This window comes from Lynx rufus, unplaced genomic scaffold (genome assembly GCF_022079265.1).
Source record: "Lynx rufus isolate CCGP_SWC_20201006 ecotype Redwood Valley unplaced genomic scaffold, mLynRuf1.p SCAF_4, whole genome shotgun sequence".
Classification (NCBI taxonomy): Eukaryota; Metazoa; Chordata; class Mammalia; order Carnivora; family Felidae; genus Lynx; species Lynx rufus.
In genome coordinates, this window is record NW_025814856.1 from 158,519,817 (window position 1) to 158,591,905 (window position 72,089).

The window sequence follows — 72,089 nt, forward strand, 5'->3', positions numbered from 1 at the left end:
GCTACTTCCTGGGGTTTCTTTTGAGGAGAATTCTTCTGTTTTGTCATTTTGGATAGTCCCTGGAGTGGCATGGAGCTGCAGGGCTTTTCCCTTGTGCTGTGTGGAGTAACTTGTGTTGGTGGTCAGGGCCGCAGTCAGACCCGATGTCTGCCCCAAGCCCACCACTGGGGCCACAGTCAGACTGCTGTGTACCTTCTCTTCCCCTCTCCCAGGGGCAGGAATCACTGTGGAGTGGTGTGGCCCCATCTGGGCTACTTGCACCCTGCCAGGCTTGTGGTGCTGCTTCTATGGGATCTGGCATATTAGCTGGGGTGGATCCGCAAAGTGCACAGGGTCAGGAGGGGCAGACTCAGCTCTCTTTGCCTTCAGTGGTCTGGCTTTCGGAGGGGCTCTGCGGCACCGGGAGGGAGGCAGACCTGTCGGAGGGATGGATCCACAGAAGCACAGCTTTGGGTGTTTGCGCGTTGCGAGCAAGTTCAGTGACAGGAACTGGTTCCCTTTGGGATTTTGGCTGGGGGATGGGCGAGGGAGCTGGTGCTTCCCAGCGCCTTTGTTCCCCACCGAGCTGAGCTCTGTCTTCCAGGGCTCAACATCTCTCCCTCCCGGTGTCCTCTCACCCTCCTGCTGTCCGAGCAGAGCTGTTGACTTATAACATTCCAGATGTTAAGTCCCACTGGATGTCAGAACACCCTCTGTCTGGCCCCTCCACTTTTGCAAGCCAGACTTGGGGGCTCTGCCTTGCCGGGTGGGCTGGCTCCCCCTCCACCGCCCTGGCTCCCTCCCGCCAGTCCGTGTAGCACGCACCGCCTCTCCGCCCTTCCTACCCTCTTCCGTGGGCCTCTTGTCTACACTTGGCTCCAGAGAGTCCATTCTGCTAGTCTTCTGGTGGTTTTCTGGGTTATTTAGGCAGATGTGGGTAGAATCTAAGTGATCAGCAGGTTGAGGTGAGCCCAGCGTCCTCCTACGCTGCCATCTTCCAAATGACCCTCACATTAAATATTTTTTAACTTGAATGACTGTAAAGGTAAAGACATTTCTGTGTAATGGGTGATATTGGCCTCAAATAATAACTCATTCCATGTTGCCATTCATCTAGGAAACAGGAGTACCTGTTGGGCCACAAACTGGAATTAAGAAAAACCAATAGATGGAAACAAAGAAATGTGTGTCTTTTGGTGTTAACGTTTATTTATTTTTGGGACAGAGAGAGACAGAGCATGAACGGGGGAGGGGCAGAGAGAGAGGGAGACACAGAATCGGAAACAGGCTCCAGGCTCCGAGCCATCAGAGCCCGACGCGGGGCTCGAACTCACGGACCGCGAGATCGTGACCTGGCTGAAGTCGGACGCCTAACCGACTGCGCCACCCAGGCGCCCCTGTGTCTTTTGGTGTTAAAATGTAAAAAGATGTCTAGGACGGAAATGCTGAATAGTTGGTGTTAGGATAACTACTTCCACATGGAATGATTTCGGCAGTAAGAGACAGGTGTCCGTTGTAATCAGCTCCCTGAAATTGGAGGATAGACAGCCCTCAGCTGTAATCAACTAAGAAAGACAGATTTAACCCAGTACACCAGAGGTTACATACATTGTCATCAGATTATACTTAACCTTCATAAAATGTCACTTTCCAGTAACTAGTCTTGCTCCGTCTTGGTATTTAATATGAAGGTGACCTAAGAACAAACCAGAGGAAGTACATTTTACACCAGGTTGGACTAAATTGTATAAAAACTTGAGAGTCAGCATAATAGAAGCTGAAAAGCTGAAGTGGGGGCCCTTTCATAGGAAAGGTGAGTTTGACATTAGTCATGATTATTCAGTTAGAGATTCTTTCCCCCCAAGTGATTTCTTCTGGTGATAATATGTCTGGATTTCTTTTCTCCTGCTTGTTTGCTTTTTAGACAGAAAGATGATGACAGAGATAGATTTGACTGAGAACTTTGGTGTCTATGAATCTATTATGGGAAAATAACAAAAGGTACAAAAAATTATGTATAAAATGGAGTCAGCATGGGCCATAATTTCTATTGCATGCAATATAGTTAGAAGGTAATATATTAAATCAGTTAAAAGATAAAATAGTATACAGCTGGCAATGTATGCTGCAGAAAAGTATTTTGTCATGGGGAACTTACATGAACTGATTCTAAAAGAAATAACACTGTTTAATTTTTAATTATATATGAAATTCTATGTACAGTAAGTAATGAAACACTATATGCAAATTATTAACAATGATCACTTTTGGCCATGTTTCCCAGTATTATCTCTTTAGTCTTTCATTAAATTTCATGTTTTCCTAAGACACTTTGAAAAACTTGAGGTCAAAATTTCATATGAGGTGTGTCTTCATTCACAGATTGTATCAGGCTGTTGAAACTAATCTGTGAATCTGAAATTCCCGAGAATCTATGATTGTCTAAATATAAAGAAAAACAAAAAATTTTAAATAAGACTGGAAGTATCCTTTTGCCCCAAATAAACCACTGTATCATATCAAGCTCATTTTCTTTAATCTTAATATTAATTTAGTAAAATAGATTTGGCTCTCCAAAGGAAGTCTGTAAAGATGTATTAGGATTAAACAAGTAAGTTTAAGAATTTATCATCCCCTTAACAGTTTGCATGTCAAATTATATGCTCTACTAATTAAATGAGGATATTAGAAATTTGGTAATAATCATGATAAAAATATTGTTAAAGATCCAATAAAATCAGATTTTTTTTGGAAAATAAGATTCTTCACTAAAAGGAACTAGATCTTTTTAGTGAAATAACTTATTTCAAGCTGAAGTGGGAAATAAACAACTTGAGGCTAGAACAATTTAGGACGCCAGAAGTGAGAAAGTGCTTTAAATTGTGGAGTAATAATTTTATGCTGGAGATAACTTGAAGACTCCACCTTAACCAAGATTCACGTTGTACCACCAGTATTGGGACAAATTAACATTACCTGTATATTAATGGAAGCCATTAAGAAGGACACTTTTTATATCCTATTAGAAATTTATATTTTGAACTAAAAAGGGGCAATAAATGGAAAACCCAAGTTGAGAGACATAAACAACTGGTGTTTATGCTTCAAAAATATCAATTTCAAGGGAAAGACTGAGTGATTATTTCATATTAGAGGAGATGCAATGTATGCAAGATTGCATCTTGGACCAGAGGGGCAGAAAATGCTGTATCTAGAATAGAGAATCATGCTAATGTTACATATCCTGATTTTGGTTACTTATCCTGAATATGAATATCCTTGTCTTAGAAAAAAATGAAGGGACAAATTGGCATTACGCCTACATTTTACTCTCACGTGGCCAAGGGGGAGAAATGTGTACATAGGAAAAAAAAAAAAAGAATTGATGAAGCAAACTTTAAAACAATTTGGTAAACTATATATAATCATATTGTTTTAATTTTTGGATACTTATCTGAATAAAAATTTTAAACTAAAACATTGGACAAGAAAAAGTCAAGTAGGGACAGGCATAAAAGCTTCCTCTGAGTTCATAACTTTCCTTTCCTCTGAGTAAATAACTTCAATTTTCATTCATATCCAGTGTTGACCTTTCTATCACACTTCAGTCCTTGATAAACTTTCATCAAGGAATGGGGGGGGGCAACCAATCGTGGACCAGAAATCATCCTGGTGGGATTCCAGCTCAGTAAAGACACTGAAGTGCTCCTCTCCTGTGTCTTCTCCCTGTTACATATCTGCAACCTGCTGGCAAATGGCGTGATCTTGGGACTCATTTGACTAGACCTCAGACTGCATTCCCCCATGTATTTCTTCTTTTCTCATCTGGCTATCATTGACATATGCTATGCTTCCAGCAGTTCGCCCAATATGCTGGAAAACCTAGTGAAGCACAAAAAAACTATCTCCTTTGTCTCGTGCGCTATGCAGATAGTTTTGTTTGTGACTTGTGCTGGTGAAGAGTGCCTGATTTTGGTAGTGATGGCCTATGACGGGTTCGTGGCAATCTGCCATCCGCCCCAGTACACTGTCATCATGAACTGGACAGTGTGCATGCTCCTGGTCATCGCTATCTGGGCATGTGGATTTTCCCTAGCCCTAGTACATGTAATTCTCTCTCTAAGGTTGACTTTCTCTGGGCCCCAGGAGGTAAACCACTTCTTCTGGGAAATCCTATCTGTCCGCAAAGTGGCCTGTGGTGATACTTGGATCAATGAAGTTTTTGTCTTTGCTGGTGGTGTGTTTATCTTAGTTGGGCCCCTCTCCCCAGTGTTGATCTGCTACGTGCACATCCTCTGGGCCATCCTGAAGATCCAGACAAAGGAGGGGCGCAGAAAAGCCTTTTCCACCTGCTCCTCCCACTTCTGTGTGGTTGGAGTCTACTTTGGCATAGCCATGATGGTTGACTTGGTCCCAGACAATAGTCAACGTGAGGAGCAGCAGAAAATCCTTACCCTGTTTCACCACTCTTCAACCCATTGCTGAACCCTCTCATCTACAGTCTAAGGAATGCTCAGATGAAGGCTGCTTTTAACAGAGCATTGCAGAAAAAGAGGGCAATATGAAGAATGGTAGAATTTTTCAGCAGGGAATTTGTCTTCTCAAGAGATATGATTGCTGGTGTATTAAAACTCAAGAAATTTCCCCAAGAAGATTCATGATTTGATGGTGAGAATTATCAAAAGAGTTAAATTAGCCAGGTAGCAGAATAGAAATCCCTGAGTTTCCTCCATTCCTCCTAGGAGACAATAATATATAGATCAAATAGCCATTATGAGAAACCAGTAGAGAGGCTGCAGCACCTGGAGAAGCACAAAGTCAAGAAGAGTTACAGAAAAGTGATCAGGCAAGGTTGTGATATTTTTCCTGTCCTAGTCACTCCCCATCCCTGGGCCCGTGTGGCATGATCAGAGGATTCCTTCCTAACTCCACTTTCTCTTTGGATGAAAGGAGAGGAGTGGACCATGGGTATTACATTCTGGCTTTCAGAGATGGCCGAGGAATGTTTTCCATCTGGTGTGATTTAGAGACCTGCTGGGAATGGCGGTCTGGGGGCCATCTTGCGGCCCCTGAGAAACAAACACTAACTTATAGAGCTGTAGGGGGATTGTAGCATCTCAGACAAACACCAGGGGGAGCAAGTGTTTACAGGCTCCAGAGAAGAAGCAGGCAAACCTCTTAACTGAGAAAATCCACGCACCAGTTCAGAGAAACTACGTCCCCATTAAAGCTTGAAAAGGTCCGCAGAATCTCTAACAGGGCAGATTGCCGAAGATCTTCCCCGCCATGAAGCCAGTAAAGGCTGGGAGAAGTAGCTGTTTTTCCAGAAGCCCACATTTCAACTCAAATTCACAAGATATGCCAAGAAACTGGGAAAACGTGAGCCAAAGGAACAAAGTTCATCTCCCGAAACTACCACTGAAGAAATGCAGATTTGTGAATTACCGGACAAAGAATTCAATATAATTATTTTAAAGATAGATGCTCAATAGTCTCAAAGAGAACACAAATAAACAACAAACCAAGGAAAATGATGCATGAGAAAAATGAAAATATCACCAAGAGATAAAAACTGTGGAAAAGAGCCAGACGGAAACTCTGGAGCTGAAGAATACGAGAACTGAAGTGAAAAATTCACCAAGGGGTTCAGGAGCAGAAGTTAGAAGCTAGCTGGGGAGAAATGAAAAAAAAAAAAATGAAACACACAACAGACCCCAAATGGAATGTTGCAAAAGCAGTGCTAAAAGGGTGGCTTACAGCATAAACTCCTACATTAAAATAGAATAAAGGTCGCAAATCAGCAACCCCCACTTTATGCCTCCAAGGACCAGAAAGAGAAGAAAAACCAAATCCCAAATCAGCAGAAGGAAGGAACTAATGAAGATTAGGGCACAGGCAAAGGAACTAGAGAACAGAAAACCCCTCAATAAAAGGAGGAAAAAATACCAATGAAACCCAGAATCGGTTTTCAGAAAAATTCAACAATATTGGCAAGCACTTGGCAAGCTGATAGCAAGAAGATATGTAGAAGAGTCAAAGTCATGGAAGCAGAAACACAACAGTGGTTATAAGGGATTAGGGGAGGGAGGAATGGGGAGTTATTATTTAATGGGGACAGAGTTTCCCTCTGGGATGAGAGAGTTCTGGAGATGGAAGGTGGTGATGGTGATGGCATACAGTGTGAATAAGGCCACTGAGCTGTACGTTTTAAAATCAATAAAATTTTATATTTTTCCACAATATATTAAATGCTTCAGTTGATAACTGTACAAAAAGCAGTCTTGATCGATTATACCACCATAATGAGAGTTGATCGGTCTACCTTCACAGGAACATAATTTTAATAAAGATAATGAGGATCGTGAAGTAAATGATGAAGAAACTGTAAATTCTGTTTGAAATCATATCCAAGTAAATGATGAAAAGTTGTGGAAATCTTTAACTTAACTAGAATTACATAAACAATTTTAAGACACATTTCAGGTTATGATAGGATAAAGTCAATGAAGTCCGTTAGAAAATGCTTCAATGGTCCTGGAAGCTAAGGTTTTGAGCACTGATTTAGTGTTACATTTACTTCTGGCTTATGATAATTGCCAGTATTTCAAGATTGGCTCACCTGTAGAGACTCTTGGATAAATTTTTCTACCTATATTTTTAGTGTTTGAATCAATCCATCTTAAAATGGTTTGGGGTGAAACCAAGAGATGGGACATAGGTTTGAAATCATCAACATCACTTAATCTTTCACGGTGGCAAAAGCCCTCTGGATTTGTGAAACCAGAGTGAGCAATACTCATTATGCTAATATTTGTAAGATCACTTTTACACAAAGTGTGTTTTTCTGTAGTTGTCAGCGAAAGCATTTCCTTTAGTTCTGAAAGTGTTCTCTTTTTTTTAAAAAAAAATTATATCTGTATGTTTTTATTTGGGATTAGATTTCTGGACTATATGGCAAGTGTATGTTTATAAAAAAATTGCCAAACTGTTTTCTACAGTGATGGCAGATTCTCACTAGCAATATGTAAGAGTTCTTCTCTTTTTTCTCAAATTTTTATTTAAATTCAAGTTAACATATACTATAATATTGGTTTCAGGAGTAGAATTTAGTGATTCATCACATACAACACCCAGTGCCATCACAAGTGCCCTCCTTAATGCCCATCGCCCATCTAGCCCATCTAGCACACCCACTTCCTTCCATCAACTCTCAGTTCTTTATTGAAAGTGTTCTCTTTATTAAGGACTGTCAACTGAATAACAGACTTAACTCGATATTAACTTGTTTATTAGATAAGTCATTAATGCCCTTTTTAAAAAAAATTATGGACTTTATTGTTAGTACCATTTTCAAGTTACACAAAAATTGAGTGCTAAGTTGAGAGTTCCATATACTCCCTCATCCCTTCTCATGCTGTTTCTCCTGTTTATAGTGTCTTGCATTACATGTGGTACATTTGTTACAATCAATAGGCCAATATTGATATATTATTATTAACTGAAGCCCATAGTTTACATCAGTGTTCACTCTGTCTCATACATTCCATGACTTTTGACAAATGTATAATGACATATATCCACCATTACAGATTCATACAGAATAGTGTTTTTAATTTAATATTCTTAAATATTTTTAAGTCACCTCTACACTCAACATGGGGCTCAAACTCCCAATCCCAAGACCAAGAGTCTCACGCTCTGACTGCGCCAGCCAGGCACTCCATCACAGATTACTTTCACTGCTCTACAAATCCGCTATGTTCTACCAACTCATCCTGCTCTTGCTCTCCCCAAGCCCTTGGAAACCACTGATGCTGAACCATTTTTTAAATATCTTTAGGTTTTTATTTGAATTTCAGTTAGCATACAGTTTAATATTAGTTTCAGGTGTATAGTAGAGTGAACACTTCCATACACCTGGTGCTCATCAGAAGTGCACTCCTTAGTCCCCATTACCTATTTAACACATGCCCGACTCACGTCCTCTCTGGTAACTATCAGTTCTCTATAGTTAAGAGTCTGTTTCTTAGTCTGCCTCTATTTCTCTTTTTTTTCCCCTTTGCTCATTTGTTTTGTGTCTTAAATTCCACATATGAGTGAAATCCTATGGTATTTGTCTTTCTCTGACTTATTTCGCTTAGCATAATACTCTCTAGCTGCATCCATGTTGTTGCAAATGGCAAGATTTAATTATTTTTTATGGCTGAGTAATATTCTATTGTATAAAAATATCACATCTTCTTTATCCATTCATCAGTCAATGGACACCTGAGCTGTTTCCATAATTTGTCTATTGTAGATAATGCTGCTATAAACACCAGGGTTTATATCCTTTTGAAGTAGTATTTTTGTATTCTTTGGGTAAATGCCTAGTAGTGCAATAGCTGGGTCATAGGGTAGTTCTATTTTTCACTTTTTGAGGAACCTCCATACTGTTTTCCAGAGTGGCTGCTCCAGTTCATGTTGTCACCAACAGTGCAAGAGGGTTCCCCTTTCTCCACATCTTCACCAACACCTGTTGTTCCTTATGTTGATTTTAGCCATTCTGATAGGTGTGAGGTGATAGGTCATGGTAATTTTTATCTGTATTTCCCTGGTGATCAGTGATGTTGAGCATCTTTTCATGTGCCCGTTGACCATCTGTGTGTCATCTTTGGAAAAATGTCTATGTATGTATCCTGCCTATTTGTGAATTGGATTATTTATTTTTGGGGTGTTGAGTTTTAGAGGTTCTTTTTATATTTTGGATACTAACCCTTTATCAGATATGTTATTTGCAAATATCTCCCATTCAGTATATCACCTTTTAGTCTTTTGATTATGTCCTTCACTGTGCAGAAGCTTATTTTGATGAAGTCCCAATAGTTTATTTTTTCTTTTGTTTCCTTTGCCTCAAGAAACATATCTAGAAGGAAGTTGCTATGGCCAATTTTTTGTGTATGGGGTAAGAAAGTGGCTCGGTTTCATTCTTTTGCATGTTACTGTCCAGTGTGCCCAACACCATTTGTTGAAGAGACTGTTTACCATTGGGTATTCTTTCCTACTTCGTCAAAGATTAATTGACCATATAGCTGTGGGTTCCTTTCTGGCTTTTTTATTCTGTTCCATTGGTCTATGTGTCTCTTATTGTGCCAAGATCTCCTCTTCTAATTACTACAGCTTTGTGATATAACTTGAAGTCCAGCATTGTGATGCCTCCACCTTTGCTTTTCTTTTTCAAGGTTGCTTTGGCTATTTGGGGTCTTTTGTGGTTCCATACAAATTTTAGGATTGTTTGTTCTAGCTCCATGACAAAATGCTGGTGGTATTTTGATAGGGATTGCATCAGATGTGTAGATTGCTTTGGGTATTATAGACATCTTAACAATATTTGTTCTTCCAATCCATGAGCATGGAATGTGTTTTGATTTCCTTGTGTCATTTCCAGTTTCTTTCATCAGTGTTTTAAGTTTTCAGAGTACGGGTATTTCACTACTTTGGTTAGGTCTACTAATAGGTATCTTACTATTTTTGGTGCAACTATAAATGGGATTGATGCCTCAATTTCTTTTTCTGCAACTACTGATCTTATTAATACCTCCATAATTTTGCCTTTTCCAGAATGTGATATAGTTGAAATCCTACAGTATGCAGCATTTTCAGATTGGCTTCTTTCACTAGCAATACACATTTGAGGTTTCTCCATGTTTTTTCATGGCCTCATAGGGTCATTTCTTTTTATTGCTGAATAATATTTTGTTTTATGGACGTATCACAGCTTGTTTATCCACCTACTGAAGGACATCTTTGGAACTTCTAAGTTTTGATAATTCTGAATAAAGTTGCTATAAACATGTATGTGCAGGGTTTTTGTGGACATAAGTTTTAACTTTAGGTTAATATCAAGGAGCTTGATTTGCTGGATCAATGGCAAGAGTATGCTTAGTTTTGCATTAAGTCACCAGACTATCTTCCAAAGGGGCTGTACCATTTTGCAATCCGACCAGCAAAGAATGAAAGTTCCTGTTGCTCCACATCCTTGCTAGCATTTGGTGTTGTCAGGGCTTTAGACCACTGTCATTCTAGTAGGTATGCAGTGGGTGGTATCTCCTTTTTGTTTTAATATGAAATTTTCCAATGACATATGCCACAGAGTATCTTTGCAGGTGCTTCCTTGCCGTGTCTCTTCATATCTCTTGCCCATTTTTATTTAATGAACTTTATTTTTAGAGCAATTTTATATTCACAGAAAACTTGAGTGGAAGGTATAGAGATACCCTCCATACTTTCTGCCTCCACACATAACATCCCCCACTTTGGTGGTACATGTGTTATCATTGATAAACCTATGTTGGCACATCATTGTCGCATAAAGTGCATCATTTACATTAGGGTTCAGTCATAGTGACCACAGAGTCTGTGTGTTTGGACAAGTGTATAATTATGTATATCCACCAGTATAATATCATACAGAGAAGTTTTACTGCCCTAAAAATCATCTGTGCTCCATTCTCTCTGTTAACCCTTTGCAACCACTGATCTTATAACAGCTTCCACGGTTTTGACTTTTGAGAGTGTCCTACAGATGAAAACATACAGTATGTAGATTTTTTCATATTGGCTTCTTTCACTAGTAATAGGCACTGAAGTTTCCTTTGTGTCTCGTCTTTGCTTGATAATTCGTTTCTTTTTAGTGCAGAAGACTATTCCAATGTCTGGATATTCCACATAGACATAAGTTTTCAAATCCTTTGAGTAAATACCAAGTAGTGCAGTTTGGTAGGTCACATGGTAAAAGAATGTCTAGTTCTGTAGTCTTGTTTTGTAATCAACTGCCTTCCAAAGTGGTTGTGTAGTCTTGCACTCTCTCCAGCAATAAATGAAAGTTCCTATTTCTCCACATCCTAATCTGTGTTTGGTATTCTCAATGTTCTGGATTTTAGTCATTCTAATCGGGATTTGCATTTCCCTGATGACATCATATAGACCGTTTTTCATGTGATTATTTGCTATCTGTTATCTTCTTTGAAGAGATGTCTGTTAGGGTTTTGGTCCATTTTTAAATTGGGTTGTTTATTTTCTTGTTGAGTTTTGAGTTCTTTGTGTATTTTGGAATCAAGTCATTTTTCCTCTATGTGCAAAGGTTTTCTCCAGTCTTTGGCTTGGTTTTTCATATTTTTGAAAAAATGTTTTATGTTTATTTATGAGAGAGAGAGGGAGACAGAGCATGAGCAGAAGAGGGTCAGAGAGAGAGGGAGACACAGAATCCACAGCAGGCTCCAGGCTCCGAGCCATCAGCCCAGAGCCCTCTGTGGGGCTCAAACTCACAAACTGTGAGATCATGACCTGAGCCAAAGTCAGATGCTTAACCAACTGAGCCACCCAGTTTTTCATATTTTTAACAGTGTCTTTCACAGAGCACAACCTTTTAATTTTAATGAAATGCAACTTATTTCTCTTTTGATAATGAAGATTTTTTTATTTTCAATGGGTTAAGATTTTTTTCTTGTGTGAATACAGGACTGTTGACTTCCAAGCTGTTTATATGATTAAATAAAGACCAGAAATCACTAACTTCTCTTTGAATTTGTATTGGGGTGGCCACAGAAGTTAGAAATGGATTTATTTTTTATAACATATTGAAAATAAAGCATGACCATTCCTATATTACCTTATTATTCATGCTGAAACATATTACCACAAACTTAGTGGCTTAAAACAACACAAATTTATCATCCTGTAATTCTAAAAGCCCTAACTCTAAAATGGGTCTGCAGGGTTGTTTTCTTTCTGGAGGCTTCAGGGGACAATTTATTTCCTTGTTCGTTAAATTTTCCAGTCTGCCCACATTCTTTGGTTCCATTTTCAGAATAGCATGTACTTTCCTCTCTGACCTCCTGCCTCCCTCTTACAAGGACTCTTGTGATTATAGTGGCCCCTGTGAATGATCCATGATAATCTCTGCATTTCAAGATCTTCAACTAAATTCCTGGAACTAGGATGTCGAAATCTTGGTGGGGCATGCATTATTCTGCCTACCAGATGCCCCAAAGATGCACCTACTAGGAATAAAGGTATTAAGTCTCAAAATTTTAACAGTGAATTGTAAAATATATATTATCTCCTTTGATTATCATTACCCAATAATTTCAAGAAGATAATGTGCTAGCGTGCCACAGTAATTCTCTGTCTCTGATTCACCTATCTCAACCAACAGGTCACCTATTTTTCCTGTTTTGCTTACTGCTTATAAAGCCAATTTGAAGGAAGTAATTTGCATTTGTTGCGTAATCATGTTTACACCTTATGTGGATGTAAATGTGCTGGGATAAATGAAAAAGAATGTTGACACCTTCTGATGTGACTTGCCCAATGGAACAGAACTGGAGCAAGAATCCTAGAATGATAAAATAATAAAAACATTTTGAAGATGTTTTTGAGATTAGATTCATATAGCCTATCATCTGAAGAATTGTACAGTAAGAGAAAGAGAAGTTACTCTCTTCTGAGGTTATGAGTCATACCAGGGAAATATGAGTGGGAATTCCGGAAGGATTACAAAAGCAGTAAGAGTTGGTAAAGACTGAGGAAAGCAGATGAAGCCTTTCAGAGCAATTACTCAGTTCAAAAATTTCTTACGAACTTTTGAAAATGAGTAGATCTTCAGTAATGAGAGCAAAGGATTTAGTTTCTGTACTACTCTTGGTGCTGGTAGTTGACAGAATGGACAATTATTTCTCTAACTTCACAATCCACATCTATAATATGGACATAACATGTTAAAATAGTATGTGTGATGTATATATCTGAGGTCCTGAAAGACAATAAGTGCTAAACTGATACCAATGTCATTATGATAATCTTACTTTACTTCCCAATCTTATTCTTCAGTGGATGAAAATAGTCATCTTCTTGAAAGGATTTACTCCCCTTAGAGATGACAGAACAGGCTCCTAGGCACCCATTTATTAGATATCAGGGAACACAGATCTTATAAACCACCTTTGAATTAGAGAACTATTATACATCCAAGTGTTATGTCCCATAAATTGCGGTCTTTTCCTCAGGTTATAGCCTTTGAGATGTTCGGAAATCGATTTGCCTTCTATAAGAATGTATCTGCTCTTTCTCTTCCCATATATATTTTCCTCCAGAGACCATCAAACACAAATGATCTTTAGCAGGGGTGCCTGGGTGGCTCAGTCAGTTGAGCGACTGACCTGATTTCAGCTCAGGTCATGATCCTAGGGTCATGGATGAAGCCCTGCTTCAGTCTCTGCACTGAGCATGGAGCCTGCTTAAGATACATTCTCTCTCTCTTCTCTCTCTAGCTCCCTCTCTTCCCTCCCCCTGCCCTTCTTCCCTGCTCACAAGCTCGCTCACTTGCTCTCACTCTCTCTCAAATAAAATGTAAAAAAATGATCTTCAGCAAATGTTTAGCAAAACTTTTCCCCTTAGAAAATATGCATGTATGTATAATGAGTACGGGCACCACCCCCAGGAAAATAAAAGTTCTCAAGAGAGTCATGAAAATTGTATTGAGCTGATGATCATAGATTACAAACTTTGCTCCTAGAAGTGCAGAGAACAGCTACATTACTCTCCAACATCATCAGAAAGTGGAGTAAATATTTTCAACCTTGGGATTTCTCACTTTGGAGACTGCTGGAAAGGGGAATAGGTCTCCCCTCTGTGGGACTGCTTCTAGGTTAAAGTAAAATCCTAATGTAATAGCCAGAGATAACACCACCACATTATTTGCATTGGTAGGTGGCTTAGGGTATGGATTATTGCAGTAGGACGAGGAAACAGAAATCACCCGGATGATGGTGAATCAAAAATCACATCCTGGATGTCTGTCTTGTTGAGTCAGAGTTTGTGTTCAAGGCAGCTGCACTGGCAAAGAAATTCTCCTGGGGAGCTCTTCCTGGAGCCCAGGTGAGTGTGGACATCCTGACGTCATTTGACATCACTCTCCACATTACCTCCAACAGTGTGACTAGGTGTGGAGGCCAGAACAGGTACTTACATGAAAATGAATAGGAGGCAAAGAAAATAGGAGACTCCTTGTCCAGTCTATGGCTCTCTGGACTCAGCCATAAGTTGAAAGAACTTCACACACATAGATGAAGGTATTGATGTGCAAAGATGGAAGGCTAAGGATAAAAAAATGTAGCTGTGGATACCTTCCACCAGCAGAATTTTCAACATAAAATTTGCTACTAATCTTGTTACCACTGAGTGACTGGCAATCAGCCTAAAAACAAAAGTCCTAGTGATAGTGTTTATAAGCAAAAATTTATTGCCTTCCAAAATGAAACAGTGAAATAGTAAAGGATGACTTCGAGTTAGGTTGAGTTCTGTTCTCCCAGTTTACTCGTAAGTGATAACATATATCCTACTATGATAGCATCTGTCTTTCAGGAAATATTTTTCTGGTCCCAGAGTAGAATAAGATGAATACCAATACTGCTGGATTCTCTCAAACAATTGTAGACACAAAGATATATAGGAAAACTTCTTAGCTCAAGAAACATTTTTCAGAGGTTCCTATGTTGTATGTTCAGTGGAAACATACAGCAGGGGAGGAAGTGCTTTTACTATTTTTTATTTTCATGAACCGATGAACTTTAATTGTGTCAATTAACAAATTGAGCTGTTGTTCAACCATCAAATGCTTTTATATTTTCTCTCTTCCATTGCTGTAACGATTTCATGCTCTGTGATATCTTGACTTTTGGTTTTGGTCAATTAAAAAAAATAGTATCAACATAATGTAACCAAAATGTGAAATAAATGATTTAATAATCCAAAGTGAAAAATAACCACAGTTGAAGGAAAGATAATCTGGGAAGTAAGATTGTGATATACAAGAGGCAAGTGTTGGTAATCAGTAGACATAGGTTTTTTTAAATTTAATTATTAACTTTCTAATTTAGAGATTAGACATATCTTAATCATGCTGATTGTTTCTAGTGTCTAAAAAGAATGATATACTACTGATGTTTCTTAGCCAATTCTGAACTTTAGACAATTATTTTTGCAGCTAAATTTAATATCACATATTCAATACACTGTTATGCAGAATGAAGTGTCATTTTCTATAAATATGATGTCAAATGAAATGACACTTCATTTTCTATAAATACTGTAAGGGCATCATGTAAGCTGTTGCCCATAAGGAGACCCTACTCTATCTTAACTGATGCTTCTCTCAGATTTGTAGTTTAAAAACTTCAAATGTCTGCCATACATTGAAACTAACTTCAAAGTTACTTTAAGCAGCTCTTTTTCTTTTATTTTTTATTTAAAAAATTTTTTTTACATTTGTTTATTTTTGATAAAGACAGAGCACAAGTGGGGGAGGGGCAGAGAGAGAAGGAGACACAGAATGCAAAGCAGGCTCCATGCTCTGAGTTATCAGCACAGAGCCCCCAACACGGGGCTCAAACCCACAAACTGTGAGATCATGACCTGAGCCGAAGTTGGATGTTCAACTGACAGGGCCACACAGGCACCCCAGTTTTGAGGGACATTTTTAAGTATGTATCAAAATTTTTTAATTTCTTTTTTAATGTTTTTATTTATTTTTGAGACAGAGCATGAACAGGGGAGGGGCAGAGAGAAAGGGAGACGCAGAATCTGAAGCAGGCTCCAGGCATCGATGAGAGGCTTGAACCCACAAGCCATGAGATCATGACCTGAGCCGAAGTTGGACACTCAACAGACTGAGCCACCCAAACGCCCAGCTCTTTTTCTTTTAATTAATACAACTTTTTCTTTAGATTTCTCCAAACTATAACCACAAAACGGATATAAACTACAAAATGCATTTGTTATAATTTTTCCATAGGTTTGTGATAGTTTAAGAAACCAATTCCAATTTACAGTCTGGAAACAATATGTTCATAACTAATTAGTTGAATTGTTACAGTTTTTCAAATAGTTATTGTCAAATCATTAACATCTAACAGAAAAAAAATGTTCTTTAAAGCAAAAGTCACAACTTTGCAAAAACAAAAGATCTCCTATTTCACCCTGGATGTATGTATTTTTCACTGACTCTGACACTCATTCATTTAACAAAAACGTTCAGTGTCTTTTACATAATAATGAACAGGGTGATCATTGGGAAGGACAAAATGATATATGTGATAATACATACCTTTTATATGTTAAACATAGCATGTGAATTGGCTTCTGTATCACAATCCTCACTGTTTCATCTTTGACTATGTCTTAAAAAATTAGAGATTTATAGTGACAATATAATTATTTTCACTGATATCTTTGACCACGATTGCACATTTACCATCAGCTCATAGAGACTCCGCATTCATAAGGTGGTGCCTAGAACAGCCTGAATCCACCGAAGCAGTGAGGACCATCTTTAACCAGACTGTTGGAACTAAGCCTAGAAAGGATGAGCTGGCTGCCTGTCTTGTTCTTTATGGTAATTATTTTTGTATAAGCAAAGAAAGCTCTTTAATCAAGCAAGAAGTCAAGGCTCAGAATATCACAGGACTTTCATGCATTTTAAGATAGCCCTTTGAACTGCAAATATATCAGTAGCCACTCAGTGGGTAAACAGTGAGTACCTATGCATGTGTCTAAGATGGATGTCACAGCACTCTCCATTCAATATATTTTCATCTTGGAGTGCCTGGTGACCCGGTTAGGCCACCAACTTCAGCTCAGGTCATGATCTCAGAGTTCGAGAGTTCGAGCCCCACGTCGGGTTCTGCACTGACAGCTCAGAGCCTGGGACCTGCTTTGGATTCTGTGTCTCCCTCTCTCTCTGCCCCCACTCATGCTCTGCCTCTCTTTCTCCCCCAAATAAATAAACATTTACAAATATATATATATTTCCATCTTAAATCTACAGAAGAATATACAATTATTGCCAATATGTTTTCATTACTCAGATCATGCTATTGCATGGGTCTTAAACAAAATCATAAACATGAAGAAAAATTATAATTTTAGTACAAGTGAATTTAGCTCACCATGTACTGAGAACTATTTGTGTAGAAAACTTGCTGCAACTGTGCAAAATAAAAGAGCATCTACCATGTGTATTTAAATGCTGTGATGCTATGCTACATAATACATGATAAATTGATTATCCTTCTGTATAGCAGATGAGGTCCAGTTGAGAGCCTTCCTTTTGAGGTCAATTACATAAGGAAAAAGAGTAATTCTTAGAGCAAACCCTAAAATTGGGAGAAAAATCACTACATTGCATAGAGCTTTTAAAATATTGTGGGGGCACTTGGGTGGTTCAGCTAGTTAAGAATCCAACTCTTGATTTCAGCTCAGGTCATGATCTCACGGTTAATGAGTTCGAGCCCCATGTCAGGCTCTATGCTGACAGCTTGGAGCCTGCTTGGGATTCTCTCTCACCCCCTCTCTCTGCCCCTACCCTGTTTACACACTGTCTCAAAATAAATAAACTTGAAAAATTCTTGTGTATGAAGAAATGGTAAGTGCTTAACAACGAGCTTTCTTAGGGGGAAAGAGGGCCTTATTTATAGTGTTTGCCAATGTTCTAGTGTAAATACTCCTGCCACTGTGCAACCATTGCATCGCCACTGAGCATGAAGTAGGAAAGGCATGAGTACAGCCAATGCTAGTAAGCCAGTAGAAACCAGTTCCATCACATGTTTGAAAGTTACAGAGATTATAACATATCCATGTAATTCCCTATATTTCCTAGTCTTCCTTGAAACTAGAATGAATACACATGATGGTTTCTGTCCTAAAAAAGTGAGAAGTGATGTGTGTCATTTCCAAGCTACAGTAGTTGCAAGCAGGTATGTGTCATCCACCCGTTTCCCTGCTGTGATCTACTAGGAGAACTTGTGTTCCTTAAGGCACAGCTACAAAATGAGCAAGGGCTGCCTTGCCTATGTCTGCCTTTGTGTAAGTATAAAATGTATATCATTATAAGGCATCGAGGACTTGGGGTATATCTGTTGTGCTGTGGCAAGTGAGTATCATGAAGGAAGACTAAGGGTAGTGTATATGATGGAGCTTCCATTTGGAAAACTCCAAAGACCTAGCAGGTAAGACCCTAAGACAAGGTGTGTCTGAAATGTGTCAAACCATTTGAGATTCAAGGGCAGTTAGATCAAAGCAGAGGGTAAGATGAGACAAGATCTCAAGGCTGGTAATTATGGGGACACCTGGGGGGCTCAGTTAGTAAAGCATGAGACTCTTGATCTCAGTGTTGTGAGTTCAAGCCCCATGCTGGGTGTAGAGATTACTTTTAAAGATAGATGGATAGATAGATAGAAAGATAGATAATCATGAAAGGATCAAGGGTCTACACATTTAGTCAGCTTATCCCAGAGTGGATCTACAGAAGTGGACTCTACAATGAAGTTTTGCAACAGGATATTTATTAGGGATCAACACTTGTAGAAGGGACATGGAGGCAAGAAACCTACCATGCCAGTGCAACAAAGACTCATTCAATCCCACAGGCAGCTCTGAAACACACATGGCCTACCAGTTGCACCATGATGGCTGGGCCTTTGTATCCCCACCACAGTTGTTGTTGGTTCTAAGTGGCACCAGAAACACATGCACTAGAATGAGACATCACTGCAGCAGAGTCACCTGGAAGGGGCTGGTAGCTGGAGGCTGTCTACTGGCAGCTAGAGTGAAAAGTCTTCCCTTAAATTTATAGCTCTCCATATCCATCCTGTGATTGAATTCAAGTTTGAGGAGACTATTTTTCTTTTTCTGTTTTCTCATTTTCCACTTCCTAAGTAATGGTAAGAATAACCCATAGGGAGGATATTATTCCCCATTTGAGTCAGAGGTTTAAGGAAGATGCTTCCCAAGAGCAAGTATGGAGGAAGAACCTATCAGGTAGGAAACTAAAGGGGAGGATGAATTCAGCTTTGCAAAGTCTAAACTGCAGAGTTGGCCCCCTTTCCCAATGAGGGATTCTTGACCAAGTTAAGCTTTGAAATATCTGTTTCTCTTGCTTTCATTTGTCTCTAAGCAAGAAAATAAATGTTCTTTGACTCATCCATTCCACTCCTAGGAATACATCTAAGATTTTAATTAAAAAAAAAAAAACTCGTGTGTGTGTGTGTGTGTGTGTGAGAGAGAGAGAGAGAAAGAGAGAGAGAGAGAGAGAGAGATCGCACATATATTTATTGCCCCATAACACATCATAGCAAATAAAATGGACATAATCCATAATCTAATTGTCAGAAAGAGATGCATTAAGTTACAGTATATTTATGGAATGAAACAAACCCACACAACTATTAAATAAATGTCATAAAATAAGAATCTATTAAAAAATCAAGTGAAAATTCTAAATCTTCCCTTAAAAAAGTATTTTATAGAAGACAGAATACAAGTGAAGCCAGAATTGGTGAAGTCAAATGCAGTTCAATATGTATTACCAAAAGTAAAGTAGAGGAAGAAAAAAGAATGGAAAGAACTCAAAATAGCAAAATAAAGTTGTGGGTAATACTCCAAAGTTCTAACAAACCTTCATTTCCTAGTTCCTGAAAGAAAAAGAAAAAATGGGACAGATTAATTATTTGAAGACATAATGACAAGAACTTATAAAGTCTGATAAGCAATATCAATACACAGATTCAAGAAGCTCAAAGTCCTCGCAGGATAAATATAAAGAAAACTTCACTGGAAATACAGTTCATGATATTGTAATACATTGTATGGTGACAGATGGTTCCTACACTTGTGGTGAGTATAGCATAATATATAAAGTAGTTGGATCACTATGTTATACACCTGAAACTAATGTAACATTATCAATAACACTCAATTAAAAATTTAAAAAAATAATTTCAACCAAAAAAGAAAAGTGAAAACCTTACTAGAAACATACTAGTCAAACTACTGAAAAATGAAAGAGGAAAGAAAGAAAACTTTACAACTTTGGGGGGAAGAAAAAAACATTACTTTAAAAGGAACAGTAAAATTTTAGTTGACTTCTTTACCAAACATCATGGAAGCCAAAATACAATGGAATATCATCTTAAAGTAATGAAATAGCTCTAAATAGAAATTAGAAAAGAAGGAAACTGGGAATATCAGGAAGAAAGAAATAGCATAATGAGCAAAATTAGGAGTAAATCCATAGGCTTTTCTTATCCTCTTAAATTTTCTAAATTATGGTTGATGGCTCAAGCAAAAGTTATGGCATTATCTGGTGTATTCTAAATTTATGTAGGGGAAATATTAAAGATCACTATACTATAAATTGGAGAGAGTAAAGACATGAAAGGAGATAAGGTTTCTATACTTCACTCAAACTGGTAAAAAATGACATCAATTGAATGTGATGATGTATATATAATATCTAGAACAACTAAGCTATGAAAAACACCCAAAAAACTATACAAAGAGATACACCAAAAACACTATTGACACATCAAAATGGAGCTCTAAAAAAATGGTCAAGTAACACACAGGAAGTCAAAATTCTTTGAAAAGAAACAAAAAAATAGAGAGTTGAGACAGAAAATAAAAAAAGTGAGACTTAACCCCCATCACACCAATAATTAGATTAAATATAAATGTCTAGATACAACAATTTAAAAACAGAGAATGTCAGGGCACCTGGGTGGCTTAGTTAAGCGTCAGGCTCTTGATTTTGGCTCAGGTCATGATCTTGAAGTTCCTGGGATTGAGCCCTGTGTTGGGCTCTGTGGTCACAGTGCAGAGCCTGCTTGGGATTCTCTCTTTCCCTCTCTCTTTCTCTCTGCCCCTTATTTGCTCACACACACTCTGTCTCTCAAAATAAATAAACTTTAAAATAAATAATAAAGATAGAGAATGTCAAAGTATATTAAAACACGACTCTTCTATTTCTTGCTTGCTGTCTGCAAGTAACTCACTTCAGAGACAACAATATGGGTAGACTGACATAAAAGGACACAAAAAGGTATATCCTATGCAAGCATTAATGAATGGAAAGCAAGAATGGCTGTATTAATACCAGAGAAAGCAAAGTGTTAGAAAGGGATATGATGACAGGAGGTTTAATCCACCAAGAAGACAAAGCAATCCTAAATGTGTATTCACCAAACAACAGAGCTTCAAAATATGTGATGCAGAAACTGGCAGAACTGAGAAGATGATCTAGAACAGTCCGCAAATGGTTAGAGACTTCTGTGCCCCTGATTCAACGACTGATAGAACAACTAGAAAATCAGCAAGAATATGGAAGAACTCAAGAACACCATCAACCTAAAGAGTCTAATCAGTATTTATAAAACCTTCCTTCCAACAACAGCAGAATACACAGTGTTTTCAAAGACTGAAAAAACATAAACCAAGATAGACTTAGTCTAAGCCATAAAAAATATCTCCATAAATTTAAAAGAAATAATCACACAGAGTGGGTCCTCCAACCACAATGGAATCAAACTAGAAATCAACATAAGAAAAATAGGGAACTCTCCCAACATTTAAAAATTTTTAAATTACTTTTGAATCTATAAGTCAAAGTCAGCTCAAGAGAAATGAATACATGGAACTGAATGAGAATGAAAATACAACACCTCAGCGCTGAGAAGGAAATGTTCAATCAATGTGTATATTACAATAAATACAATTAGAAAAGAGGAAGAGTCTCACAACTGCAATGACATATCACTGCACATCTGTCAGAGTGGCTAAAATCGGAAACACAAGAAACAAGTGCTGGTGAGATTATCGAGAAAAAGGAAGCAACCCTCTTGCACTGTTGGTGGGAGTGCAAGCTGGATTCCCACAGTGGGTGCCCCCACTGTGGAAACAATATGGAGGTTCCTCAAAATGTTAAAAATAGAACTACTCTACAATCCAGCAACTGCAAAAAATACAAAAATACTAAATCAAAAGGATACATGCACACTTATGTTCGTTGAAGCACTATAATAGCCAAATTATGGAAGCAACCCAAGCATCCATTAGATGATGAATGTGTATATGCATATGTACATACATATATACATATGTATATGTACATATGTATATATGTATATACATGTGTATATGCATATGTACCTACATATATGTATATACATACATATATACAATGGAATATTATTCAACCATAAAAAAGAATGGAATCTTGCCATTTGTAATGACGTGGTTGGAGCCAGACAGTATAAGACTAAGCAAAATAAGTCAGAGAAAGACAAATATCATATTTTAGTCATGTGTGGAATTTAAGAAACAAATTCACAAAGGAAAGAAGAGACAGACTCTTTTTAATGTTTATTTTTGACAGAGAGAGAGACAGAGCATGAGCAGGGGAGGGGCAGAGAGAGAGGGAGACACAGAATCCGAGGCAGGCTCCAGGTTCTGAGCTGTCATCACAGATCCCGATGAGGGGCTCAAACTCACGGACAGTGAGATCATGACCTGAGCTGAAGTTGGACGCTCAACCAACTAAGCCACCCAGGCGCCCCGACAGACTCTTAATCATAGAGAACAAAATGATGGTTATCAGAGGAGAGGTGGGTGAAGGGATAGGGGAAGTAGGTGATGGGGATTAAAGAGGGCACTTATGATGAGAACTGGATGTGTACGGAATTGTTGAATCCCTATATTGTACTCCTGAAAGTAATATAACACTATGTTAACTATATTGGAATTAAAATTAATAAATGAATAAATACGTAAATAAGGAAAGTCTCAAATTAATAATAGATGTCCCTACCTCAAGAGCCTAGAAAAAAAAGAGCAAAATAAAATCAAAGCAAGCAGGGGATGGCAGGTAATGAATATAAGAATAGAAAACATTGAACTTAAAAAAAATCAATAGGTAAATCAATAAAACAAATAGTTGGTTCTTTTGAAAGGTGAATAAAATTTAGAAACCTCTAATAGTACTTGAAAACACATGACTTAAAAATACCAGAATGAAATGGGGGATATCGCTGCCGATGCCAAAGGATGATAAAGGAAATTACAAGTAATTTGATTAAATGGTCCACTTCCCCGAAAAACACAAACTACTATAGCTCACCGAATAAGAGATAATTCGCATAATGCTACAACTACTAAGGAAAGTTAATTCATAATTTTTAAACTGCCAAAGCATAAATCTCAGGAAAAGGACTTATACACACACACACCAAAACAAAAACAAAAGCTGTACACAAATGTTTATATATTTTGGGGCAGAATAGCTCAAAACTGAAACAATCCAGACGTCCATCAGTAGGTAAATGGTTAAAAGGTGCCACATCCACACCATAGAGTACAGCTCAGATGTGAGGGCGATCTCATTGATCGCCAGGGTCGATTTGGGCTGATCGGGCTGGCTAAGCGGGTGTCCCCTTCCTCCCTCACTGCTCCATGTGCATTTCTGTCCCTCAGGAAGAGGACAACCTTCCCTGATAGAGAAGGACCGTTTCGGCTAAGGGTATACAGGTAGCTGTGCTTTGCTCTAGAACCTCCAAGCAAGCACTCATAGTCCATTTGTAGGAGAATGTAGGCTAGTCAAGCTTCCAAGACTCCAGACACATCCAAAGGAGGCACTGCATGTGACAGTCTGCCTTTCTTTAAAAAAAAAAAAAAATACAGCTCAGCAATAAAAAAAGAGCAATTACTGATTTCTGCAACAGCCTGGATGAACCTCCCTAGAATTACGCTGAGTGAAAAAAAAAAAAAAGAAAGTTAATCACATAAGATTACATACTGTATGATTCCATTTATGTAACAATTTTGAAATATCAAAATTACAGAAATGGAGAATATTTTTGTGGTTACAATGAGGGTGGGAAGGACATGCCTAGAAAAAGGCAACAGGGAGAGATTCAATGGTGATGAAAATGTTTTCACCTCGACTGAACCAATGTCAACATGCTGATTGTGATGTTGTATCATAGTTTTGAAAGACGTTACCAATGTGGGGAAACAGTAAAGAGTGTATGGTATTTTAATAATGGTAATATAATAACCCTTGTATTATTTTTACACCTGCACATGAACATACAATTATATAAAAATAAAAGTTTAACTAAAAATGAAAATTTTTTAAGTTGAAAACAAGTATTAAAAACATAATTCTTACACAAAGATTTGCATACAAATTTAAGGACCCTTAGATATCAAAATAATTTTGGAAAGAACAAAATTGGAAGCTTTACATTTTTGACTGCAAGACTTAGTATATAATGTTGTATTGATGATATTAGTTTAAGGATAAATCGATAGAAAAGAGAATAGAGACTACAATAATAGATCCATACGTATTTCATTAGTATTTTTGACAATGTTGCCAGTGTAACTCAATGGGTAAATGCAGTCGACCTCTTTATAAAAAATAAATAAAAGAACCTCAACCCATATTTCGTACCACACACAAAGATAATTTGAGGCACATCTTAGATCTAAACATGAAAGTAAGTAATAACTCTTCGAGGAGAGAAATTGGAGTATGACCTTTGGATGAGTTGTTTTCTTAAGTTGGAAGCTAAAAGCACTAATCATAAAAGAAGAAATTCAGCTGAATGCCATTAAAACGAATCATTTCTGTTTATCAAAAGAATCAGTAAGAAGGTGAAGAGGCAAACCACATCTGGAAGAAGACAGACTTAGTACACATGTTCAGCAAAACACTTGGATCCAGACTCTGGAAAGAATGTCTACAAATCAATGACAGGAGAAAAACAACTCAGTTGAAACTGGGCAAAAGATTTGAACAGGTACTTCATACAAAAGATTATTCAAAAAATCAGCATATGATAATGTGTTCAGTACAGCTAATCATCAATAAAATCACAAATACCACAATGGGTAACATTATAAAATTAATATCAAGTGGTGGTGGGAAACTAAAATTATAAAACCACATTGGAAAACTGTTTGGCAATATCTACTAAAATTCAACATATGCCTGTCCAAGGATTGGGCAATTCTATCTTTTATATATACACACTGAACACATGTATAAGAACATTCAAAGAAGTTTTAGTTACAATAGCCAAAAACTAGAAATAACACAAACTTCCACAAAAGTAGAATAAATTGTGAAATGTTCATATTGAATATTATGCAGTATCAGAAAATGACGTATACAACATACATACAAAAGTATGGATAAATCTCAAGGACCTTATATTGAACCAAAGAAGAAAACATGTATGAAACAGACATGAAAACATGCATACATACTGAATAATTATTCCAATGAGGTTCAGAAACAAGCAAAGCTAACCTATTATGATAGAGGTCAGAATTCCTTCCACAGAGTAAGGAAGTGATTTGGGGCAGGTGGTGGGGTGAGGGAAGAAGAAAAAAGAGTTTTTCTCTTGTGATGAAGATGTTCTACATCTCGATCTGGATGGGGCTTACACAGGTGTGTTAATATATACAAATTATTGGATCTATATACTTTATAGCTTTGGCACTTGGGCTGTATGATCAGCAGACAACACGGATTGGAAAGTATCTCTAATAGATAAAGATGTCATGTGGAGTCTCTGGCAAGCCCCAATAGGTGAGTCATTGGACAGGCAACAGGAATTCCGCATCAAGGTCTTTCCTTCTATACCAGAAGACAATACACATTTCAAAACATGACTCTTGATGTACTACTGAACCTTAGCAGACTATTCATAGAGTATCAAGTAGCTATAAATGCAGGATTGCTTATTTTGAACTGAGATGTTACACAACCCACCTAATCATAAGATTCAGTAACCATAGCAGCCATACCTCATAAAAAGAATGTGGTATAAGTCAGGACAAGATCAAGTGCAGAAGACAAAAGTAAGCTGAATGGCCCAGATCCTCATGTATCTTCTATCACCGATGGTTCTTCCCACTCAGTGCAGTGTATCTACCGTGGGTGTGGGACCTTAAAGATAAGGGTTAATCTGTCATTTTCCATAGCTGGCAATTCACCTAATCACCTACCTTGTGGGGACAGAAGTTGCCTGAAGTGAGAATATGCAAACTCCTGGAAATTGGCAAATGGTTTGACTGGTTGGTCACAGATCAGAAGGAGTACTGTTGGAATATTAGGTGAATGGAACACAAAGAATGAGAATCTGTATATTGCACATTAATGCCTAACAAGCAAATGACTGTGTGTGACATAAATACAGAATGGCCTGAAATTTTGGACCTCAAAGGCAAGGCTAAGTGGGATGCTCAGAAAGAGCTGAAAGGGACACCCAAGGAAGACACCATGAAAAATTGCATCTGCAAAGCAGAGTATCTAAAGAAAAATAATAAAATACAAGGGACTGGATTTAGCTGCTAGCCACACGTTTCCTCTAAATTTACATAATGCCTTGTTTTTCTAATACTGTGTATGAAGCAAAATGATGAAAATAATTAGTTGACCCAGTTCCCGAAGACTGTCCAGGATGCAGTTCTAACAGATTATGGCTTGAAAATAGCTTCTGGGTAGTTTGTAGATAAATTAGAAGTGCACTTGTTGCTTTTTAAAAGCCCAACATTCAACAACCAGGTACAAGATGATTCTATCAGAATGTCAGCCAACTTTGTTTTTGGCCACCCCAGTGAATGCACAGAGAGCACACAAATGCAGTAGCCATGGCAATAGAGAAGGAGGCTTTGCGTGAATCCAACAGCATAGGCTGCCCCACACCAAGGAGGCTCTACTCTGCTGCTCTCCTCAGCTGACTACATGTTCCATCAGCATCAGAGACCAATGCTGGGCCCTCAATATGGTGCCTTCCCCTTAAAGAGACCAGTGAATCCATTATGAGCACGCTAATTCCTTCTATCCTATATGGAGCAACGATTTATCATGATTGCAGATGACATACAACTATGAATTTCCCTTTCTTACTGTAGTACCTTGGCCAGGACCTCGATTGGAGGGCTATTAGAAAATCTGACTTTTGATATGCTTGCCAACAGAATATCACCTTAGTCCATTAGACCTGCTTCACAGCAGATGACCAAGGGATTCACTGCTCCCAGCTCATATCGTATTACTCAGAAATTGTAGACCTGATAGAAATTGTGACCTGACACAAAGATTTGGGGCACTGGATTGTCAATAACATCCTGCAGAATATACTGTGATAGGTATATGCCTACACTGGTAGGTAGATTACATATATTTAGCTGCATCCATAAGAGTAGAGAGGATAGGAATTGGCCTCCTGCTTTTACAGAACTCTTTCCCAGAAGGACAGGACCAGATGTTATCAGAAAGGAAAAGTGTTCTAAAATGAACTTTTCTCAGCCCCTCCAGGCAGATCAACAAGTAGCAGGGCATGGCTACCATGGATTCCCAGCATAGATGCCCACACACTCTAGATCTATGATCAAGGATGCAGCTGCTATCTAAAATGATGTCATGATTAAGACATTTGAATTCAGGTTCATTTTCCTACTACCTTCAGGATGGTTGGAGAACTAGACCACCCTGAAGAAATAAGGCTGTAGAAATTAATGTCATGTTTCTATTTCACTACCAAAGAATAACCAGGCATGGATCTTTGAATCTCCCAAGGGCCTCCTGAATGTTTAGGATGTGGAACAACATAAAAATTCATGAAACTATAACACATTCGTGTATTTGGGTAGCTGTAATGTTCATGTGGTGCCAGAGTACGACTTGATATTAGTGTGTATTCTTTTAGCTAGAAAGGTACTACTTGTTTCTATCTTAACTTCTAAAGATTTCACTGTCTCTCTGGCTTCTTGAAAGACAGAAGGAGACAGGGACTGCCATTCCTCTCCCCTCTCAGGAGGATAACAGTGGTTCGGTTCTTCATGTGTCTGTAGGGAGCATGCTGGTACAGGAGAGACCTGTCTCGTATCCCACACAGAGTCTCAAGGCAATTGGGAAGGTGCCCTGTGGAGATGATAAATTAATAAAGCCTTTTCTTAAAGGCAACTTGAAGAGCCAAAATCCTTCCTTGGCAGTTCTCAGATGAGCAACAAGGCTTCCAGTACCATCAGTAAATTCAGCCACCCTAGATATGTTTGCCTTTTCTGCGTGAAGATGTATTGGGATCTTTATACAACAGTCATCTCTAGACATGCGGGTTTCCTAATTGCTTTCGTAAGTTCTGGCCAAATATATTTTAGCATCATTTTCATTGCCTGTTAGCTTTTGCTATCACAATTTAATATCATGCAAAAGTACATTGTTATTAAGTCTCAAATTTTGCTCACTGATAGTTTAAATAATAGGATATTCCGAGTAAAATATATTCTTAATATATCATTATGTTAATACAATCAATGTACTAATGGCTGCTTTTGACTGGTAGCTCTTTCCAAGATAAGGAGGTAAGTATGTACAAGTGACTTTCTGGTAAAGATTTAATATTAAACAAAAATCCCAGCACTTCTCTATTAAAAAACTAGATTTACTGTGTCACTCATACAGGGAAGTCAAATATCTAAATATATAAGAAAGACTATCCAGGGTTATTGAATAAGTGTGCAAATGCTTATCTATTTATTATGTGCGATAGTATGAAGCCCAATTTCCTATCATGATACCTCTACCCAAAGAACAATGGCAGGTGCGTTACAGGAAATCAGTAAATACTTGAAATTATTTTCAACATCCTGGACATGACACTTCTTATTGGAGTGGTTATAAGAGAGTTTCAGTGCACATGGGGTCATTTTTAAGTAAGTTTATAGTTTTATAGCCATTTAAATTAGGATTTATTGTTCATCCTGATTGCCTCCAAGACAAGACGGTCTTACGTAAAAGTTGGGAATAAAGTTTAAGCGAGAAGGGTAATGTCATGTTTGTACTTACATTTTATTTTTTATTTTTTATTTTTAGCTTATAAATAACAGTAATTTATTTCTCACAGTTCTGACTCATAGTCCAAGATCAAGAGACATGCTCTTCCTGGTTCATAGTTGGCACCGGCTACCTGTAGTCACATGGTTGAAAAAAAATGTACTTACACTTTAATTGTGAAGTCATAGAGAAAGAAGATTTAGTTCAATCTCTCGAGGACTTCAGAGACCCCTTCTGCAGTATCCTTTACAGAAGTCTAGGAGTTATTGTCAGTTCCCTGCAGAGACAGTGTCTAAAATTGGTATTATTAGAGTGTTTGGCCACATTGAGTCGAAATGTGACAAAATTTTGATTCTGTTCTTATATTTAAATAAATGATAGTATAAAGCTATTCAGTCATTCACATATACGTTCATCTAAATATTGTGAAAAACTAAGTAAGAAAAGTGGTATTTTAGGCTGAAAATAAGTATTTGCACTTGATCAAGAAGAGAGTTGGTGAGATACTAGCTATAGAGGTGACAGTAGATGTAGGAGCGGAAAATGTGTTTATGGGCACCTGGATGGCTCAGTCGGTTAAGCATCTGACTCTTGATTTCCAGTCAGGTCATGATCTCATGGTTGTGAGATCGAGCCCCAAGTTGGACTCTGCTCTGGGTGTGGAGCCTGCTTAAGAGTCTCTCTCTCTCTTTCTCCCTCTGCCCCCCCCCCAAAGTGTGTTTAGACAAGCAGGTGACAGGTTAATGGCTAATGGTGAATCTGGCTGATGGTATAGCTAACCCTAGTATATTGTTATTCTTAATGAGCCCTTCCAACTCAAGATTAGACTTACTGCTGTTTAAGGACTTTGGCAAAGAAAAGCAGAATTCATTTGAAGAATATGGGGTAGCTCACTGAATGAAACAAAAACTGTGTATCTGACAGGTGACAATGTATTTATTTTGAAAATTTAGACTCTGCTAATAACATTAATGACAAAGGAAACGTGTGTGTGTGTGTGTGTGTGTGTGTGTGTGTGTGTATCTATTTTTAAATTTATTTCAGGGCTACTAAAGTCTTTAAACATTCATTAAAATACATAAAAATCGGGGCACCTGGGTGGCGCAGTTGGTTGGGCGTCCGACATCAGCCAGGTCACGATCTCGCGGTCCGTGAGTTCGAGCCCCGCGTCGGGCTCTGGGCTGATGGCTCGGAGCCTGGAGCCTGTTTCCGAGTCTGTGTCTCCCTCTCTCTCTGCCCCTCCCCCGTTCATGCTCTGTCTCTCTCTGTCCCAAAAATAAATAAAAAACGTTGAAAAAAAATTAAAAAAAAATACATAAAAATGTACTGAAAGTGTTTCTGAATAACTTTCTGTCCTAAAAAAAAAGGTTTCAAACAACATAAATTTATTTCGAATGATTTCTCTTAAGTCGTATACATTAACTCTATTCCATCATAGGGATATGGGAGCCAATATGACCTCTATCACAGAGTTTACCCTATTGGGATTTCCCCTTGCTCTGAGGATTCAGATGCTTCTCTTTGGTATCTTCTCCCTGTTCTACGCCTTTACCCTGCTGGGGAATGGGCTCATCCTGGGACTCATCTGGCTGGACTCCAGACTGCACACCCCCATGTACTTCTTCCTCTCCCACCTGGCCATCGTTGACATAGCCTATGCCTGCAACACAGTGCCCCAGATGCTGGTAAACCTCCTGAAGCCAGACCAGGCCATCTCCTTTGCTGGCTGCATGACACAGACCTTTCTCTTTTTGACTTTTGCTGTCACAGAATGTCTTCTCCTGGTGGTGATGTCCTATGATCGGTATGTGGCCATCTGCCACCCGCTCCGATATCCTGTCATCATGAGCTGGAGAGTCTGCATCATGCTGGTGGTGACTTCCTGGACCTTTGGAGTCCTTCTGTCTTTGATTCATCTCATGTTACTTCTACCCTTACCCTTCTGTAGATCCCAGAAAATCAATCACTTTTTCTGTGAAATCATGGCTGTTCTCAAACTTGTCTGTGCAGATACACACATCAATGAGATTGTGGTATTGGCTGGAGCAATTTCCGTACTAGTGGGACCCTTCTCCTCGATTGTAATCTCATATATGTGCATCCTCTGTGCCATCCTCAGGATCCAGTCTGGGGAAGGTCAAAGAAAAGCCTTCTCTACCTGCTCATCCCATCTCTGTGTGGTTGGACTCTTTTATGGCACGGCCATTATAATGTATGTTGGGCCCAGATATGGGAACCCCAAGGAGCAGAAGAAATATCTCCTCCTGTTTCACAGCCTTTTCAATCCCATGCTCAACCCCCTGATCTATAGTCTTAGGAACTCAGAAGTGAAGAATGCCTTAAAGAGAGTGCTGGGGGCACACCTGGGTGGCTCAGTCAGTTAAGCATCTGACTCTTGGTTTCAGCTCAGGTCATGAACTCACAGTTCATGAGTTCAAGCCCCATGTTGTGCTGACAGCACAGAGCCCGCTTGGGATTTCTCTCACCCTCTCTCTCTGCCCCTTCCTGGCTTGTCCTCTCCATCTCTCGTATATATGTGTGTGTGTGTGTGTGTGTGTGTGTGTGTGTGTGTGTGTATATGTATATATTTATTTATTTAAAATATATATATACATATGTATATGTACATATATATACATGTATATATACATATGTATGTGTACATATATACATGTATATATATATGTATATTACATATACATATATATATACATATTTAAAAAAAAGAGTCCCAGGAATGAAGAGAGCCTATGAAAATATTATGGCGTCAGGTTGATAGTGACCTAGGAAGATATTATCTCAAGAGCTTCCAACTCTAGATTAGCATGAGAATTGTCTGAGACCCTTATTAAAAATACAGTCAGTCTTCTGAGCCACCACTTAGATCACTGATTCAGTGGATGTGGGATATGTCTTAGAGATCTATATCTTGATATATTGTCGAGACACCTGGGTAGCTCAGTTGGTTAAGTGTCTGACTCTTGATTTCAGCTTAGGTCACGATCTCACGGTTCCTGACATTGAGCCTCATGTCAGGCTCTGCACTGACAATATGGAGTCTGCTTGGGATTCTCTCTCTCCCTCTCTCTCTGCCCCTCCCCTGCTTTCTCTCTCACTCTCTCTCTCTGTCTCTCTCTCTCTTAAAATAAATAAACTTAAAAAACATTATCAATAGCTAATTGTAATGCAGCTGGTCCATGAGCCAAGATTTGGAAGCTGCAGACCTAGAACAATACTCTTTATAACGTCTTTCTCAAGCTATGGTCTAGCCTTATGCCTCTCAAAGTGTTTTTCTCAAAACACCAGCTCCTCAAGAGGGCTTTAACATAAACTCTATGGTCAAGTAAGTTTGAAAATTATTGCGTATTAGATGCCTTACTTTAGAGCTCACAATTCATATTATCATTGTGAAAACTGTAAGAATATCTGCAGTAAAGAAGATTTTTATTCCAGTTTTTAGCCAATATTTTCCAAACTTATTTGATCACATAAACAATTTTTTTGTAACACTTATTAGCGGTTTCTGGGACCAGGAAACCTTGATCTGGATTGACTCATTGTGAATATTTCCTATAACCACCTTCTAGAGCAAAATGATTTTTTTCCTGCAAGGTGAGCCTCTAAAGAGGACCTAAGCACAATACCCTAGATGAGCCTGTGAGAATGTGTGCTTTCTTTGGGTAAAGAAAGTGAGGGTAACTGTTTCTCCTTTTCAGTGCTGGATCATCTGGAGGTAATGAATCCAACCCTCTGCTTCATCTTGGGTCAGCATTTACAGCTACATCTCATGGAATGACCTCATTCAATTTCACAATCTTCTAAATCTGAGATAAAAAAAACTATGCATTCCACTGCTTACCCAGTATACTAAATCTATTTTTTCTCTCCTTGATTTTAAAGATAAAACCAGGGTGCCTGTGTGGCTCAGTGAGTTGAGCTTCTGACTCTTGATTTCGGCTCAGGTCATGATCTCGTGGTTTGTGGGTTTGAGCCCCATGTCAAGCTCTGCACTTACAGTGTGGAGCCTGCTTGAGAGTCTCTCCCTCTCTTTCTGCCCCTTCCCCTACCTGTGCTCTCTCTCTCTCTCTCTCTCTCTCTCAAAATAAATAAACTTAAAAAAATTAAAAACAAATTTAAAGATAAAACCAAGTTTCTCACAGAAATCTAGGAGGATTTGCAAAAGCCACTACTTACACAATGTAGAAGCTTTAACAAGATTTCTCCATTGTTGTGTTTAGAAAATAGAGATATGGGAGATGTTCTGTAAGAGAATGTTTATAGGAAATGTACACGATGAATGATGTATAAAAAGGATATGAATAAAAGATAGAATGTCCAAAGGGCTAGTTGATCCTTTGATGATTAAAAAGTAAACAAAATAGGGAAAGTGCATGATTTATTATTCACTGGCTTTTCTTGAAATAAATTTCAAATGATAGCCTTACAAACAGGAATTTCGTCATTCTCTATATGGAATGCCGTGTGCATTACTGTAATCTCAAAATAAAAAGGGTTAAGTGAGGTTTTTATGCAGTTGCAAAGATTTCCTCCTCATGAAAGTAAAAACAAAACAAAACAAAACAAAAACAAAACTCTAAATTCTATGGTGGCTAAATACATGGGCAAAATTTTGAAGCTTTTATTACTTTTACATTTTACAATTTTATTAGTTCTTTTTCTACTGATAGAAGAAAATAACATGTTTTTAAGGTGTATTCAGTAAATTAATACCTTTTACAAATTGTAATTTTTAAATTGTATTTTGGGATATAGTTAAGGCTCAGGTACTTGCAAAGCCATTGAACTTGAAGATAAGTAAAGTCTTTTAAGCACAGTTATAGGAACGTTTTGATTGTAAATTACACCCTGAAGTAAATTGAAGAAATAAGTTCTATCAAGCTTTAGTGGAGTTAAACTCTACTGAACAGTTAGGAATATGGGGGATTAAAAGAAACTACTTAGTTACTTCAAAGTGTTTTATATTATTGAACAACTATCATTTCAAATGTTCTTGCTTATGGGGTTAATGTTTAGTCCTTAATAATAAGCATACTAATCTTTCTTGGTTAACCTTTTTCTATGGAAATCCTGATGATCAGGCTATAGAACCGCAATTTTAGCCTCAGGGTTTATCTTGTGTGAGGCTTCTTCATTGGGAGTTTATGGGCACTACGGAACACATGGACAGTCATCAGTGGCTCAATGGATCCCAGAAAAAGGGAAAAAAAGAAACTCAATTCAACTTCTCTTGAAAAAAACTTTGGGGGCCTAAGTCCTGGTCATCAGTTTGGAAGGTCTGGAAACTAGTTTTCTGTCAGTTAATCTGGAATTGATCAGAATTGTCAGAACTTAATGACTCTCACAAAACTCACAAGATAATTATGATTAACCCAGATGCAATTTCAACCTTTATAGTGAAGGATGTTTCTTCCCAGGGAAAGGAGTACCTATACCCATTATCCAAAATAACCCAGTTCTCTTTTCAAAAATCCAAGAAATGAATAAACAGTGATATATGGATCAAAGAGCCTAGAATCAGAACAGATGATTTGAATAGTGCTGAAAGGTACTTCTTCAAAACTGTAGAAAAATTCCTCCCAATAGATCACAATTTATTCTTACCATGAACCTAGATGTCTACAACTGAAGTTTCTATACCTTGGGCTGTGCTCAATGAACTAACAAATTCTGCCTCTTTATTTTCCCAGTTTTCAAGATTCCAAGTGAAACATTGATAATAGCAATTGCTATTTTCCATTAATTATATATGTTATGACTTTCTGAAGATATGTTCATCCCTGACTCAGATACTTAGTTCATCAATTAAAAGCCAACATTTTGTTAGGGCGCCTGTGGCTCAGTCAATTAAGTGTCCTACTCTTGGTTTTGGCTCAGGGCATGATCTCACGGTTCATGAGTTCGAGCCCGGTGTCCCTGCTTAAGATTCCCCCTCTCTCCCTCTCTCTCTGCCCCTTCCCTGCTTGCATGCACACACACTCTCTATATATATAAATAAGTAAACATTAAAAAGCCAACATTTTTCAAACCGATTATTGAGACAATTTACTTTGGGAAGTGTTTAAATTATCAAAGTATTGATTTTTATTCTACTTCCAAATGGAAATGATGTCCAAATTCTGGTGGACCTTGAGATAACCATAAGATTGGTGGTTAGAAAATGTCTGATGCTAACAGATAATATAAAAAAGAATATATTTTTTTAAAAAAAATATATTTTTTGCAATTAAGAGTTAATTATGCTATGTGTTATTTTCCTTTGTAAACATTTATGTTTTACATATGTTTATGTTTTACTCTGACCACTTTTTAAAATTTCTTATTTTCATTTTTTTAATGTTTGTTTATTTTTGAGACAGAGGATGAACATGCAAATGTGAGCAGGGAAGAGACAGAGACAAAGGAAGACAGAGAATCCCAATCCCAAACAGGCCCTGTGTTGTCAACAGTACATGGGGCTTGAAGTCATGAATGGTGAGATTGTGACCTGAGCTGAAATCAAGAGTTGGATGCTTAAACCAATGAGCAACCCAGGCACCCCTGACCACTTTTTGTTTAAAGTAAGCTCTACATCCAACATGGGCTTGACCTCATGATCCCGAGATTGAGAGTTGCATGTTCTATGGACTGAGCCAGCCAGATGCCCCTACTCTGACCACTTTTAGAAGTTGTCCCTAAGTTAAAACAATGTTACCTTGATATGTACTAGAGAACATGTACTTTTGAGATGATGCATTTCCCAAAGTTAAAGTTTGTTTGGTATCATAAAAATTTATATTTAATTTCCTTATTGTCTTAGTTCAAAGTTCCTACTTTTTATAACTGATAGTCATACAGTGATGAATGAGAAAAACCCTATTATTTTCACAACTTCAGTGTACCGCTATTTTTTTTCTTTTAAACATCAGTTTCCAGATATCCACATTTTTCTACAAGCCACCTGAAACATAAAAAGAAAAGAAACTTGATAATTGTAACCAGTTTTCCCTAAGTTTATGGGATAACCCCAGGAAGCCAGGAATCACACTGTAATGAACTAATTAGTTTGTGAATCTCATGCTTGATTGATAAGAGATTTCTCAGATAACATTTTGAGTCCCTCACATCCAGTATAGGAAAACAGTAGGATGCAAATAAACATGACATCATCACAGGTAGGAAATTCTCTCCCAACCCAGAAGAGGTAGGAAGCTTCAAGGGGAAGATGCCTTCCAGAGGGTTCTCTCCCCCTGGCCTGAGGGACTGGACCCCTAGAATCTCCTCACCTCAGAATCAAGATTAGAGAGTATTGCCAAGGCTGACCTATTTGAATGGTTTGTGTTCTAGAAAACCCCTCCTCAGGCATGTTCTAATAAGCCCCACTGGGACTCCATGTTTCTCCTCAGACTCCCCGGTCTGCTCCCTGCCTCCATAACCTGCTCTCTACGGCATCTCCACATCTTGAGCTGTTGCTTGGAACCAGCTGATTTTTCAGGGTCCTTCCTTCCCCCCTCTGCTGCTACATAAGGTGGCCCAGAGTAAAGTGGGGAGAAGCTGAAATACAGAGGTGAATGCCGGGAGCTTCTTCATCGTCACACTCATTCTGCTTCCTTCTAGGTTCCCCTGAACGACCTGATGGTTTGGGAATTAGGGCAGTGCTGGGATTCACGAAATCCAAATAATGCCAAGTTTTCCGGGGCCGTAATGACCGGTGTTGTCTCAGAGGCGTGCTCTGTCTGTGGCTGGTTGTGTTTCCTGATCGTGTGTCCTGCTGGGGATGAGAGCAGAACTAGGGAACTGCTTTGTCCCCTTCCCAGTGGAGTGGGCATGCACTGTATCTCGCAGCCCACCCCTCCAGGGAGCCCTTAGACGCTACCGACTAGGCTGGGGCCATAGGAGAATAAAAGCACCTTTTCTGAGGATTCTGCCACCTTTGCAGTCAGGAACAGGAGTGAGGGTTCTGCAGCTCCCACAGGCGCTCCCAGAAAGCACGATCCTGCCCAACCTTGAGGTACTTTTCCCTTCTGGGGTCCCTACACTTGATCTTAGCCAAAAGGCCGAGAAGCGATCCCTTCTGGGGTCCCTGAGTCCAAACGTGGGAGCTAACCAGGCCACCTTATTTTACTTTATCATTAATTCCTCTTAGACATGGGGTAGCATCTACACTTCTGTGGTCTATCACTCTGTTTCTGACAATCTTTATTTTAAATGTTAGAGAAGTAAATACTCTTTATTAATGTTAAACATATATGCTCATCGTTCACATTCTATATGAATAGTTTCAGGGGAATATTAGATGCACATTTTATAGACAAATTATATAAAGATGTTTTGGGTTTCGAGTTTGGTTAATTTGCTTCATTGGTGGAGAAATACCCACGTGATAGACATTTACTTAGAAAAGATAGCACTAGGGGCGCCTGGGTGGCGCAGTCGGTTGAGCGTCCGACTTCACCCAGGTCACGATCTCGCGGTCCGTGAGTTCGAGCCCCGCGTCGGGCTCTGGGCTGATGGCTCAGAGCCTGGAGTCTGCTTCCGATTCTGTGTCTCCCTCTCTCTCTGACCCTCCCCCGTTCATGCTCTGTCTCTCTCTGTCCCAAAAATAAATAAACGTTGGAAAAAAAAAAAAAGAAAAGATAGCACTAACAGAAGGAGTAAGAAATTCCTGTGTCATGCATTTAAACAGAACATATGGAATAATCTTAGCCAAAGAAAATTACAGGAGGGTATATTACAGAATGGTGTTATGTCAGGAAAATTAACATGTTGGTTATTGTATAAAATAGGCATTTACTTATCGTCAACACAGGTACAGTGGGTACTAAATCTATGTCATATGCTCATCTTAAGCTTAGCATTAAGGACAGCTAGAATGTATTCAATAAATATGTGTAAGTGTTAGATTTTTCATAGCTTGGAAGATAAGTTTGTGCAGTGGGGATGGGAAAAGTGTAGAAAGGGGACCACGGTGTTAGCTGCTGGTGTGTGAGGTGGGAGAAGGACGAGATAGTCAATCATTTCTTTTTATAGGATTTTTGTGTTTAATGTGTATCTTTTTATTTGTCACTGCTTTCTTCTGAAGCACCTTTGTACGAGAAAATCTTCACAAAGCTCAGCACCATCCTCCTGCTTTTACTACGTGCTTCCACAGTGCCCAGCACATAGGGGGCACTCATGAGTATGATCAACTATTAGCCTTTAACAGATTCTCCAATAGGCTATGATTACACAGAACTGACACCTAGTTCTTTATGGTCCACAATAGTTCTTATATCCAGAAAACTCACTTATCCTATCAGCCCTTACCCCAGAAGACCACTCAGCAAAGTCTTGGCTTGTAACCACATAAGCAAATAAGATGAATCAGTTTTCAGTCTTTCCTTGCTACTTGCAGGTGAGTAGTCCTATGCTTCCTTTGAGTCAAGGATTAACAATAGGTGGTGATTTTAAGAATTCTGCCTTCCCCGTGCCCACTACTTTAGAGGAGAACTTGCCAGCTCATCACTCTTCAAGATTTACTGTTTAAAACATAGCTACCTTATGACCCAGCGATAGAGCTACTAGGAATTTATCCAAGGGATACAGGAGTGCTGATGCATAGAGGCACTTGTGCCCCAATGTTTATAGCAGCCCTTTCAACAATAGCCAAATTATGGAAAGAGCCCAAATGTCCATCAACTGATGAATAGATAAAGAAGATGTGGTTTATATATACAATGGAATACTACTTGGCAATGAGAAAGAATGAAATCCTGACATTTGCAACAACGTGGGTGGACCTGGAAGGTATTATGCTAAGTAAAATAAGTCAGAGAAAGAAATCATATATTTTCACTCCATATGTGGAACTTGAAAAACTTAACAGAAGACCATGGGGGCAGAAAAGGGGAAAAAATAGTTTCAAACAGAGAGGAGGCAAACCATAAGAGACTCTTAAATACAGAGGAAAAAACGAGGGTTGATAGGGGGGCAGGGGATAGGGGAAATGGGTGATGGGCATTGAGGAGGGCACTTGTTGGGTTGAGTACTGGGTGTTTTATGTAAGCGATGAATCACGGGAATTTACCCCCCAAACCAAGAGCACACTGTATACACTGTATGTTAGCTAATTTGACAATAAATTATACACACACACACATACATATATATGTGTGTATGTGTGTGTGTGTGTGTATATATATATATATATGTATATATAAAATAAATAAAACATAGGTTCCATCAAGTTCTGATGATTATATATGAAATTATTTCCTTCTTAGATATTTACTTTAGAAGTTTAGATTTACCTGATTATTCATTAACCAGACAATTTATCCTTTTTGAAATTCTGAAATTGTACCTATGTAAGTTAATGTACCTTGCTATGCCTGAGGGTTACATTTGGACCTGGAACACATTACAGTTTTGAGCCACCCTCATAACCCCCACCAGCCCATAAGAAATTTAATCTGTTTGCATTTCATTTGATTTTGAAAACTAATGCATGTCATATAGGTATGACATGGTCAGGCTTATTGCCCCTGAAGGCCATTAAAGAAAGATGCACAGACGGGGGCGCCTGTGTGGCTCAGTCAGTTGAGGGTCCAACTCTTGGTTTCAACTCAGCTCAACAATTCATGGCTTCATGGTTTGAAGCCCCCCATTGGGTTCTGCACTGACAGTGTGAAGCCTGCTTGGGATTCTCTCTCTACTTCTCTCTGCCCCTCCCCCACTTGTGCTGTCTCTGTCTCTCTCTTAAAAAAAAAAAAACTTTCAAGACGCACAAGTTCTGCCTCTCTCGTAGACTTTGTGTCTATGCTCCATATGGATCATCTCCTTTATTTTTCCCACAGTCTCCAGACAGGTAGCCCACACAAGCAACTACATGTGGGTTCACTGTCACATCCTCCTGCCCTGCCTCCCTGAGGTTGTATCAAAGCACCTTGACTAGACTTTTGGAGGTTCCCAAAACTCTCCAGTCATATATTTCCTGATATTCTCTTGTTTACCAAGTCTAGGATAAAATTCATAGACCAAGTATTTTATCACTAATTTGTTGATGTGTCCATTTCTCAGTAGACAAACTGAATTACCATTTGTCAATAATTTGTTCCTATTAGCTACTTATAAAGTATGTTTTAACTCATGGTGCTGTGGTCAGCCACTGTTTGTTGATGTAAATAGTAGTTTCTTATGTTTTGGATTTCAGTTATAATACATGTTACAAATATGAAGGATTGAATTAACAGCAAGATGAGTATATTTCCTCTTTCTATTCATTCTAGGTTATGATCTTTAAATTTTTTCCCCCAATTTTACTGAGATAAAATTGACAAGGGCACCCGGGTGGCTTACTCTGCTGAGAGTCCAGCTTCAGCTCAGATCGTGATCTCACGGTTTATGAATTTGAGCCCCTAATCAGGTTCTCTGCTGTCAGCATAGAGCCGCTTCGGATCTTCTGTCTCCCTTCCTCTTTCTCTGCCTTTCCCTACTCCTCTCAAAAATAAATATTAAAAAAAATTGACATACAACACTATATAAGTTTAAAGTATATAGGCATAAGGATTTGACTTAAAAATATTGTGAAATGGTTACCACAGTAAGTCTAGTTAACATTTATCATCTCAGATAGATACCTATATATATATATATATATATAGATAGATAGATAGATAGATAGATATGTGTATAGATATACCTATTATAGATATTAGATATATATGTGTATATATATACCTATAGATATATATGTATGTATGTATATAGAAATATATGTATATATTTCTATATACATACATATATGTGTGTGTGTGTGTATATATATATATATATATATATATATATATGCATATGTGTGTAGAAAAAGAAAAAGAAAAGAGGTTTTCTATTTTGTGATGGGAATTCTTAGAGTTCATTCTCTTAAAGTTCAAATACAGGGGTACCTGGGTGGCTCAGTCAGTTGGGCATCTGACTTGGACTCAGATAATGATCTCACAGCTTGTGGGTTCAAGCTCCACATTGGGCACTGTGCTGACAGCTCAGAGCCTAGAGCCTGCTTCGGATTCTGTCTGTCTGTCTCTCTCTCTCTCTCTCTTCCCCTCCCCTACTCCCCCCCTCAAAAATAGACATTAAAATTAAAAAAAAAACGTTCAAATATATCATACATAATTGTTAACTATAGTCATAATATTATACCTGACATCCCCAATACCTATTTATCTTAGAACTGGAAATTGATCTTTTGATCAATTTGATCAAAAGATGTTTTGACCACCTTCCGCCAATTCCCTCTCCACCCACCCCCCTCCTCAGGTAATCACAGATCAGGTTTTTTCCCTCTATAAGTTTGGTTTCATTTGTTTATTTGTTTTAGATCCCACATATAGGTAAGAACATACCATATTTTCTTTCTCTGTCTGATTGATTTCACTTAGCACAATGATCTCATGTTGTCACAAATGGCAGGATTTCTTTCTTTTCTATGGCTGAATAATATTCCAACATATATGTATACCAAAACTTCTTTATGCATTTATCCATCAATGGTCACTTAGGTTGTTTCTGTGCCTTGACTATTATAGGTAATGCTGCAATGAATACGGGGCACAAACATCTCTCCCACATGGTGTGCTCTTTTGGATATGTTCCCAGAAGTGGAATTGCTGGGTGATATGCAAATGCAATTTTTAAGTTTTTAAGGAACTTCCATATTATTTTCTTTAGTGGATGCACCAATTTACATTCCTACCAACAGTGCACAAGGGCTCCCTTTCCTCCAGCATTTGTTAACCCTTGTCTATTGGATGATAGCCATTCTGACAGCAGTGAAGAGCTATTTTATTATGGGTTTGATTTGCATTTCCCTTATGATTAATGATATTGAACATCTTGTCATGCTCTTATTGGCTGTGTGTCATCTTTGAAAAAAAATGTCTATTCAGGTTCTTTGTCCATTTTGATTTGGTTATTTGGGAGGTTTTTTCATGTTTTGTTGTTGCTTAAATTTTTTTAATGTTTTTAAATTTATTTTTGAGAGAGAGCGAGCACAAGTGGGGGAGGGGCAGAGAGGGAGGGAGACACAGAATCAGAAGCAGGTTCCAGGCTCTGAGCTGTCAGCACAGAGCCCAATGCAGGGCTCGAACTTATAAAGTGTGAGATCATGACCTGAGTCAAAGTCAGACACTTAATTGACTGAGCCACCCAGGTGCCCCTGTTGTTTTTGCTGTTGATTTGCATCAGTCCTTCATATATTTTGGATATTAACCCCTTATCAAATATATAGTTTGCAAATATTTTTTTCCTTTTCATAGATTGTCTTTTTTTGGTTTTGTTAATCATTTCTTTTGTTATGCAGAAGCTTTTTAGTTTGATATAATTCCACTTGTTTATTTTTTTTATTTTGTTGCTTGTGCTTTAGGTGTTAGGTGTGTGTGTGTGTGTGTGTGTGTGTGTGTGTGTATTTTTGACAGAGCGAAACAGAGTATGAGCAGGGGAGAGGCAGAGAGAGAGGGAGACCCAGAATCTGAAGCAGGATTCAGGCTCTGAGCTGTCTGCACAGAGCTCGATGTGGGCTTGAACCCACGAACCATAAGATCATGACTTGAATCAAAGTCAGGTGCTTAACCAGCTGAGCTACCCAGGCCCCCCTAGGTGTTATATTTAAAAAATCATTGCCAAAACCCATGTCAGGAAGCCTTTTTCCTGTTTGCTTCTAGGAGTTTTAAGGTTTTTCATCTTATATTTAGGTCTTTCATCCATTTTGAGTTAACTTTTGTGAGTAGTGTGAGGTAGGAGTCTAGTTTCATTCTTTTACATGTGAATATCCAATGATTCCAGGACCATTTATTGAAGACAGTGTCTTTTCTCCTTTGGCTCCTGTGTCAAATATTATTTATATGAGTTTATTTTTGGGCTCTTGATTCCTTTTCATTGGTCTGTATGTCTGTTTTTATGCCAGTATCACACTGTTTTGATAATTATAGCTTTCATATATAGCTTGAAATCAAGAAGGGTGATGACTCCTGCTTTCTTCTTTCTCAGGATTACTTTGACTATTCGAGGTCTTTTATGTTTTCTTAAAATTTCAGAATTTTTTTCTACTTCCATAAAAGTGTCATTGAAATCTTGACAGGAATTGTATTGAATAGATGGCTTTGACAACTATGGACATTTTAACAATATTAATTCTTCCAGTCCACGAACATGGGCTTTAGATACTGATAGAACTCAATCATGATTTCAGCTGAAGTAAGTGAAATTATTTTCTTTTCCAGAGACCATTCTCATTTAAAGCTCCTCTTATTTCTACTATCTAGAATTTCTCTTACGTATTTTTACATATGTAGCTCTGAAACAATCCAGATTTCATGATTATTTTCTTTGTAATATGGTTTGATATTTCCTAATTCCATCACAGTGTCAAAGGCTCCATGTGGGTAATCACATAACATATTCCTCTTCTGTAAAATTAGATGTCAGATTAAGAATTTAGCTTAAAGACAGTTAAATTTGTTTAAATAGGTAAGCCTGCCTGCCTTCCTACTTTCCTTCCTCCCTTCCTCCCTTCCTCCCTTTCTTCCTTCCTTCCTCCCTCCCTTCCTTCCTTTCTTCCTTAATTCAGTGGCTTCTTAAAGTTGTTTCTTAATAATTTTGTACATACCAAAAATTTATGGATAATAAAAAAGAGTTGTTTTCAAATAATTGTGTCATACAGCTATCTGGTTCTCTCTTTAATAGTAAAATGGAGAAAAATCGAACAATGGTTACAGAATTCATCCTACTGGGATTTTGTCTTGGTCCAAGGATTCACATAATCCTTTTTGGGCTCTTCTCCCTGTTCTATGCCTTCACCCTGCTGGGGAACGGGCTCATCCTGGGGCTCATCTGGCTGGACTCCAGACTGCACACCCCCATGTACTTCTTCCTCTCCCACCTGGCCATCGTCGACATAGCCTATGCCTGCAACACAGTGCCCCGGATGCTGGTAAACCTCCTGAAGCCAGACCAGCCCATCTCCTTTGCTGGCTGCATGACGCAGACCTTTCTTTTCTTGACTTTTGCTCTAACAGAATGTCTTCTCCTGGTGGTGATGTCCTATGATCGGTATGTGGCCATCTGCCACCCGCTCCGATATTCTGTCATCATGAGCTGGACAGGCTGCATCATCCTGGTGGTGACTTCCTGGGCATGCGGCTCCCTGCTGGCCCTGGTCCATGTGGTTCTCATCCTGAGGCTGCCCTTCTGCGGGCCTCATGAAATCAACCACTTCTTCTGTGAGATCCTGTCTGTCCTCAAGCTGGCCTGTGCTGACACCTGGCTCAACCAAGTTGTCATCTTTGTTGCCTGTGTGTTTATCTTAGTCGGGCCCCTCTGCCTGGTGCTGGTGTCCTACACGCGCATCCTGTTCGCCATCCTGAGGATCCAGTCCGGGGAGGGCCGCAGAAAGGTCTTCTCCACCTGCTCCTCCCACCTCTGTGTGGTGGGGCTCTTCTTTGGAAGCGCCATTGTCATGTACATGGCCCCCAAATCCCGCCACCCTGAGGAGCAGCAGAAGATCCTTTCCTTGTTTTACAGCCTTTTCAACCCTATGCTGAACCCAATGATCTATAGCCTGAGAAATGCAGATGTCAGGAGTGCCCTGAAAAGGGCAATGTGCAAGGAAAGTCATTCCCAATTGGAGTGACATTGGAATCACCAGACTAAGTGCTTGATCACTGCCTAAATCCAGGAAATTTCACTTTTCTCATCTTAGGTATACCTAAAGGACAAGCCCTCCTCTTCCTTTGAATGAAAAGCTTTAGATATGTTGTATTCATTGATTATCTACAGGTGTGATTTTATCAGATACGATCTTTTTCTTTTATTGCTCATTGAATTTAATATCTGTGACATTAAAAAATGTTTAAGTTCATTTTCTAGGTCCCAAAGGTTGAACACAGTCTATCTCTCTCTCTAACCTAAGTATTTAAACTCACTAAACTGTATATATCATAAGACTTAGGGAAAAAAAGAAAGCTGCAGTGAAAGATAATGACCCTCCAAACCCAGAGGCACACTTGTCCATTATCCCAAAATTGTACTTGCCCTATTACAGAATAACTGTTAAAGAAACTCAGAGGTATTTACTTAACGTGTTGCATGATGGTGAGAAATTTTGTATGAAAATTAACTCACATGAGGAAGTAAACAAGCAGGCTGATTGAAAGAACAAAATTAATGCAAAGAATATAGGAAAAAGGAGAGAAGAAGGAAAAATCTGTAGACAGGATGGGAATAGTGCACATTGTTTATAGCTCTGGAGATAAACTGGTTACTCGTAGGTAACAAAAGAGCAAAACTGGGCATTCTCTCCTTGAATAGGCTGATAAGGGGTATCAAAGAAAACATATATTTAGGGTTGTTTGTGGATTCACCAGAAAACTTTGAGTGTTAAGCTGTAAGTTATCTAGATGTACAGAGTATCTCAATATGTGCTTTTCTTTTTTATGAGAGTCTTTTTATTAGCATGTCCACCTTGCTTGTCCACATGTACATAATTTCCCTCATTAGATGTTTTATCCTTGAAATAGGAAATTTGACCAGAGAACGTAAGTGGCTAGTAGAGTATAACTGGCTATTTGGGCTTGGTAATGCACTGGTTTTTACTAATTCATTCTACTTTACAAATCCAATGATTAGGGATGAATCCCATCCATTTCAGGTGGCTTTGTAGGGTGTCACCTATAAAGTCCATTTTCTAACCTGCCTGGAGACTAAAATGGCCACTTTGTGTCCAGTCTTTCACAATTTCATATTAAGAGTGAATGGAACACTTGTTCAGAAGAATACATGTGTTGCCCTTCACTTGGGAATCAATAATTGCTCAACCCAGGGGCACTTTGGTGGCTCAGTCAGTTAAGCACCAATTCTTGACTTCAGCTCAGGTCATAACATAACCTCATGGTTCATGGGTTCAAGTCCCACGTTGGCCTCTGTGCTGACAGTGCAGAACCTGTTTGGGACTCTTTCTCTCTCCCTTTCTCGCTGCCCCCTCCCCTCAAAATAAAAAAATCTTCAAAAAAATAATAATTACTCAACCCAATTTCTAATTACTGGGCAGCAAAGCTCACTAAATGTGAAAACAAAATGGGTTTTTATAATACTAACATTTTGGTTAATGGCTTTCCCAGTGCCATACTCTATGAAATGATAACACTTGACATAGACGATCTCATTTAGGCATTATAACAAAGCTGTGAAGAAGGTCCTATTGTCAGTTTGATATACACTTATACCAGAAAGTAACAAGTATCTGGCCTTTATCTTGACAGTCTGGCTCCCAAGCCCTAAGTACTTAACAGTATGCACTGTGTGCCTCAACATCAGTGTTATCGATAAAGAACAAAGCTAAGTTATCCCAAAGGTGAATCTGTTACATAAGGAGGGCTTGTTTCCAGCCTTCTATGCCACAGTGAGCTGATCTGTGCTCTGTAAGGCCTAGAAGATGAAATCATTTATGGGAAGTTGGTTGTTGTGCACAATGATTCCCATGGGCAGAGTCGCAAAAATCATTGGACTTTTAAAGGAACACAAAACATAAAGAAGATGAAGATAAAGGCCATTCTTATTGAGATTGGTGATTTAGCTGAGCTAAGACCCAGAACCAATGCACCAAGATAGCAACACCATAGTCTGTCTGTCTCTCCCTCTTTCTCCCTCTCTCTCTGTCTCTCTCACTATAGGCCAGTTAATGCACTTTACATATATTTCTTATTTAATCCTCAAAATGGTCCTTTGAGGCAAGAGACAGTATCCCTACTTCACATATAGGGAAACTCAGGCACAAGGAGATGGAGTAACTTGCCCAGTATCATAGATACTAACTGTCCAGGCCAGGATTGAACGAAGGCAATCTATTTCTTGACCTTATAGCCATAACCACTGGGCAACATGGCCCCTTTGGAGCTATCTGTGGATAATGACCAGAGAGATCAAGGTAGTAAAACAAAATCAGTGACTAAGACCAAGTGATGGCCACTAGGCTTCAGACAGAAGCTTTGTTTGCTAGAGGAAGCACCTTGACTCTAAACTTATGTAAGCAGTGGATGTGATAACAAGAACGAACGTTGACTCCAAGGGTCAGAGACCAGAGGAGGGCTCTGGCCATGAGCTGCACAGGGAAGCAGGAAACAGTGGAAGAGAAGACCGACGTTTCAGTTTCGCTTGATGGAGTAGAATTAGAATGGGTAGTTGATAGTAGTTTACCTAAAGGAGCCCGTTCTCAAGACAAAGGAATTTAGATTTCCTTTTCGGTGTTGAAAATTGCTGTAATAATCTTTCAGGTGGCATTTGTAGAATATTGCTCAGGAAGGTACCGAGTTTCATAGGTAAGATGGGAGCTTCCCAAGGGCAAGAACTGGAGTCTCTCCACCTCTTTTTCATCCACACTAGCACCCTGCCTCGAACGTAGGAGGCGCTCAGCGAGCACTGGTCAGGTGCACTCATGAGCCTTTATCACTTAGCTACACGCAATCTTCAATGTTAAACTATCTTATGATTTCCACATTTTTCAAAATCCTTTAGTATGGTAGAAAATAATTGCAGCTAAAATTTATTTGGCAGTGGTTGTGTACCAGACACTATATTAAATTCTTTAGGTGTAATCCTCACCTCAAAGCTGTGAAGTATTAATGGTATTTCCATTTACAGAGGGGAAATTGAGGTTTAAAGAATTAGTGAACATACTCTATGTCACAAAAATCCACTAGTGGAATCAGAATTCAAATCCAGTCAGTCTGATGTGGGAAACAAAGGCAGAAGGAAACGGCAGGCAAAATTAAATTTTCCTTATAACCTGCAGCCCACTGACAAATACTTGAGGCAGGCAGAGTAAAACATTCCTGCAGGAAGTCCCTACTATCTTACTGTTAATACTTTGCTAGAGGGGAAAACAACCCTAGCTTGACAATAGGTAGGCTTCTGGGATCCTGTGATTCTTTAGCATATGAAAATCCTTTTGGAAACTTTCCCTTCTCTTTAGCTCCCCCAACTCGCTAGTATATAATTACTGACTCCTTACAGTCCAGGAAGTTCTTTCTGCCCAGGGGTCCTGTCCCTTTGCTTTAATAAAGCCACCATAAAAAAATAAAACACCGTTTTGCACCAAAGACATCTCAATAATTCTTCCTTGACTGTTGTCTCCAAACCCCAACACTTCAAATCCCATCAAATCCAAACTAGATTAACCGCATGATTCTTTTGAACAGGACCTTCTGATATTTACATCTTCAACAGCTAGACCAGGCTCATGTCAGAGTAGTACTTCAGTGAATGCTGGCTAAGAATGATCATTTAGCCTAAACTCCTATCAAAAACAAAAAGCAAAAAACAGCACAGCTCCATAAAATACGTAACTTAAATATAGCAGCCATTATTCTTTCAAAGTTAGACATCTGATTGTCCATTAGTCACTTTTAGTTTCAAATGCACTCAGTTCTTACAAGTTTCTTATAGATATGGTGATGAATCATGTTTCATTTGCCAGTGATCACAAGGGAATTACAAACATATTAGGAGAAGGTATTTACTCCTTAACATAAAGAGTTATGTATATTGATTTCTGTCATGTGGAACAGAGGATATGAGCCCTTCAAAAAGAGCACGCCAAATTGTGAAAGCCTGTGATTATGGTGTGCCAGGAGGTGCTCGTGGGAGCTGAGCAGCCAAGCAGAGGGTGTTAAGCCTCCTACGTCTTGCAAGATGGTGGAGAATTAGGGGTTGTAACGTGCAAATGATAGGGTGGGATGCCGTGGGTGGGAGCTAGTTCACAAGCCATTTGGAATCGAGTTCCCCAGTGTCTTTGGCATGTGGAGTGGGCACAGACAACCACCGACCTATAGGATGACTGTTTATTCTTTGTTAGATGGTGTAGACCAGTGCTTCTCTGGCATCAGTGTGCATACAAATCATTGAAGATCTTGCAGGTTAGCAGGCCTGAATAGGATGGGCAGAGATTTGCATTTCTAACAATCTCTCTTATCTCGCTGCCACAGACCACACTTTGAATGTTGATGCAATAGAGAAGACCTGTTAAATCTTTCGTTCTTAGGGAGGAAAATGGAAGGAGAGTTAGAATGTGGCCTCACTGGACATCATAGTTTTGATGTCTTTTCCCAGACCACAGGGAAGGGTCTGCTTTCTTTCCTTCCTGATGAACTTTGACTACAGCACTGTTTTAGTGTCATCTGGTATTTTGTTTTGCTTGTTCTCTGCTATTTGTTTGCTTTTAATTTGTGTAATACCATTGGGCCGAGACAAGAGGTGTGTTTGTGATCACAGTCTGGTTTCGCCCTTAGAGGGCTGGCTCAGAGGGCCAGACATCTGGGTTCCTATCTCAGTTCTACCAGGTCACTGTGTGACCTTAGAAAAATCACCTAATTCCTCTGGGCATGGTTTCCCTACCTGTAAAATGAAACATTGGACTAGATGATCTATAAGTACCTCTAATTCGATGCCTCTCAACTAACTTTCTAACATTTCAATTTTTTTTCTCTTACATAAGAGACAAAATTAAGTGGATTATTTTGAGACTAATCTATACAATTAATTCCTGAGCCTTGCACAGGAATTCAAAAGTAAATACTGAATGAATGGTTTGCATATAATAATGATCTTGGAAGTACGGATGGCATAAGATATATTCTACATGAATTGTCCTCCCCCACCAAAAATAAAAAAAGTTTTGTTATTCTGTTGGGGAAGGATTAATAATACCATTCACTTGCAAAGGGTCCCAGATCTCTGTCTGGTGTTGTGTAATTAGGATAATAATACTAATAGCCTGCTTTTATTGACTGCTTATGTCATATCAAGTACTGTTCTATGAGGACCTACCCATTAATATCAGTCTAATCTTCACAATAATTCCCAGAGGTATGTTTTACCATTAGATTTCATTTGTACATGAACATAATCAAGACACAGAGATGTTAAGTACCCCTCGAGGCTCACAGAGCTAGTGAGTAGAACAGGAGAACCCTCATCTCGGTCTTCCAAAGGCCAAAGACCATATTTATAACTACTAAGTTAGACTGTCCCCACACACAGCCTGACCTATGGCGTCCCATGTATCTACGATAAACTAAAGCTTGGGAAGAGTAGACTGAATTTTTAACTGGCCTGAAAACTCATCCTAAGAAAGGGTATAATAGTATACCTACGATATTTTAACGTATATAAAACAGAAGGGCAATATACAAATCCATGAAAAAATGAAAATATGTAGCTACAGACTATTCACAGAATAAACACAAGTCAAAAATAAATATGACGATGTCTTTATCCTCATCCAGGAAAATCTACTTTAAAATGAGAACCCATGTTTTGACCAACAAATTGTGGGTCAAAGCCGGTACTTTTACTGTTGGTAAGTGCGTGGGTCAGAGCAAACATTCAGACACTGTTGGTGGCAGTATAAATAGGCACAGATTTTTATATGCTAAAAAATTTGGAAATATCTACTCAACGCTTAAAAATGGAAATAGCAATTTTAAGAACCTAGTCTAGAGAAATACTTAACATATGTAATTGCATGAAGAAATGGGTACAAGGATTTTGAGTTGACATTTATTATAAAAAAATACTAAATGATCTAAAATGTATTAATTTTGGACTTAGTAAATTATAAGAAGTATATATGCAGTATATGAAAAAGAGTAAGTATTATCTATAATGGGCTACCATGGAAATTACTCATCAAACGTAATTAAATGAAGAAAATGTGTCATACTTTAAAAATTCATTTTCATTTTGTAGGAGAAACTTCTAGCTCTTCACGAATTCATACATACATATCCATACACATGGGTGCACGTGTGTGTGTGTGTGTGTGTGTGTGTGTGTGTGTGTTTACATGTCTGAATATAAGGATGATGCACACTGAAGTAGCCAATAGAAGTTGCTTTTAAAAATAGGAGTAAGCTTGATGGGGCGCCTGGGTGGCGCAGTCGGCTAAGCGTCCGACTTCAGCCAGGTCACGATCTCGCGGTCCGTGAGTTCGAGCCCCGCGTCGGGCTCTGGGCTGATGGCTCAGAGCCTGGAGCCTGTTTCCGATTCTGTGTCTCCCTCTCTCTCTGCCCCTCCCCCGTTCATGCTCTGTCTCTCTCTGTCCCAAAAATAAATAAACGTTGAAAAAAAAATTAAAAAAAAATAAAAATAAGAGTAAGCTTGAGAAATATATACTTCTGTGTTTTTTAGTAATCTTACAATGAACATGTATTAATGTTATAATTTAAAAAAAAAAACTTCTTCCAAGGCACCTCTGGATGCTTACGTTCTCAAATATTTATCGGTACACATTTTTTACATATCTTAGGGAAAGCCAGAACGAAGCAATTAAAAGCAGTTCAGAATCTTGTGGGACTGCTGAATTGTATCAAGGTGTCTCTGAAAATGTCCTTTTTGTATCTGTTTACTTCATTATTCAATCCTATGCTGTAATGTTTAGGGGTGAGATGACCTATGTTATTAATTGAAATAATTTGAATGGGACACCGAATAACATGCAAAGTAAACTATGCTTCCCCAGACTCTAAGGCAGCTACGTGACATAAATAAAAACCTAGCATGTTGCGCCATAAGGAGATGCTCTTTACAATGTGAATTGGTCTCAGAAGCCACGAATACTTGAGAGTTACCAGCCCTTCCTCATTCCTTTTCTCTCCAAAAACAATGTGAAGTAACGGATTTGTGGGTAAAGGTGTCACAGACGAAGCCCCAAATCAAAGCAATTTTTACAAAAGTTTACTTCTTGCTCCTGCTAAGTCCGATGCAGGCAAGTGAGAGTCTCTCATGCGGTGATGCAGGGACCTTCCATCTCGTGGACCTACCACCATCCTCCTGGCCTTGGAGATCTTTGCTTCCAGCCAGTGATGGGAAGAGCAATTGTGCGGGAGGCATACCCACTGTAGCCCTAGAAGCGGCACAAATCTTTTCTGCTTATGTTCCTTTTGTAAGAATATGACACCACCCCACCACCACCACCACCACCACCACCACCGATGGCAGAGAGCTAGGAAGTACAGCCACGTGCTGGCCACCGCAGCCCAGAGACAACGGTGTATAGAAGAGAAGTACGGATCTCTTAAGGAGCTGGGTCTTCCTTAAGATAACACTAGCAACGGACAAAAATAAAATTTCTAAAAACAGCCCTTGGAAATCCCTCCTCCTTCTTCCCTTTTGTTAAGGATTCCAAACAAATGTCTGCTCTTTTCGCTGATAACTACTTAAGAAATACAACTGAGAACATTACCGTTTTCATTCTGTACCAATATACTGTGGTCATGCCATCCTGATAACGCAATCCTGAAAATCATGTCTTGGTCATTTGTCACAACCTTACCCTCTGCTTTTTGTGCAAAAACATCCATTATGGTAATTTACTTGGAGAGATGATTAAATCCACCCATTCCACCCTGATTTTTATCCATGTACCAATCAAATGAACCCCACAGTCAAATTTTAGCAGTACTTGACTTCGTGCATAAAAGGTATAAATGAAAAGGTCTGGTGAAACCAAATGCCCAATGCTAGCAGATAATGTTTTCATTTTAATTAATCCTGACCTTGTTTTTCTGTACCCTAGTTCTTTCCTGTATTTATGTTATTGTTACTCTCTTTTTTTTTTTAACGTTTATTTATTTTTGAGACAGAGAGAGACAGAGCATGAATGGGGGAGGGGCAGAGAGAGAGGGAGACACAGAATCAGAAGCAGGCTCCAGGCTCTGGGCCATCAGCCCAGAGCCCGATGCGGGGCTCGCACTCACGGACCACGAGATCGTGACCTGAGCTGAAGTCAGACGCTTAACCGACTGAGCCACCCAGGCGCCCCTGTTACTCTCTTTAAATAGTAAACACTATCACTCTCTCTCTAAAAGAAAAATAAAAAATAAACTCTGCACTGAGCATGGAGCCTGCTTGAGATTTTCTCTCTCTCTCCCTCTGCCCCTTCCCCCGCTCTCTCTCTCAAAAAAAAAAAAAAAAAAAAAAAAAGTAAACACGATCAAGATAAAAGTTATTGCAGTTTAATTTTAACAGAATATTGACAATTTTGAGTTTATAGATGTTGACGTCTGTTTATCTTTTGAAGGTTTTCCTGTTAGTTTGTGCAATAATCCCGAATGTTATCCTGAGTTACTTATTAACTTTTAATTTTTCATTTTTATCAAAATGTCTATTTAGAACCAATATTCCTAACATGTTGACAATAGAAATGTATTCTTTAAAACCGTTCTTTACCCAGGTTTTCACTTTAGTACTTGCTCACGAAAGGTGGCTTCCTGTTCCGCAGCCGGGCATATACGGTAAGCACTTGAGAGAATAGTCATATCAAATAAGATCTGTCTGTTCTCTATGTGTTACTTTCCTTTGTATATTTGCACATTTTGAACATGGTCCTGTTTCGCTCTGACCACATTTTAGAAGCTGTGCACAGGCTAAAATTGCATCAATTTCATGCTATTAGAAAACACCTTATTTTGATGTATTGCCTACATTTTACTTTGGTATCACAAAATTTTATATTTCTGATCATCTTAGTTAAAATTTTCTATTTTTTGTGCCCCAAAATGATTTTTTATAACTGATGTTTTCACGATGTCGAATGTAGAAAAACACGTCCTAACTATTGTTTTCACGGGATTTTTGTTGTTCATCTGTGTTTCCTACTTTCCACATTTTCTGTGGTTCACCTGAGTGTGAAAAGAGAAGAAGAAAAGATTCTAGTGTTTATGGATTGCCTCCCACACACCAGGCTTCTTATCTAATCAGGAGCAAACTCTTTGTCCCTGGATGAACGTGCGGCCCTTCTCCATGGACATCTACGGTTGGAGCACGGGTAAGCGTGTTTGCAAGACACGTGTGATAATCTGTGCAAGATTTTCCTCGAGTTTATGCCATGACCCCAGCAGGGTCATACTGTAACAAACTCATTAATTTGTAAGTTGCACAATTGCTTGGTATGAAATTCCTAGCTCTCCTCTGTCTAGTTTAATAGATAAATAAACATGAGAAGACCTTAGGCAGCAAATTATCTCCACCCTTCTGGGAGAAGTAGTGGCTTGGAGAGGAAGCTGCCTTTGAGAGGGTTCTCTCCTCCCGTCGTCGGATGGAATAGATGCTTTCAGCTCCTTTTTTAGAATAGAGATGAGAGAATCCTTCCAAGATTGACCTAATTGGGTGGTTTGTGTTCTAGAAAACCCCTCCTCAGGCATGTTCTAATAAGCCCCACTGGGACTCCGTGTTTCTCCTCAGACTCCCCGGTCTGCTCCCTGCCTCCATAACCTGCTCTCTACGGCATCTCCACATCTTGAGCTGTTGCTTGGAACCAGCTGATTTTTCAGGGTCCTTCCTTCCCCCCTCTGCTGCTACATAAGGTGGCCCAGAGTAAAGTGGGGAGAAGCTGAAATACAGAGGTGAATGCCGGGAGCTTCATCATCGTCACACTCATTCTGCTTCCTTCTAGGTTCCCCTGAACGACCTGATGGTTTGGGAATTAGGGCAGTGCTGGGATTCACGAAATCCAAATAATGCCAAGTTTTCCGGGGCCGTAATGACCGGTGTTGTCTCAGAGGCGTGCTCTGTCTGTGGCTGGTTGTGTTTCCTGATCGTGTGTCCTGCTGGGGATGAGAGCAGAATTAGGGAACTGCTTTGTCCCCTTCCCAGTGGAGTGGGCATGCACTGTATCTCGCAGCCCACCCCTCCAGGGAGCCCTTAGACGCTACCGACTAGGCTGGGGCCATAGGAGAATAAAAGCGCCTTTTCTGAGGATTCTGCCACCTTTGCAGTCAGGAACAGGAGTGAGGGTTCTGCAGCTCCCACAGGCGCTCCCAGAAAGCACGATCCTGCCCAACCTTGAGGTACTTTCCCCTTCTGGGGTCCCTGAGTCCAAACGTGGGAGCTAACCAAGCCACCTTATTTTACTTTATCATTAATTCCTCTTAGACATGGGGTAGCATCTACACTTCTGTGGACTATCACTCTGTTAACTATTCTTTTTAAAGTCAGGTAAGGAAATTCAGTCTTGTCTAAATATGAGCTGATTGTTATTCTGCTATGGGGATAGTTTGAGGAAAAATCAAAGCTAAGTTGGTTGAACATGTTGCTCACAAATAATGTAAGTATGTATAGAATTCAGTTAATTTCATTTTACATGGTGCAAAGCGGCTGCATGAAAGCAATAACCTTGTGGATGGTGAAGCTAGATACAGAATAAGAAATTTCTGCATGATGGACTTAGGTTACATGGGTAGAATAACCTTCTTAAGCCAAAGAACTTTACACTGGGGTGTATTATGGAGGGGCTTTACATTTCAGGAAAACTGACGTTGGTTTAGTCCTTGTGTTTCTGTCAATAGAACCACAATACGTAGTCTATGCTGCCCATACACAGCTCTTGAATTACTTATAACTTGGAGAACAGTGTCAGGCACACAGAAAGTACTCAGCTTTTAAATGTGAGACATTCCCAAACCTGGACTCACATGTGAGTGAACGTGCCTGTGTATGTGTATGTGTGTGATGAGGTTAGAGGAAGTGCAGAAAAGAGAAGGCATTGTTTTGTAGAGGATACTCTTTCTCGTCTTTAATAGTTTGTTGTAGTTCTGTGCTCTTTTTAATCCCTCCAAGCTCTTCAACAGACTGTGCTCTTTCCCCGGAAAGACATCAAAAGGTCAGGAGGCCAAATCTGCCTCAGTAGTCCTTCAACAACATATTATCCACAAGATCACATTGTAGACTTACATTGTTGTGAAGACTTTGCAAAAACTGGCTTAAAGAGGATAATTGCCAATAAGGGGAGTGATTTCTAGGGACCTCCTGGAACCACAAAAAAGGCGGGCTTGTCAGATTCATACAGTCATAGGCTATTCAAGAAACTGTTAAAGATCGGTAATTGTTAAAGATCGATAACTGATTTAAGTTAATGAATGTTCACCGTGCAGCAGGAATGTGCTCAATATATTATCTCGATTAATTCATTGAATTAATTAACACAATTAAAATGTATTATCTCAGTCTTCTCAACAACCTTGTGAAATAAATACAATCACTCCTTTCAAAAAAGTGGTAAAGTAGGGCTTGAGAAGTTAAGAAATATATTCAGAGTCATACAAAAAAGTACATGTGTATCTCACCCCCTAAGCCCATGCTCTCTGATTGCTATTCTATGCTGCCTTTCAATATTTGGGGATTTTGGGGGGGGGTTGGATTTTTTTTTTTTTAGAATCTGGCTCAAGACAGAATGCAGAGAGCTCATTAATGTTTTGTTTTCTCATATTTCATCAAATTGATATCCAGTCAGTCAAAAAAATATTGAACACCTACAACGTTCCAGGCACAGTGCATGATCCAATATATGATCTTTTCATCACTCACTGGATCCAAAAAATTCCTTCAATCTGAAGGTATATTTTGTTAGATGAATTCTGAAGTACAAGTAGCTAGCCCTTATTAGTCATTATGATATCAAGAGGTAATATTTCAATATCCCAGATAAATGTCCTGACAGATATTACTGCTATGGTGAATTACAAGATAGTATTTCCCAAGGTTTCTTATAAGACAACCTAAATGTAGACAATTAACCCGAATATAGATTTTTCTATGTAATCAAAATCTTCTAAGACACCACTCAAATATTGGAAGTGTTGAGAAGTCTCTAGAAATACTGTGGAAGAGAAAATAAGAGATTTCAGGAATTGGGGGTTGTAGAAGAGAGATAAGGAAAACTGGGAATGGAAAGAGAATGTCATAAAGGGGACCAGGAGAGAAAAAAGATCAGGATAGAGACAATGATAGAATGAGGTAGAGGAACCAAGACGGGGAGACATAATCATCAAGAGAGGGGATTCAGAGCAAGGAAAGTTACCAGGGATAAAGAGGGTCATGCACGACAAGGTCAGTTCTTCAAGAAGACATAATCCTTAACATGTACGCACCTAACAACAGAGCGTCAAAATACATGAGGCAAAACCAATAGAACTGAAAAGGAGAAATAGATGAGCCTACTGTTGGAGTTGGAGACTTCAACATCCCTTTATCAGCAGTAGACCCAGCAGACAGGAAATCAGTAAGGATATAGTTGAATTCAACAACACCATCAATCAATTGGACATAGTGAACATCTATAGACTACTTCATCTAACAACAGCAAAATACACATTCTTCTCAAGCTCACATGGAACATTCACCATGATAGATCATATTCTGCGACATAAAATACAGCTGAACAAATTCAAAAGAAAAGAAGCCACACAATGCACGCTCTCAGACCTCAATGGAATTAAAGTGGAAATCAGTAGCAGAGAGAGAGCCAGAAAATCCCCAAATATTCAGAGATTAAGCAACATTCTTCTAACTAACACATGGGCCAGGGAGGAAAATCTCAGAAACTTTACAATATTTTGAACTAAAGGAGAAACAGAAAAGGGTTATGCTGAATAAATTGGTTATAACAATAATTATTTTTTTAATTTCTTGGAGGCAAACCATCTAATACTTCAGTTGAACTAAGGATTTAAAAATAGCTTTCATTTTAGGAATGCTGTGTGACTCATGCCTACAGCATTAGAAAAGTTTGTCAGCTCATCGGATCTTAAATTTTACTTTTGAAACCTAGGCCCCATCTCGTACTGACAGGTTTGTTCCTGTGTAAAGAAATGATTTCAATCTTAGATATTTACTTTGAAACCATGAAGACACTGGATAATTTATTAGTCATCAAACGGTTGGCCAATTTTTAAATTGCTAACTTGTACATACATATAGGATGTATCATTTATAGCACAAAGCAAGGTCTGAATGTTACATTTGGAACTGAGAGGCATTTAATTTCTCTTTTAGTTCCTCCTCTCACTTCTGTCAGTCCGTTAGCAAATTTAATCTGTTGCATTCAGGTAAGATGCTTTCTTTTTATTTTTTAATGTTTTTAAGTTTATTTGTTGATTTTGAAAGAGACAGAGAGTGTGAACAGGGGAGGGGCAGAGAGAGGGGGGGAGAGAGAGAATCCCAAGCAGGCTTCACACTGTCAACACAGAGCCCAGTGCAAAGCTCAAACTCACGAGCCGTGAGATCAAGACCTGAGCTGAAACCAAGAGTCAGACGTTTAACTGACTGAGCCACCCAGGTGCCACAGGTAAGATGCTTTCAATATTATGTGGGATGAAATAAAAAATGGGGAAAAAAGAAAATGGAAGTATCTTTCAAGTATCCAATGCTTCAACATTTTGGAGATTCTAGTAATAGAGGGGCTTTTTTTGTTTTTGTTTTTTTGTTTTGTTTTGTTTTGTTTTGCCTCAGGAAGAATGTCCTTAATTGGGCAACCAAGATTTAAGCAAGCTAGAAATTCCAGACCCAGTACAAGGAGAGTTCAAAAATTCAATATTTAGGCATTCACTTATTCTTGTATATTCATTCATTCATTCATTTGTTCACTCAGTAAACATTTGCTAAGTGCCAGAATCACAAAAATGAGTGCCCTTGTTCCTTATTCACAAAGGGTGTATTATCACCCACTCCTGTAAAAGAAAGCAGGCTTTCAGTCCATAGGGCAACTGTTCCTAACCTTAATGTACTCGTTAGGCCCCCTCCTTTCTCTTGTCTGCCCCTTTAAGTTTCAAAGAGATTCATACTTGGCAAGTAATTTTTTCCCCTTTATGTAACCCTTTGGAAGCTAAGAAAGGAATTAAGGGAGGACTGAATAAAGAGATTATGCTTTTTATGAGATGTGGGTTCAAATGCATTTTCACAACTAAACATTTCCATATACTCTCTATATTTTCCACATAAACATTTTTATTTTTTTAATGTTTTTATTTATTTTTGAGAGAGAGAGAGAATATGAGAATATGAGTGGGGGAGGGGCAGAGAGAGAAGGGGACAGAGGATCCGAAGTGGACTCCATGCTGACAGCAGAAAGCCTGATGTGGGGCTTGAACTCACAAGCTGTGAGCTCACGACCTGAGCTCACGTCAGACGCTCAACCTACCAAGCCACCCAGGCACCTCCAAATAAATTTAAAAGGCTGTCCTCGCACAGCATTGTTCCAGAAAAAAAAAAAAAGTCCTGATAATGTGTTAGAAGTTCATAGTATAGTCATTAGATTCATTTGTGACTTGATGATCTAATTTATTGATAATCATTATTCTAAAAAAAGGCATTTAATGCTGCTTGAGAGGGATCTAATGGGGACGTCCTTCAGGTCCCAATTAGCTGCTCAGAGAAATTTTCCTTGTGTTGTATTTCAGTGAGGTTATCCCTGCCACGGCCTGGTCCTCACTTTGTAGATCCAGCTTTGGAAATTTTGTTTAGTATATACATTTCCATCTGTCTCATACTATCCAAACTAAAAAGCGGGGGAGAAAAAGAACCATGAACAAATCTGAATGGAATTATTTATCATTAAAAAAACTGGCAAGAGCTTTGCTTGGTAGCACATTTCCTCTTTGTCACAATATCTGCACAAGAAGGCAGATTAATACCTCCTGGTTAATTGGTGAGCACGGGCTCAGAGCAGAGGCGGGGGGTTCACTGGAGACCCGACAGCTAGGGTTGCTGATTGCTGATCACGCGAGCCATCTGGACCGTGGGTCCACACTGGCCAGGAGGACAGCTCTCTCAGATCAGCAGGCCACCTTTCCCTGGACGGTGCTGAAAATGTGCTGGCACACACTGGCCCTCGGGGATCACCCCCTTCTCTACCCCTCAGCCTTTCTGTAGACACGTATCCTGCACACCTATTACATGTGGGTCCCCTGATTACAGTTGGATCCTCCTCCCCGAGTCCCAGGAGGTTGCATCAAAGCATCTCGAGTGGAGTCTGGGATGTACTCACAACCCCCACCTCCACGTTCACTCCGGTTGTCGTGTTCCCTCCTCCAGTTCTTCTCATCCATTACGAGTGGATTTGCAAGTTCTAGTTTTCAAGAGGCAGTGTTATTGCTCTTATTTTCGAGTTCCTCAGGGAGCATCTCATTGATTCTCCACTGGAATTAATGACAGCTGGACCAGGGTGGGTTTTTTTTTATGTTTATTTATTTTTGAGAGAGAGAGAGAGAGAGAGAGAGAGAGAGACAGACAGAATCCAAAGCAGGCTCCAGGCTCCGAGCTGCCAGCACAGAACCGTGAGATCATGACCTGAGCTGATGTCCGACATTTAACTGCTTGAGCCACCCGGGCACCCCTGGACCAGGGTCTTAAAACAGCAGCACCTCTCCTTGTTGTAATCCTGGAGAGCCTTTTCTTCAAGAGGCAAGCAGGTACAAGTTCAATCGTTCAGCCTCGGGTTATTTTTGCCCAGTAAAGGCACTGACAAAATGTGTGCACTAGAAAGATGCTGATTTCTACATGGTATATTGCAAACTGTCACTGAGGACATAAGGACAAGCCAACTATTATTTGGTTCATCATCAATTCATAGAAGTCTCAAATACCCACTCGACTGTCAGAGTATTGCTACAGCAATCTGTGAATGACAAATTCACTAAATTATCTCTTTGCCAAAAAAAAATTAAATTAGCTATCTATCAAGCATTTGGTGATCTTTCTATTGCTGAAGTGAGGCAGAGTTCATTTTTTAGTAAATGGTTGTTTATAATGGTTTTGAATCTCACACAGGGCACGTGATACAAATGCTAAGCCATCACACAAAGAGTGAGTCCTCCAACATGGTGTCATTCCAGGTATGGCCTTTCCTAGTTATATTAGTACCTGTGTAGTAATTAGTACCTGGATTAGTACCTTGAGATCTTGAGATATAGATAGATAGATAGATTGATTGATTGATAGATAGATAGATATAGATATAGATATATAGATATAGATATAGATATAGATATAGATAGATATAGATATAATGTTTCTTTAATTTTTGACAGAGAGAGCAAGCTGGGGAGGGGCAGAGAGAGAGAGGGAGAGAGAAATCTCAAGCAGACTCCATGCTGTCAGCACAGAACAGAATTCAGGGCTCGGACTCATGAATTGTGAGACCATGACCTGAGCCAAAATCAAGAGTCGGTTGCTCAACTGACGGAGCCACCCTGGTGCCCCTGGATTTGCTTTCTGAATGGGAGTAGAGATGAGGTGAATTACAAATCGTGCATAGAGAACTGCATCTTGAAATGTCTTCACACAGATCCATACACACCACAGCCTTCAAATCAAGTGTGAACGACTAACCTCACACACATTTACACCCTCTGCACACAAAGTCTAGACTCGTGATGCATGAACACTGGGCAGCCCACCGAAACACCAATTCCTACGAAGCGTGTGTGTTATTATTCAAAACAACTTTTTGGTAAATCAGTAACTGAGAGCCCATCAGTAGATTGCTAAGTGGCCAATTGTCGGTTTGTATCCATCACCCATTGGAAAATATAGTCAGTAGAGCCCATACGTAGCACACCCACTGATTCCTTGTTAGCAACCTAAACAATCACCAAAAATGCTCCTTCTTTCATGGCATAAGCTTCTGTAGAGCACAAAGATGGATCTCCATTGCCAAACGCAGAAGAGCCGATATTTCTGTTGAGAAACCGAATTTTCACATCTCTTCTCGAGGCTCCTCTAATCCTGTCTGGAGTTCTTCCAGCACTGATTACCTCTCCACTCCAGCAACTTCTCTGAATAATCCTGGCGTGTGCAGCTCCAAGATAATCTGTATTTCATGGTTACTTTCTTTTCTCTTTTGGCTTGACACTCTTCCTCCCCCTTACACTGTCATTGGCTTTAGGTAATCTGTCTCCAATGACACGACCCTCTCGTGTAAAACTCGTTGTCAGGTTAAGTGATTAACTTCAGGTGTAACTAGATTGTTAACGTCAAAAGTTTATCTTTTAAAAATGACAAAATATATACTGCAATGCCTGGATGTTTTTCGACAATTCTGTCCCAAGTTATCCATTTTATCTTTTTCATAGTGAAATGGAGGAAAATCAGACATCAGTCACAGAGTTCATTCTACTGGGATTTTGTCTTGACCCAGGGATTCAGATGCTTCTCTTTGGGCTCTTCTCCCTGTTCTATGCCTTCACCCTGCTGGGGAACGGGCTCATCCTGGGGCTCATCTGGCTGGACTCCAGACTGCACACACCCATGTACTTCTTCCTCTCCCACCTGGCCATCGTCGACATAGCCTATGCCTGCAACACGGTGCCCCAGATGCTGGTAAACCTCCTGAAGCCAGACCAGCCCATCTCCTTTGCTGGCTGCATGACGCAGACCTTTCTTTTCTTGAGTTTTGCTCATACTGAATGTCTTCTCCTGGTGGTGATGTCCTATGATCGGTATGTGGCCATCTGCCACCCACTCCGATATTCTGTCATCATGAGCTGGACAGGCTGCATCACCCTGGTGGTGACTTCCTGGGCATGTGGCTCCCTGCTGGCCCTGGTCCATGTGGTTCTCATCCTGAGGCTGCCCTTCTGCGGGCCTCATGAAATCAACCACTTCTTCTGTGAGATCCTGTCTGTCCTCAAGCTGGCCTGCGCTGACACCTGGCTCAACCAAGTTGTCATTTTTGCTGCTTCTGTGTTTATCTTAGTCGGGCCCCTCTGCTTGGTGCTGGTGTCCTACACGCGCATCCTGTTCGCCATCCTGAGGATCCAGTCCGGGGAGGGCCGCAGAAAGGTCTTCTCCACCTGCTCCTCCCACCTCTGCGTGGTGGGGCTCTTCTTTGGAAGCGCCATTGTCATGTACATGGCCCCCAAATCCCGCCACCCCGAGGAGCAGCAGAAGATCCTTTTCCTGTTTTACAGTTTTTTCAATCCTATGCTGAACCCAATGATCTACAGCCTGAGGAATGCAGAGGTCAAGGGCGCCCTGAGGAGAGTGCTATACAAGGAAAGTCATTCCTAATTGGAGTGACATTGGAATCCTTAGCCTCAGTAGTCCCCTAGAGCCTTGGGTACTGAGAAACAACTAAGCTCATCACTCTTTTGATATCTGAGACTGGGTAATCCAAGAAACTGCACAGCACTCCCTTTTTCTGTCTAGAAAGTATTTAGGTTTTATTGCATCATTATATTTAATTCTGTCAAACATATTCTTTCATCTAACTGCATAGTCTGTTAAGAATATCTAGAGGAATAAATTTATCTCATCCCCTGCTGTGGGTTCCAAAAAGTTCAAATAGGCACTCTATCTCTGACTTGGTCAGGTATGTTCAATAACAGCAGAACACAGGCTTTGGCAGACGTAACCACATCAGTGACAATTTTTAAAAATACTGCAGCCACAGAGACTTAGGACCCATTGATACCTTTTTCATTTATACCCCAATTAGGATGTTTTCCATCCATTGTACTTCCTCTTATAGTCAATGCACCTAAATGCCTACTTAGGTTAAGGGGAAAACTGACTTTGTTGATTCAACCCTGTAATCTGGTTTATCATTTCTGGGGTCAGAAAATAAGTCCACACATGTTCAGCTGGCATCCCAAGGAATTACCCAACGAAATCCCCTTTCCAGTCTGCCCTGAGCTTTTGATGGCTACTTGCTTCTAAACTCTTCTCATCTGCTCAAGAAGAGTATCTGTGATTTTCTATGAATAAACACACACTCTCCACTTAGAAGTTAGCAAGTCCGGGGCACCTGGGTGGCTCAGTCAGTTGAGTGTCCGACTTCGGCTCAGGTCATGATCTCACACTTCGTGGGTTCGAGCCCCGCATCTGGCTCTGTGCTGACAGCTCGGAGCCTGGAGCCCGCTTCGGATTCTGTGTCTCCCTCTCTCTCCGCCCCTCCCCTGCTCACACTCTCGCTCTCTCTAAAAAATAAACGTTAAAAAAAGAAGTTAGCAAGTCCTACAACCCAACTCTCAATTATCAGGTGGGGATGGAATGTCCCAAGCAGAGGCAACTGAGTGGGGGGAAAAAGGGTTTTAATAATAATAGTAGTAGTCAACATTATTATCACGTACTCTGTGCCATCCACTGCACATACATGGCTGATTTCAGAGATCACCTCATTTTATCATAAAAACCCATTTCTCATTAGCATCCCATTTTACAGATGCAAACATTAAGCAAATGCTAGACCTGGGACCCAACGATCTGACTCCCGAGCCTTCTCTACCTAACACCAAATGTAGTACATCATTATCAATATTATCAACTTCAGAGTAAGACTAATCTACCCCAAGCTAGGATACGTTAAGTGAATGTGGCTTTCTTCTCAGTCTATTTTTGTGCCACAGTGAGGCTGGGGGAGCCAGAGACTATGTATGGAAGGCTTCTTGTCTGGGTTAGTGAGCCCTATGGTCACGGTCACAAAGAACCTTAGGAGTTTCAGAGGAGCACAGAGAGGGTAGGAATGGAGGCTGTTCTCACTGAGGTTCTGTTTAGAACTCAGCATGGTGGCGAGACCCGGAACGAAGGCATCTCCACTTTCCCACCACCCACATGATCGTGCACACAGGTGTGCATGCGTGCACACACACTTATGAAGTGCTTACTAAGGTGATGCCTGTTCTACGCACTTTGCAAGTATTGTCTTTTTTTACAGCATTTTAAAAAACGTTTACTTAATTATTTTGAGAGAGGGTGCAAGTGGCAGAGGGGCAGAGACCGTGGGGGAGAGAGAATCCCAAGCAGACTTCACACTCAGCACGGAGCCTCATGCAGGGCTCGACCTCACGACCTCGAGATCACGACCTGAATCGATATCAAGAGTCCAACACTTAACTGACGGAGCCAGCCAGGCACCTCACAAGTATTATCTTTTTTAACCCTCATAACAGCTCTATGAGACAGGGACTATTATCAACCACTCTTTGGGCGAGAGAACACAGACACAAAGAGATTGAGTAACTTAACCAAAACGTTGCAGCTGATACGCAGCTAATCCAGGATCAAACTTAGGTGATCTGACTGCCAAACCGATAGTCATAACCACCCACCAAGTAAAAGTCAAAGAGATTGTGAGGTTCCAGAAGAAGGAAATTGAAGTGGAGAAAGGGAGTAAGAAACTCAACCTCTAGCCAGAGATAGATATCGGGTTCCAGATAAAAAGGGTACTTATGTGTGCTAAAGAAGGCAGCTTGAGCCCTTGTCCGGGTGCCGTGCTGTGCGGTGAGCCGCTCTGGTCTGTGTTCCCAGCCAGGCGGTGCAAGGGTCCCCTGCAGTGGGCGCAAGAAGATGGCCACAGCGGTGGCACCCTCCAAATGGGGCAGCGGCCTTATCCAGGTGAATGAGCGGCCCCTGGAGATAATCGAGCCACGTTCGCTGCAGCACGAGCTATTGGAACCTGTCCTGCTGCTGGGCAAGGAGCGACCTGCCAGGCCGGAGGCCTCTAAGTCCGTGGGACGGTGGTCACGTGGCTCAGACTTCCACAATCTGTGGCTCCATCTCCAAAGCCCTGGTGGCTTATTATCAGAAATATGTGGATGAGGCTTCCAAGAAGGAGGTCAAAGACATCCTCATCCAGGACAACCAGACCCTGCTGGTAGCTGAGCCCCAGCACTGAGAATCCAAAATGTTTGGCATTCCTGGTGCTTGTGCCCGCTACCGGAAAGCCTACCAATAAACCATCATGATGATCTGGGTTCACCTGTATAATCAGTTGTCATGGGACTTAGGGTTAAAAAAAAAAAGGCAGCTTGACTTTATACTGGACTAAAAAGAAAGGTGAGGAAGTAAAAAAATAATAAGCTGTGACTCCAGGGGTCAGGGATGGAGAAGGGGCCTTTCGACAGGCTGGACAGTAAAACAGAAAACAATGGAAGAGAAAGGTTAACAATGCAGTTTTAAACTGATGGCTCACCAAAATGAAGAGCCTTAGAAAGTGTTCTTGTAATTTGCCTAAACTGGATGTACTTTGTAATTCCAATATTTCCTAAAACAGTGTTTAATCTGTCTCCTGACAGATGTTGCTGTGCTGAATGGCGACATTCGGTGAGATGCAGTGCAGTGGGCAGGACAAATCGTGAACAGCTGTCATTCTAGGGACACATCTCACAGGAAAATAGCTCTCCTGGGACAAGTTGGAGCAGCAGGAAAGTGTGGGACGGAGAAACCATGCCCAGGGAGCCGCCTGCGTGGACTCCGGACTCTGCAGTGCTCTCCTAAGTTTAGCCCAGGCATCCAGGAAGCCCAAGATCCTGCCCCGGACCCTTAAACGCCCACGATTTGTGGCTACAGACAGGGTTCAAGTCCCAGGTCTACTGGTTGCTAGCTGTGCTCTTTCCAGGGCAGTCTTTTAAGACTGCCTGAATCTCTGTCTCCCATCCATCAACTATGCCTAACGAGAGCCGCCTAGGCTGCCCCACAGGACTGCTGAAGGCCTCAAACAAGAGTGGTGCAAATGGATGCATTTTAAAGACTTGCAATACTACACAAACATAAGATATTGCTGTTGTTATTGTTGTTAACATTAGATCAGAAATTATTCTAATACTGTCAGACTTGCTAAACTTTTGAGCCTGGTACCAAAGCTATCCCCTAGTCAGGAGGAGCACAAGGGGGGAGGAGGTCACCCAAACCTTTGTCCCCAGGGGCTTCTGCATCTCCCCTGTAGCCCTGGAGGGAATAGCCTTTCCCCGAGGCCAGCCTGCAGCCCGGACTCAGGGACCTCTCTGTGAGTCAGTTGGCAAAGGCACCATGGGGAAACTCTCTCCCTTTGAACCTGTTCCTGGCCCCTCCACCAAGAAAACATGGGGGACCTTTCCTAAAGCAAACGAGTCCAGATTTCAGGGTTGTTTTGTTTTTGTTTTTTCAGATTTTGTTTTTGATTTCCAACATGTGCCATCTCTAATCTGGGATTTATAGGACCTTTCTCAATTATGTGTCCTCTCTCCCTCAAGAGAAGAACAAGAATCTGCTCATCTCTTCATCCCCAGGATCCGAGCACCCTTAACATACTCACCTGGTAGGTAAATAAAGGACAATTTATCCATTTGCCTCACTTCCGAAATTTCAGCGTTGAACTATCTTCTGGTTTCTACCCTTCTTTACCTACCTCAAATGGCAGCTTATAGTATAGTGGAAGTTTAATTGTAGCTGGTAATTATTGAGCACTTACTATAGGTAGACGTGACATAAAATGCTTTAATACAATCTTCACATCAAATCTGTGGAGGGAGCACTGCTACTGTCATTACATAACAATGAGGAAATAAAGTTTAGAGAAATGAATTAATTCACCCAGGGTCACAAAATTATTCACTGGTGGAACTACAAGCCAAGACTAGGCCATCTGGTTTTAGATCAACTCCAAACTGCTCTTTTGTAGCAGATCCACTGATGCCCACAACCCGAGTGGCTGGCATCAGAACTGTTCATAGTACGTACTTAGTAAACTTCAACGGAATGAACGAACAAATATTCATTGCGTTTAGATTTCTACCCATAATATATGGGCCTGGGGATGGGTTACCCTTCATTCCTCTAATTTAGGATATCTTTTATTCATTTATTTTGACAGAGAGAGAGAGAGAGAGAGCGAGCAAGCAGGAGAGTGGCAGAGAGCACGGGAGAGAGAGAATCCCAAGCAGGCTCCACGCAGTCACGATCTGAGCCAAACTCAAGAGGCAGACACTTAACCGACTGACCGCCCAGGCGCCCCTAAGTTAGGGTATCTTCTAGTCCATCAGATGTATCCAACCCTTGCTTTTAGTATATTCTTACATGATGGATATTAATAATTAAGAATATGTTGATGCTCTAAGATTACAGAGAAGAAAGGGAAAAATTAGGATAGAAACATAGCACTAAATATCAAAAGTCCTGGGGGTGCTTACTTATTTCTATCGCAGGAAGCAGTGGTCTCAAAGAATGTGCCACCCTGCCGCGCCTGTGACTCTGGAAGGCCAGGATGATCCCGGCGCCAGATGGGGAGCCATGTAAGGGTGTTGCCCTTGAAAACTGGCAAGAGGGAGGAGGCGATTGCGGGCAGTAACCACTGGAAATGATAGGGTGGGGATCTGTGCTTGGTGGCTTCACTTGCCGCCTGGAATTAGCACCTGCAGCATCTTTGGCATGTGGACCAGGGATTGCCAACCGCCAACCTACGGGATTGTTGTTTACTATTTGCTGTGAGTATAAAGTATCCGTGTTAAATATGGGTTGTCGAGGGCAGAATTTTGTCTGAAAGGAGGGCAGGAATGTAGTCCCACTGGATGAAAACATGACTCTTCCCCCAACCAGCAGGGCAGGGTCTTACTCTCCGTGCTTTCTTGACAAACTTTATTGGTTCATTTTGATTTGTCTTTTTTTAATCAGTGTTTCTCTGTTGTTTGTTTTAATTTTTACTTTTGAAATCGTTTGATCGCAAAAGGAGGCGGATCCTTGAACACGTCTGGATTTAGTCCACACGGCACTGGCTCAGAGTTGGGGTGTGTGGGTTCTCAGCTCCCTGCACTAACTCACTGTGTTAGAAAAGTTGCCTGACTCCTCTGGCCTTCAGTTTCCTCATCTATAAAATGAAATGTTGAGCTAGACGATCTTTAAGAGTCTTTCTTATTTTCTAGTTTTCTGTCCCTTGGTTGATTTCCTCTCATTTCACTGGAATTTGGATTTTCATTTTTTCAGAGGAGTAAAAATTAAGTTCCACGTGAAGAAAATGAAATGGACTCAAAGATAACCACATGTCCTGGGCCTTAAACATCGTAGGAACTCGAGAGTAACTGCCCGAGTCAGTAAGTGAGTTGAATACTTTAGTGCTCTCTTGAAACTGCATAATAGGAAGTGAAATGCCTACTCTTTAGAAAAGGAAGTTTTATTAGCCTCCTTGGATCTTATTAAATAGAACTTTCATTGGGAAAGGTTCTAGAACCAGAAATCAAACTTTGTATCTAATTTGGTATCTCTGTTGCCCACATTGTAAGTAATTGTTGTATCTTGTACTTATCGAGCACTTACTAAGTGTCAGGCATTGTACGGAGATATACGCGTTATTATCTCGCCCAAATTTCATGACAATTCTGAGTTTAATGAGCTGAGTGCTTTTTATTGCACTCATAAAGAAAGAAAGAAAGAAAGAAAGAAAGAAAGAAAGAGAAAGAAAGAAAGAAGGAAAGAAAGAAAGACACAGAGACTGAGAGCTTTCCTGTGATTACAAGTACGTGACAGCTGGGGCTCTAATCCAGGTCGGCCTGACTCCAGAAACCACACCCACCGCCACTAAGCACAGGGCCTCTCTGTAGCCTAGACCCAGGGAATCTTTTTCCGTCAATTGTTAGGTAACATTCAAGAAAATCAGCCTGAATGTTCTGAAAACCCATTAAAAAAAAAAGATAAAAATAGAGCTAGCAGAGTTTTCAATACCTATATAATGAACAAAACAGTAATATACACATCAGTTTTTTAACTGAGCAAAAATTACTTAGATATAAGTGGAGACAAATGAGCCATGCACTGTAGAACGAGTAAAAACCACTCGTGAATATGATGATAGATGTACAGGCTCTCTAGTAATTAGAGAAACAAATCTTAAAGCATGAGATACCATTTTTTGCCCGTTAAATGGGACTAAAATAAAAAGATGAATATTTTCCAATGTTGCTGAGCATGTGGGCGATAGTCTGGATGGCAATATAAATTGATTCAGTGAAAATTTGGGAATATATCTTCAAAAATTAAAGTTCGCACTCCTTTTAATGCAGCAACTCCAATTCTAGGAATGTATCCTACAGAGATATTCATATATATATGCAAAATATATACATGTACATTTATTTTAAATTGAAGCATTATTTACAATAGTGAATGTCACAAACTAATATCCTTCAGTAGTGAGTTTGTTAAATAAAACATTATAAATCTATACTTTTTTTTTTTTCAAATCCAGTATTATTAAAACTATTTGGCAATTTTCGTAGCAGTACAAAGCCTTTGACTATGACCACTGGACACATTAGACATGAGTTTATGTTTTTGGGTTTGGTGTGGTTTTGGGTGCATGTACTTCTTCTAAATCTGCTGCCCTTCCTTCCATTACCAAACGGCAAAGTGCCTTATTTCTCTGTCCACAATATTCTACAAAGTATACTAACAACATCTACATTTAGTCCTCCAAGTAACAAGGCAGGAGTGTGGTATCTGGGGATTCCTGTTTTTTAAATAAGGTTTATCCCTCTAATGTCCAGAGAAGATTCTCATAAAATAAGTGAGTAAAAGAAGTCATATTGTTATAGTACTTTCTCATTCATGTAGAGAAAAAGGGGTGTGTGTGTGCGTGTGTGTGTGTGTGTGTGTGTGTGTTTACGGGCATATTAAGGTACAGGAAAATGTTCAAAATGATAAACATTAAAAGGTTAAAGAAGATGACTCTCAAAATGGGAAATGTGCTATGGAAAATAACACTACATTATTATAAAAATTTAAGGTAATCAAGTGCTAGTGTCACAATTTTTATTTTCTAAGTTTATTTTTTTTGAGGGAGACAGAGCACGAGTCAGGGAGGGGCAGAGAGAGAGAGGGAGAGAGAGAATCCCAAGCAGGTTCCATGCTCTAAGTGTGGAGCCTAACTTGAGATCATGACTTGAGCCAAAACCAGGAGTCAGACACTTAACAGACTGAGCCACCCAGGTGCCCCAGTGTTGCAATTTAAAAGAAAAAAGGTGGGGGGGAGGACTCAGGTCCTTACACCTTGTGGCTCCCAAGGTTGTCCCATATGTTGGAAGGAGAAAAAGCATGGAGGCTTTAGTGGGCCTGACCTCCAAGTGGACTGGGTATTTTTGCTCACATCCCATTGGCTAAAACTTGGTCATAGGGTCTTACAAAGACGCAAAGCAGTCTGGGAGATACAGTCTCCATATGTACCTGGGAATAAGAGAAAACTACTTTGGTAAACATCTAGCAGTCTCTGCCACAAGTACTCAGAGGGTCTGAGTTTCTAGCCCTGTGGCCCTTCAGGACCACAGTGAAACTCTAAAGGGTACTGAGAGAAGAAATAGAGACATGTGATCTTCCTCCACAGATCTTCGACAGCAGCACTCCCACTGATCTATACAATCGATGTTTTTATTTTCAATTTTATGTGAAACACCACCCAGATAGAGTTTTAAGACAAATCCCCCGGGACCCACTCTAGTACAGACATTCCAGACTGCTCCTGCTCCCCAGATCGCTTCCTGAGGGTCTCAGGGCGGGTATCAGCCCTGAAGCATCGAATTGCGATGGAGTGGGTAATCCTGTAAACCTGGGTTCAGGTATGCCACGATCAGATGGATACTGTTGTGCTTCCCCATCTATACAATGGTGATGAGATACCACCCACCCTGTCTGTTCCAAGGGGATGTTGTGAGCTTCAGAAAAGGTGATATACCTGTCAATACTTTTTAAACTGAAAAGAAGTACTAAACATTGTTCTTAGTCCTGTAGCATAGATTCATCAATTCTTTTCTCTCGCCTTTATTTTCCCCTTCCCTGCATTCTCTCTGTATTTTTTAACTGACCTCCTTGCAAGGAGATCAAGGACGGTGCGGCTCTAAGGAAGATATCAGAGAAGAGCCAAAGGAAAGTGTCTGAACAAAAGATGTAACTGGGCAAAAGGGCAGTTTTCAGAGACTGAAATGGTAGCCAACCCCAAGTTAGACAGGTTTATGATCCTTCTTATCCAGAAAGAAGGTTGTTATAGGAATAGGAGATTGGACAGCTGATACTTTAAGAGGGTGGGAAGAATGGAAAGGCTGCATTTCTAGCTATCCAAAATGATGCCTCCAAGGCGCAAGGCGTTGGCATTGAATCCGAAGAGCAGAAGGAAGTAATGACTGAAGTTGGTTATGAGGCAAAGTTCTAAGGGACTGAATGTTCCAGAGTGCAGAAGATATCCAGCACTCCATGCCTGGGTTGTTCGATCTTTCTCCATCAGGTCCAGCAGAACAAATTGTTAGTGTGTGTGCAGGGGGAATACTTCTGTGGGCTGTGGCAATGCCACTGATAGAGTAATATGACCTCATGGACTATTTGCAGAAGCCAACGCCTATTCGGTATGATTTCAGAGGCATCCTGGGCTTACAGTGATCTCTCCCTGCTGCCTTCGGATACTCAGAGTTTCTTTAGCAAGACCATCTTTTGTTTCACAATCACAAACTTAATATACGGATGCACATACCCATGCTGCGTTGTGAATCACGGGCACCAGGGGACCTGTTTGGATAAGAGAGTCCTAGATACCTAAAGAGGGTGGGGAGTGAGGGAGTCTGGGATCCCCCTGCCATGTCACCTAGTTTACGTCTTCTGAAACCTGTGTCCGCACCAGACTTTTAGCTACCCTTTCAGTCTCTGAAAACTGCCGGGAAACTTAAGAAATGGCCAAAACAAAACAAAGCAAATACACACTAAGTTCCACCAGTAGAGGGCTGATTAAGTAAGGACCAGTACCTCCAGGCAATGGAATGCCCTGCCATTTTTAACAAACAAAAAGCAATATGGACGTTCTCCATAG

The 72,089-nt window shown here is 39.8% G+C and overlaps 4 protein-coding genes and 1 pseudogene across 4 annotated transcripts; all 5 read left to right on the plus strand.

Moving 5' to 3' along the window:
* Positions 1-3,783: 3,783 nt before the first annotated feature.
* Positions 3,784-4,464, plus strand: LOC124524461 (olfactory receptor 2A2-like). The gene has a single exon (XM_047096745.1). The coding sequence runs from the start codon at positions 3,784-3,786 to the stop codon at positions 4,462-4,464; it is 681 nt and encodes a 226-aa protein (XP_046952701.1).
* A 25,674-nt stretch (positions 4,465-30,138) lies between these two features.
* LOC124523498 (olfactory receptor 13-like) lies at positions 30,139-36,839 on the plus strand. Its single transcript, XM_047095263.1, has 2 exons — positions 30,139-31,071; positions 36,633-36,839. The coding sequence occupies exons 1-2, from the start codon at positions 30,139-30,141 to the stop codon at positions 36,837-36,839; spliced, it is 1,140 nt and encodes a 379-aa protein (XP_046951219.1).
* A 6,567-nt stretch (positions 36,840-43,406) lies between these two features.
* Positions 43,407-44,357, plus strand: LOC124524303 (olfactory receptor 2A1/2A42-like). The gene has a single exon (XM_047096500.1). The coding sequence runs from the start codon at positions 43,416-43,418 to the stop codon at positions 44,355-44,357; it is 942 nt and encodes a 313-aa protein (XP_046952456.1). The 5' UTR covers positions 43,407-43,415.
* A 17,219-nt stretch (positions 44,358-61,576) lies between these two features.
* Positions 61,577-62,563, plus strand: LOC124524436 (olfactory receptor 2A1/2A42-like). Its single transcript, XM_047096714.1, has one exon. The coding sequence runs from the start codon at positions 61,577-61,579 to the stop codon at positions 62,561-62,563; it is 987 nt and encodes a 328-aa protein (XP_046952670.1).
* A 1,602-nt stretch (positions 62,564-64,165) lies between these two features.
* LOC124523499 (40S ribosomal protein S16-like) lies at positions 64,166-65,228 on the plus strand (annotated as a pseudogene).
* Positions 65,229-72,089: the final 6,861 nt, after the last annotated feature.

What these genes read in the sequence shown, in the direction of transcription:
- LOC124524461 (XM_047096745.1), top strand. Translation starts at nt 3,784, where the DNA reads ATGTATTTCTTCTTTTCTCATCTGGCTATCATTGACATATGCTATGCT.
- LOC124523498 (XM_047095263.1), top strand. Translation starts at nt 30,139, where the DNA reads ATGGGAGCCAATATGACCTCTATCACAGAGTTTACCCTATTGGGATTT. An exon ending in GGGCACACCTGGGTGGCTCA is followed by an intron (nt 31,072 to 36,632) that starts GTCAGTTAAGCA and finishes CCACCTTTGCAG; the next exon opens with TCAGGAACAGGAGTGAGGGT.
- LOC124524303 (XM_047096500.1), top strand. Translation starts at nt 43,416, where the DNA reads ATGGAGAAAAATCGAACAATGGTTACAGAATTCATCCTACTGGGATTT.
- LOC124524436 (XM_047096714.1), top strand. Translation starts at nt 61,577, where the DNA reads ATGTTTTTCGACAATTCTGTCCCAAGTTATCCATTTTATCTTTTTCAT.